Source organism: Lemur catta, chromosome 8, assembly GCF_020740605.2.
Source record: "Lemur catta isolate mLemCat1 chromosome 8, mLemCat1.pri, whole genome shotgun sequence".
Classification (NCBI taxonomy): Eukaryota; Metazoa; Chordata; class Mammalia; order Primates; family Lemuridae; genus Lemur; species Lemur catta.
The window spans coordinates 101,594,233-101,666,321 of NC_059135.1; positions in this window are offsets into that span (position 1 = coordinate 101,594,233).

Below are 72,089 nucleotides of genomic sequence, written 5' to 3' on the forward strand. Positions count from 1 at the left end.
TGGTGGACCTTAGGTTTATTTCTTTTAAATATCACCATAGAGGTAAGTGTGCACTGACCCACCTCCAACATCGTGGCAACAGTAAAAGCAAAGACAAAAGGGCAGTTTTGAGTGTTGTTGCTCGTGAGGGGAGAGTGCGGCCAAGGCCTGGATCGCCGGCTTGCCCGTGTGAGTGGCTTAGATGCAGAGGCCGCACGCCCGTTGTCATTCTCTGTGAGGTGGCACCTGCAGAGCCTGGGTGTCCTCCAAGCCTTGCGGCCTAGCGGGACCCAGGGATGGCGTGCACTGTGCCTTGCAGCCTTGGGGTGTGAGCAGACTGTCTTCTCTGGGGGTGAGGGGACGAGCACGGCCCTGAGGAGGAAAGGCTCACGGGCAGCCCTGGCGCGCCAGCAAAGCACCGCCCCACCACGTGCTGCCGCCCGGCCCTCACCTGTGAAGTGGGATGGCAGGGCCTCCGCCTCCGGTCGCTGTGAAGGTGGCATTTGTGAAGCACTCGGAATTAGCCATCGAACTATAATCGCTCTGGATGGAGACCCCGAAAAATCACCGAGGGTGCTGTAAGTTTGTTCCTTCACATAGCAACCTTGCTCAGACGCTCGCCCTGCGCCAGTGGAAGGGAAACAGTGATGAAAAAGACGTAGCCCCTGTCTGCCGTCCAAGGGATGAGACAGAGGAGACGGAAACACACCTGGCCAGGGGAACGCGAAGGGTTCTGTGGTCAGGTAGCCAGTGCCAGAGACGAAGTGACTATTGATGAAAGTCCCCCCTCGTGGACGGCGCGGCTTGCCAGAGCGGAGGGCAGGCGGCCTCCAGTCCTCGCCCACCGGGAGGGCGGCACCTCCGCCGCAGCCGCGCTTCCCAGGCCGGGTCTGGGCTGGGATTCGCCGCGGGGTTGGGACCGGCGGCACCAGATTACAGCACAAACCTCGGCCGCCCGCTGTGCCCGAATCTGACTGCGAGCCAGGCGTGGGATCGCGGCTGCTGACACGGACACCCCTGTCCTGCCCACTCCGCGAGCCGGGAAGCTGGCTGCCACCGACCGAAAGGCCCTGGGGAGTTCGCTGCGTCCCCTGGGCCAGCGCAGCCGCACGCCTAGCACAGAGGAGTGGAGGAGCTCTTGGCATCGCGCGTGTTTCCTGGTTCCCGCAAAGGCATCACCAGACTCGGCCCTGAGGAGAACGGGGGGTTTGCCAGCTGCAGAGATGCTGGCTCGGCATCCTGCCGGCGTGCGACTGGCCGCGGGGGGCACATTTCACACCTCCCTGCTCTGCCTCACAGCTGCGCTCAATGAACGGCCTTCACATCCTTCTTTAGTGAGTGACTTCACAAGCTACAAAGGGAAACAAATTGTCAAAATAAAAATGAAGCTTAAATTCAATCCCAAACATCAATGGAACATTTAAACATCAATGGAACATGCTCAAAGTTGGAGAAAATGAGGCCAATCAGGTCGTGCCCTTTCCCTCGGGAATCCTAGTCTGGGGGTGGTGTCGTGAAAGAAAACAAAACAGCACTCTGCGGTAGAAGTCCAAGTTCACCCAAGGGGCCTCGCACCAGCCCTGGGGGGGTATGTCAAGGCAGCTTCTGGCAGGGGCTGGGACTGAGCCGGTTCTGAAGAACGAAGGGCAGCTGGCCCGGCAAGGGGAGACAGGGCGAGGGCGCGGCGAGGGCGCGGCGAGGGCGGGAGGCAGGGCCTTCTAGCGACCTGCAGGAGCAGAAAGGGCTGCGTCTCGCCGGCGCTTGCTATGACCTCTAGTGTCATAGCAAGGGGGGAGCCGGCTGGCAGGGAGGCCCCTGAGGGGGCCCTGCACTGCGAGCAGAGCAGGTGCAAGGCAAGTGCCTACCGTGGGATGGGGCGGGGGTCTGGCCGCGGCAGATACTTGGTCTCCCGCTCTGAGAGTCTCACTCCTCTCACCCGCTGACCTGCTCTGGCAGCGTCAACGTGTTCCTTCCAGCGGAGTTGAAAGTCACACATGCCCAGATGGGCTTAGCTGAAAGAGTGATTCATTCGGCTGGCTTCATCCTACGATGTGCAGCCCCTCTGGTCTGGGCAGGAAACCTCCCAGGGGACCAGCCATACTCCGTGATGCAATTCCACTCAGAGAGTAGGGCCCAACCCACAGCAAGCGTTCCCTTGCTAAGCACTGTTCTCCTCTGGCAGGGACCTCATGGCTGGATGTAGCTAGACCACGAGAAAAGTGAGTGTTTGGCTTCTCACGTCTCTGGCAAAACAGGATTATCACAAACCCTGTGTTAGCAACAGGGCCACACCGAGGGTGGGTGGTGGGAGTCGCCAGCCCAGGGGTAGGCAGCAGGGGATGTTTTGTCCTTAGAGGACATTAAAACAGTAACAAAACGCACTAAAAGTTGATCTGGTTTTTTTTTATGATTACTGTTCTGTAGAATGTCAGCAATAACATGCTTTTCTCACAAAAAAATCTTATGTTAGTCTGAGTTCTATACAATAGCCATGGTTACTTAAGTTCTATAAAATAGCCATGATTACTCTTGAGTTTTAGTAGTATAAATGTAAACCTCAAATTAGCACATTTTCACTACATACTCTTCAATAAATACTATGCTGTTTGTGGAAGAGGATTTGAAGAGCTCCGTGTCGTACAGTGTGCCCCATCTTACACCAGCTCCACGACACACGCGCATTTTAACAGTAAGCTGGGCATCGGTTCGGCCTCTCCTCAGCCCTGTGGTGTTTCATGTTCTTGTGTTCAAACGGTGCACTCAGAATGAGCAGTGGTAGCAGTGATTGCAAAGACAAACACACAAAACCAGAGTTCTTTCAACACCGTGATTGTATGTGACCGTGTGGAATTTCCATTTGTGTTGAAAATTTAAAACAATGAAGCAGTAGAGAGCACAAGACATAATATCTTTTGTTTGGTAAGTTCAAACTTTATTTCACATGTAAAACAATTTATTGAATTTAATATATTTAACATTGAGTGTTTTTCTTTTTAATTTGTTAATTGTCTTTAAAGTATGACTCAAGAAAATATTATTGGTTATTGCATGATCATTGATGAGAATAACTTTGTTGAATAGAGGAAGGAAAGAAGTGGTCCGGGGCACGTGTTCACGTCACTGGGTGTGTCCCTGCACACCCGCCGTGGACAACCAGGCGTTCTTTGCAACAGCCGTGCACGGCCGTTAGGCCCCGAGAGAGCTCGGTTTCAGCCCTGCCCTCCCGCACAGCTGTGTAGCCTCAAGAGCCTCACTGAAGCTCTCAGGCCAGGTTCCTTCGTCAGCAAAGTAAAGCCCTGGCAGAAAAGGACATTTCAGAATTGAGATCAAATGTTGATTCTGAAACATATGGTGCAGTCATGACCCCTGAGGCACTTGCAATATAGGCAGAAAGATCTGGGCAGCTTCTGGAGGCGCTTCGCTCAGTCGTGTTTAATTTGTAACTCCAGGGCCATTTCCCTATGGTTTAAAACTGTATCCTTGCAGTCTCTTTGAGCTGGAGCCTTTTGCAATGCAGGGAAGGACGGCTCTGCTGTCTCTGGGAGTGGCTCCTGCCTGGGCTCTCAGACACCAGCGCACAGTCCCCACGGGACAGAACTGTGCGGACGTGTCCCCAGGAGCGCGGGCCGGAAGCGCTGGGTGTTCAGGGTTCTCTCCCACCGCCGGCTCCAGCTGGGAAGCGCAGCTGCTGCCGGAGACAAGGGCGCGGCTTCCCTGCTGCAGCGGCGGGGTGGAACACGTCCCCGGCTCACGCGCCGCAGCAGGAGCAGCTAGCCAGCATCTGGCAGCCCAAACACCTCTGTGAACGGACAAGAGAGAGCGTGGGTCCTGGACTTGCCTTGGGGTTCCACAGCAGAAAGCTGATTTAATTTTTCTCTCCTACATCCCAGAAACCAGCTTTCCTGTAGCAGGTTACGGTGCAGCCAGCTGCGGCCGGCCGCGCGTGGCTGTCCTGCTGCGGTTCCTCCGTTCTATTGATTAGGCTGCTTCCTGCATTCTTGCTCCTCCAGATTGCGCGTCCCCGAGGGAAAAGGGAAGCCGAGCTGCACCACACCGAGGCAGGTCAGCGTTATCTGAAATGCAATTAAATGTTCAGACAGGCGAACAATCAATTTTTATATTCTACACGAAAACCCCTTCCTAGTGGACCGTGGGCGGCGCTGCGGGTAGAGAGCCCGGGGCGTCCGCAGAAGGCCAAGGCCGGTGGCACCCGTGAGCCCTCTCGGTCCCGCCGCCCACCCGGGCCCTCCTGCGGACAGGTTAGCGAGTGTTCCCCACGTGGAAGGCAGGGCCAGCGGCAGGGAGGCTGGGCCAGGCCGGGCGGGAGAGCGCACAGCCACGTGGCCGCCCGCACGCTCGCCCTGCTCCCGCCAGCTCTGGCCGCGCCGCGAGCACAGACGCCTCCCCGGGAGCGCAGCTCCGCACCCCGGCCTGGCCCCAGAGTCCCTTCCGAGACCACCCCTGGCAGCCAGCACCACCTCAAGGAAGGGCCTGAGGGAGCTGTGGCCTAGGGCGAGGCGCCACCCTTATGCTACAACACGTTATTTCTCCCGAGAGCCCCAAACAGCGACGTGCCCTACTTTATAGAGGCAGCAGATGGGCCCTGTAGCCGCCACACTCTCCAGTGACGGTGGCGCAGAGTCCCCCAGCCCCCGTCACTGCAGCAGGTGAGCACCCTGGCAGGCACGGGCGAAAGAAAGTACCCGGAACAGTCTCCCCCTTGCAGCGCTCACTCTGCGAAAACCGCCAGACCCCCTGTGGAGGGCCCGCCCTGCTTTGGTGGCGGAGAGGAGCTGCCCGCGCCTGCAGCCTCCCCGTGGCTCGGCTTCATTGGAACCCAAGCGCCCGGACGGAACGCGGCTAGAACCTGGCTGCGCCTGCGGGCCAGTCTGGCTGTGGCTCCTCGTCTGCGGATCAGACCGTCACGGAGCGCCTGGCCAGGAATCCTCGAGTATTCCTAAGCACCTTTTCAGGGACGCCCAGAACAGTGTCAGGAGCTCCCAGAGACTTGGCGAGGAGATGATGAGACACGTGCCCGACGGGAGGGCTGCAGCTGCGGCTGTGTCTGCAGAGGAGAAGCCATGGGTGTGCGGCCAGGCAGACCAGGGTTGGATCTGGCCAGTCACCTGCTGCTTGTGAGCCCGGGGCAAGGTGGTGATAGAAGATAGCACAGCGTATAACAAGGTGACACACTGAAATCTTCAGTAATCAATGTTACAAAGCTCAACGTGGGTTAATGGAGTCCAGGAAGGCTTCTTGGAGGAGGCAGGGTTGGGAGTCCCGTAAGTGCACAGGTGGGACTGGATGGGGACATGGAATGACAAGAGGGAAGGCTGTAGGGCTGGGATAACAGGGGCAGGGGGAGGTGGCCTTTACTGAAACACAAGATGTGGACAGTGAGAGGCGGTGAGACTGCGGGAGAGGGCTCCCGCGATGACTGCCACCCACCCGTGGCTGCGGCAAGCGCCTCTCACCGGTGCGGCTGTTCCACGTGCTGTGAGAGGTCAGATTAGCCCACCTTCCACTGCAGGACCATTGCTGTTCTTCCTCAGCATGGGCAGGGCCACAAGGACATGTCAATTCTGCTTACCTAATGAGGGCAAACAATATTTTGTTATCAACACGTGTGGTAGAAAAGAAATTAATACAACCTGTTATGTTTCAACACGAATGTCAGAAACATCGCATTGATTGGGATCCCTCGGGGTGTTTCGCGAGCTTGCTGCCGGCCTCGTGGGCTGCACAAATAGCCAGTGCCAGCAGTAAGTCTGGGCACATCGCATCTGTTCTCGCCCTTCATCCTCATCCTGGCCCTAAGAGGTGCCAAGAGAGTCAGAGAGGCCACCAAGTCGGCAGCGGCATCAGGATGCACACAGCTGCGGTCGGCCCTGGGCCCAGCCTCCCTCACCGCCCCTTGGAGCCCCAGGAAGAGCAGGCAGCCAGGGGTCCCAGGTTGGGCTCTGCCCCTCACCTGGGGCCTCCTCCCCACCCACTCCTTCTGGCTGTCCCCTGTTCATGCTGTCTCCTGCAGGGTCACACCAGCACCTTCTCACACTCCCACAGGATGCTCAGACTGACTTCTTTTGTCCCTTGACCTTGGATTCCGTGCCAGTGGCCAGCCAGGCTGACCGCCACCACCCCTGCCCATTGTGCTCAGGTCTGATTTTGTGGTGTAGGCTGCAAACTTCAGCCTGTTGGAGAAAGAAGACCCACACAGCTGAGCCAAGAGAGGGTGTGCATTTCCCAAGCCCCGGCCATCTGCCAGAAATGCAGAAGTGTAGGACTCTGCCGGTGCCTCTGGCTTTCCCCAGTGATGCATTAGAAAGTCTAGAAAAGAAAGATGTTTTCCTGATAATGGGTTGACTCCATGTCCCTGACTCTGGACAGAAAGTAATAAAATAAAGTAATAATTTTCCATCTTAAAACATATGTTCCTCTTACCTTAAAAAAGAATGTGAATTTCTCTGTGTCTTTTCTCTCCTTTTAAGAGAAACACTTTCCCAGCTATTGCTCTGACAAGACCAGGAGAGCATCTGTTCTGGAGAGACAGGGACTAGAATGCCAAACCTGTCTTGATAATTCCATTGGCAACATGCTCAGTGTGCGCATCGGAGATAAGGGTTTAATAATGTCCCCTCAATGACAGATTCGGGAGTAACAGGGAGGATGGTCACAGTTCACTGAACACATGCTATGCATGTTTTTTCCCAATTTATTATTATTTAAATTAGAAAGATTTCTTATTACTGGATAAGCAGGCCAGGAGCCTGAAGGTGCAAGCTAGCCAAGGTTAGCCATCTGGGGCCACACAAGCACGGCCTCCCAAAGCCCTGGAGTCAGCTGTGTTGGGCCCCTGCTCTCCAGTCACTGCCGTGCAGAGACGCAGCCTGGGGGACCCTTGGAGAGGGGCTTCCTTTAGGAAAGACAAAAAGCTGGGAGTGAGAGCTGCTTCCTGGGGCCTCTTTCTCCCAGAGACCCCAGGGCTTGCTGCTCTCTCCAGCTGTCTGTACGGCCAGGTGACAGCGTGCACACACACGGGTTGAGCATGACAAGCAGACGAACCCAGGGAGCCCTGGTGCTCCATGGAGCTGCTCAGGGCGGCCATGCGGTAGGAGCACCAACTCCCACACACAGACAAAGATGCCCGCTTCGCACTGCCACTCCAACCGGAGCATGCTGGCCTTTGATTAGTCTACCTATGTCTGTGTTTTAGGCAAGGTTATTGCACCTGAAAATTTGTGATTGTCATTAAAACAAAAATATTGCCTTTGGACCCTACAAACTGTGCTTGAATCCCAGCTCCCTTGCCCACTGTGGTGCAGTCTTGCACAGACAACTCAGCCTCTCAGAATCTCATTCTGCTTTCCTGGAAAATAGAGCAAATTATGCCTATTCTGCAGAGTTTTGTGACAAATGCAAGGAGGACAGCTATTTCCGTAGTGCCTGGCACTGAGTGAATTATAAATATTAGCTATTGTCTTTATTAATGCCCATTATTTAGGGCTTTCATTCATTTATACAAAAACTATTTATTGAGCATCTTTTATGTGATAAGAACTGTTTTATTAAATGATATTATCTGCCATAAGTTACAGCTCTATTATAAGTATTGGTAAAAGGTGTTGGAATGCTCACATCCTTACCCCAAAAGAATCACTGCAATGACACAATAAATGCGTGTCTCTGGCACTTATGTAGTCTGTATGTGTGCACCTCCACGGCTGTGCACTTGTGTCTCAGCACGTGCCCCCTGGATTTGGTGCTGTATGTAGCAGGGAGATACAGACATTGAAGGAATGCACAGTTTGGATGTGGAAACAGGATTGTAACAAATGAGTGAGGTAAACACTAGAGAATGAGTGGACACTCAGTAAATCAGAGAGGGCTTCTGGGAGGAGGTGAGATTTGAGTTGGGTCTTAAACTGTTACTCGGTAGGTATACATTGCTTGAGTGAGTCCAAGAACACCTATCACTCATGTTACCTCCCAGTGCCCCGGTTTCTCTTGGGTAACGCCCTTTACCCCGCTGGTACCATTCATCCCCACAGTGGTTGGTCCTGGGTGGGCATAACTCTCAGTCAGGGCCATGAGAACAACGTGTGGGCCTCATGCGCATACCATTTGCAATAAAGAGTCTCTCTTTTTGTTGTACGTGCACAAGGGAGGACGTTGTCCTGGAGCCCTGGAGGTGACCCCAAGAGGGTGAGGCTGGCAGGTAGGAGATACAGCCAACAGATGAAGGAGCCACATCCTGGCCCATCACTGAGCTCCATTCCGGACATGATCAAACCAGCCCTGACCTTGGACTGTTCAGTTACTCCAGCAAACAAAGCCAATCCAATTTGAACGGGGTTTTCTGCAACAGGAACTTTGAAAGACAAAGACGGAGAGTATGTCTTAGCAAACACTTCCCATCACTCCCCGGGGAGACTGGGGCCAGCCTGAGCCAGGTGCCTCTGAGGGAAGAGCTGTGTGCATTCGCTCTGGGCCTTTTCCCTCTGGTATCCCCAGGTGCTGCGGTCCCCACAGCTATGCACTGAATTCTCATTTCCTGTTTACACAGTCCTGCTAAGATTTCAATAAAAAAATATGTTTTGAGTCTCCTGTCATATATTTGACCAAAGTTTAGAGTGACTCCCAGGCATATAACCTGCGCTGCCAAGGAGTTTTGACTTCCTCCCAAGCTCTGCAGAAATGAGACTGGCTCACATCCTTTGTGCCCCCTCACTGCTGTGGACGAGAAGACCCCAAGCTGGATGTCTGCCGCTGCTCAGGGGCTCAGCCCTGCCCCATCCTGGTGTTTTCTGCCCTGAGTTTTGCCTCTTAGGTATGCAGTTTTCTCTCCCACAGGGCAAGTAGGTATTTACTCTGCTCACTGTTTATAGTTAAAAAAACCTCCAGGTGGGTCTGAGCTGAGGGACTATGGAAGACGTGACACTTCCCATGTCACACTACTAAATGTCTCTCTTGTCCTCCACAACCTGAGACTTTATGTTTAACATCCTCACCTGCTCCCGTATGGGCCGTGTTGTTTACACTTTTTCCTTCATCTGAAATGCCTCTAGCCTGTCCCTCCCCACCAGACTCGATGTTCTCCTAATTCAGGGACCAGATGAAATCCTTCCTCCTCTGAGATTTCCCATCCTGTGTTCTGGAGTAACAACCTGGCCTCTGCAGTTGACACCCTTGTGCCTCATTAGATGCCTGTCTCTCCACCTGCCTGTCGCTTGTGTGTTTACCTCCCCCACTAATTCATGGCATCTGCTGAAAACGCAGCTCCTACCTCAGTCTCCTGCGAAAATGTGGGTGGTTAATAAATGTGTGTTAGAATAAATTTAATTGAACCAAACATGGAGTAACCTAAAAAGTTGCAGTGATGAAATAATTTAGTAAAGTAATGTCCCTAGACAGGTGTGATCCTGGGATTTATATTACAGTGGCAGCCAGCACTTGATGGTGCGGGGCAACCTTTCAGATGGAGCTGTGCTCAGGCTCGTGGGCACGCTGGCGGCCTGGGCAGCATTAATCATCCAGGGCTGCATTCGGAGAGGCCTGCACGGTGCCAGAACTGTAGGAAAGGCCAAATGGCTCAAGCGGAGGGAGGAGTGGGGGCAGAAAATGCTAAAACACAGCTCTAATCTTGACTACTACTGTAAAAAAAAATATCTTCAGCTATCAATTTTATATGCAGAGCATGTCAGATTCTCAAATGAACCAGAAGAGATTCCTTCACTAACAACTATGAAAAAGATACACTTTTGTGGTGGGTTGAAAGAGAAGCATTAAAAATTACCATTCTTGATTTAAAATGCAGATATTTGTTAAATGTTTGGGAGAGCAATTTTGAAGTGTCACTGGATATATTCATCCCTGAAATGTCCTCCCCCAGGCTTTGAGCAGTCTTGGTGCAGAGAGAGCAGCACCTCTGTGCAATCTACAGTCATAACGAAGGCAGGAGCCTTGGGAATAGAAAAGAGGGCAGTTTACATGCAGGGGTGGAGGAGAAGGAGAGGAAATGGATTGCACCAGCTCCTCAGATCAACAGAGAGTGGCTGTGGCCTCCACTCCCTGGGGGAGGCTTCTAAGCTGGGAGCTGGGGAAACACAAACAGGCTCAAGGCTCTCCGGTCCCACCCTCAGGGGGAGCTCACTGTGGGACACAGAAGACAGGCAGGAACCTACACAGAGGGATGCAGTGATCCAGTCTCTGCAGGACTCTGCTGGAGGGGTGCGGAGGGCCAGTCCCTTCCCCAACAGCTTACGGAGCCCTTGGAGAACAGTTCACAAACCCACACAAAGTTACATCCTGGCAACTTGCTCATGGCATAGGGCAATGAGGAAGAAAGGCTGATATGATAGTGTGTGGGACAGGCGTGGCTACTACGTGAGCCTGGAGGGTGGTACACGTGCTCCAGGTCACAGCATGGAAGGGATCTGTGGCAGATACGGAGCCTGAGCCACAGCGTGAAGAGCAGGCTGGGTGGACACAGTGCAGGAGCACGGTCAGAGGAGCCACCGTGCCATGGGAGAGAGGGCACACGAGGGACAGGTGGCAAGGAGGCCAGCACTAACTGGCAGGTGCCTTCTCTCCCCTGCTGGTCTCAGTCCCTGTCCTTAGGGCGAAAGACCAGGCTCCCCATGGGCACTTCCGGTTCAGCTCTCTACATTCTTTAAATGGGTGGTTGGAAAGTTGGGGTTTGCAGGGGTGAGGGCAAGACAGCAGAAAGACTAATCAAGAAAGGCAAGAGGAAGAGGAGTGGTCCTGTTTGGCCCTGGGGTCACAGAGAAATCCTACACCTCACTCTGTGACTGTGGGGACACTGCCAACCTAGACCACCTGTACTCAAATATCTAGCATGGTGTCAAGGATTCTTATTAATGTAACAGAAAATTGTTACAAACATGTTAGATATTAATCCAACTACATCAATAACTATTTTAAATATGAATGGTGTAAATGAATGCACAAATTGGAAGACAGAGAATGTCAAAGAGAATTTTACCAACTATATGTTATCTACAAGGAATCCACTTTAAATATAAAGGCATACATAGGTTAAAAGTAAAGGAATGGAGAAAGATATACCATACTAACAAGAACAAAATAAAGTTAAAGTAAATATATTAATTTTAGACAAATCAGACTTCAAAACAGGAAAACTATCAATTGGAAAATGGTGCATTGTATGATAAAGGAGTAAATTTCCCAAGAAGACCTCGTAATCTTTATGGCATATCTTAAGGCTTATACAGCTAACAGGGTGTCAAAATATATGAGGCAAACACTGATAGAACTGCAAGGGAAAAAATAATATAGCTGGAGATTTTAACATACTTCTTTCAATAATTGGTATATCAAATGGGCAGAAAATCAGTAAGGGTACAGTTGACTTGAATAGCACTATTACTCAGATTGATCTGATTGACATTTACAGAATACTCCCTCTAAAAACACTCTTCTCAAGCTCACATAAAACATCACCACTGCAGACCACATTAAGGGCTATAAATGAAATACGCCTTCACTGAAATGAGTCTGACTCCATTTTTTGAAGTCTCAATGATAACATCTTTTAAGGCTCACTGCCCACTCTTCCCTTTCTGCACCACAACTCGGCACTTCGTAAGAATCCCAGGCAACTGCTCCTTTGGCACCAGTGGGAGTTTCAAACCATGTAAACCCTTCCCATATGGAAACTCTCCCCATGGTCTTACCTGAGCAAACCCCAAATGGACTATACACTATGAAACCTAAGTCAAGCTACAACAAAGTTAAAATTCTGAAAACTGAAGAAGAAATCATGAGAGCATCATAAGAGACATAAACAACATATTAATTATGGCAACACAACACTTTGAATAAGAGTAGATCTCTCATCTGAAACCCTGGAGGCTAGAAGAAGGTGACATGACATTTTTTAAGTACTTACAGCAAAGAATTATCTCTCATGAATTCCATGCCCTCAAAAATATCTTTCAGAAATTAAGGGAGAAAAATAAACAGCTTAAATCAGTAGCCTGACCCTTCCATTCTTCCACCTTAAGAAACTTAAAAAAAAAAAAAAAGAGCAAACTAACCAAAGGCAAGTATAATGAAGAAAAGTATATAAAGATTATACTAAAAATAAACAAAATAGAGCTACAGAACAATAAAGAAAAGCAACAAAACCAAAAGTTATGTGTTTGAAAAGATCAACAAACTGACAAAACTATAGCTGGACTGGCCAAGGAAAAAAGGGAGAAGAACCAAGTTACTAAAATTAGGAAAGAAAAGAGAACACCATCACCAATATTACAGAAATAAGAAGAGACAAAAGATAGCAATACAAACAACGGTAAGACAACAACTTAGATAATCAAGATGAAATACACAACTTTCTAGAATAAAACAACATTAAAACTGATTCAACAATACAGAAAATCTGAACTGATAAGTAAATTGATTGAATAATCTAAAAAAATCTTAAAAAGAAAAGCCCAGTATCACTGGACTTCACTGGAGAATACTACCGAATGTTTAAGGAAGAATCAACACCAATCCTTTACAAATTCTTTGAAAAATAGAAGAGAAGGGAACACATTCTAATGCATTCTATAATATGAGGCCAGTATCATCCTGACACCAAAACCAGTCAAAGAAATCATTAGAAAATTACATTTACTAATGATAGAAATAGAAAAAAAAACTATTATACCAATAACTCATAAATATAGACACTAAAATTTTCAAAAAAATATTATCAAACTGAATCAAGGAGCATATAAAAAAAATTGCACACCATGATTAGATTGATTGAGATTTAACCTAGGAAGGCAAGATTGGTTCAACATATAAAATCAATCAATGTTATACACCACATTATTAGACTAAAAGGAGAAAAACAAATAACCATCTCAACAGACACAGAAAAGCCATTTGACAAAATTCAGTATCCTTTCATTAACACACACACTAAAGTTGTGGGAATAGAAGGGAATTCCTCGACCTGCACAAGGACATCTGTGAAGAAAACACAGCTAATATGGGACTTGCTCGTGACAAACTGAAACTCTCCTCCTACATTTAAGCAGAAGTAAATGATGTTGACTCTGGCCACTTCTATTCAACAATGTACTGGAGGTTCTAGCCAGATGATTTGGTCAAGAAAATAAAATTAAAAACATTCAGAATAAAAGGGCAAAAAGGTAAAGCTATCTCAGTTTGCAGATGACATGAACTTATGAGGAAAATCCAAAAGAATCTCCCCTAAAATTATTAGACCTAATAAATTAATTCAACAAACTTGCAGACACAAGGTCAATATACAAAATAATTTCCATTTCTATACATTAGCAATGCAAAATCCAAAAATGAAATTAAGAAAACAATTTCCATGTTCAATAGCTTAAAAATAATAAAATTTAACAGAAGAAATGCAAGACTTGTGCACTGTAAACTACAAAACATTGCTGAGAGAAATTAAATAAGACCTGAAAAAATACAAAGATGTCTGTGTAACAGATGGGGAAATTTAAAATAATTAGGATGGCCACAGTCCCAAAATTAATCAACATATTCAATACAATCCCTATCAAAATTTGAAATTCTATTTTTACAAAAATGGGCAAGCTGAAACTAAAATTCATATGGAAATGCAAAGGAGTAGCTCAATAGGCAGGGAATAAAAAGGGAATAGACAGAATAGCCAAAATAATCCTGAAAAAGAAGAAATAAGTTGAAGAACTCACACTTCCCAAACCAAAGTCTACAACAAAGTTATAGTAATCAAGAAAGTGTGGTGTCGGAATGATGTTAGAAATATAGGTAAATAAATATAATGGAACTGAGAGTCCAAAAATAAACTTGTACATCTATGGTCAATTGATTATTCATAAGTAGCCAAAAACATGCAAGGACATAGAACAGGCTTCTAACCAAATGGTGCTGATGCAACTGAATATCTACATGCTAAGGAATGGAATTTGGATCTCTGCCTCAAATGATATAAAAAATTTACTCAAAATGTAATCAAGATCTGGATGCAAGAGCTAAAACTATAAAACTACTAGAAGAAAGCACAGGTATAAATCCACATTGCTAATGCATGAGCAATCAAAGAAAAAGTAGATAAATTGAACTTCATCAAAAATAAATTTTTATTCATCAGAAGATATCAAAGACTCCATATAGCCAAAGCAATCTTAAGCAAAAAGAACAAATTGGGAGGCATCGATTTGCCAGACTTCAAGCCATACTGCAAGGCTGTAGTAACCAAAACAGCATGGTACTGGCACAAGAACAGAGACATAGACATTTGGAACAGGACTGAGAACCCAGATATAAAACCATCCTCACATAGCCATCTAATCTTTCACAAAGCAGACAAAAACATACACTGGGGAAAAGAATCCTTATTCAATAAATGGTGCTGGGAAAATTGGATAGCCACATGCGGAAGATTGAAATTGGATCCACACCTCTCACTTCTTACAAAATCAACTTGTGGTGGATAACAGAATTAAACCTAAGACATGAAACCATAAGAATTCTAGAAGAAAATGTTGGGAAAATTATAGACATCAGCATAGGCAAAGAATTTATGAAGAAGTCCCTAAGGCAATCACAGCAGCAACAAAAATAAACAAATGGGACCTGATGAAATTAAGAAGTTTCTGCACAGCCAAGGAAACTATCATGAGAGTGAATAGACAACCTACAGAATGGGAGAAAATATTTTCATGCTATACATCTAATAAAGGGCTGATAACTAGACTCTAAATAGGGCTTAGGAAAATCAACAAGAAAAAATCAAACAACCCCATTAAAAAGTGGGCAAAAGACATGAACAGAAACCTTTCAGAAGAAGACAGAATAATGGCCAAACATATAAAAAATTGCTCAACATCTCTAATTGTCAGGGAAATGTAAATCAAAACCACAATGAGATATCACTTTACTCCAGTAAGAATGGCTTTTATCACAAAGTCCCAAAACAACAAATGCTGGTGTGGATGTGGAGAGATAGGAACACTCTTACACTGCTGGTGGGACTGTAAACTAGTACAACCTCTGTGGACAGTAATATGGAGATACCTCAAAAAACTAAAAGTAGAACTACCATTTGACCCAGCAATCCCATTACTGGGCATCTACCCAAAGGCAAAAAAGTCATTCTGTAATAAAGAAATCTACACTTGAATGTTTATAGCAGCACAACTCACAATTGCAAAGATGTGTAAACATCCGCAGTGCCCATCAATATATGAGTGGATTAATAAAATGTGGTATATGTATACCATGGAGTTCTACTCAACTACTCACAAAAAACAATGGTGAACTAGCACCTCTTGTATTACCCTGGATGGAGCTAGAGCCCATGCTTCAAAGTGAAGTATCACCAGAATGGAAAAACAAGCACCACATGTACTCACCATCAAATCGATACTAACTGATCAACACTTAGGTGCACACATGGAAGTAATATTGATCGGGTACCAGGCAGATGGGAGGGGGGTGGAAGGCAAGGGTAAATTCACAACGAATGGGTGCAGAGTGCACTGTCTGGGGGATAGGCATGCTTGCAGCTCTGGCTTGGGTGGTCCAAAGGCAACATATATAACCAAAATGTTTTTACTACCATAATGAAATTTAAAAATAAAAAAATAAAAATAAAATATAAGCTACAATATATAGATAAGAGTGGTAATTAATGAAATTGAAAATAAGATTAGTACACTAAACCTTTTAAATAGTTAAAAAAATCAAATAAGACCTAAATAAATGGAGAACCATTACATGTTTCTTTTTCAAAATAGTATTTTTATTTTAATATAAGTGTATAAATTGTGTATTTTTTTTTATTTCAGCTTATTATGGGGGTACAAAAGTTCAGGTTATATATATTGCCCATGTACCGCCCATCCCCCCGAGTCAGAGCTTCAAGCGTGTCCGTTCCCCAGACAGTGCGCATCGCACTCATCATGTAGTTATACCCCACCCCTCCCCCACCCCCTTGCCCCCGAGTCAGAACATTCAAGCATGACCATTCCCCAGATGGTGCACAACGCACTCATCATGTAGGTATACACCCATTCCCTCCCCACACCCCCCACCTCTGATATCCAATTGGTGTTATTCCCAAATGTGCACTTAGGTGATGATCAGGGAAACCTATTTGCTGGTGAGAACATGTGGTGCTTATTTTTCCATTCTTAGGATACTTCACTTAATAGAATGGGTTCCAACTCTCTCCAGGAGAACAAAAGGGATTCTATATCACCATTATTTCTTATAGCTGAGTAATACTCCGTGGTATACATATACCACAATTTACTAATCCACTTATGAATTGATGGGCATTTGGGTTCTTTCCACATCTTTGCAATTGTGAATTGTGCTACTATTAACATTTGGGGTACAGGTGTCTTTTTTATAGAATGACTTTTGTCCTTTTGGGTAGATGCCCAATAATGGGATTGCTGGATCGAATGGTAGGTCTACTTGAATCTGTTTAAGGTATCTCCATATTGCTTTCCACAAGGGTTGCACTAGTTTGCATTCCCACCAGCAGTGCATGAGTATTCCTGTCTCTCCGCATCCACGCCAACATGTGTTGTTTTGGGACTTTTTGATAAAGGCCATTCTCACTGGAGTTAAGTGGTATCTCATTGTGGTTTTGATTTGCATTTCCCTGATGATTAGGGATCTTGAGCATTTTTTCATACGTTTGTTAGCCATTCTTATATCTTCTTTTGAAAATTTTCTATTCATGTCATTTGCCCACTTTTTGATAGGGTTGTTTGATTTTTTCTTGCTGATTGTTTATGGATTGGAAGATTCAACATGATACAGATGTCACTCTTTCCCAAATAGATCGATAAGTTTAACAGAATCCCTATACAATTCCCAGAAAAGTTTTTTGTAGTCATTGACAAGCTTATTTATAAATATATGTGAAAAAGCAAAGGACTTACAATAGCTAAACATTTTGTTAAAAGGAAGAATAAAGCCAGAGGGAGTACTCTCCCCAATATTAAGGCTTGCTGCATCGTTGCAGTAATCGAGACAGCGTGGTGCTGGCAGAGAGATATGCATATAGATTAGTGGAACATAGTAGAGAACCCAGAAATAAATGGATAAAAATACACTGAGCTGATTTTTCACAAAGGTGTAAAGGCTTTTCAAAAGGGTGCTGGAGCAACTGCTCATTCATAGTCCAAAAAAAGAGGAAGATGTTGATAATAACACATAAAACTACAAGTCTTTTGAAAAGCATGGGAGGAATCTTTGGGATTTAGAGCTAAATGAAGAGTTATTAAATTTGATACCAATTTTTTGACTGGATCTCATCAAAATTAAAAACTTTTGGTCTACAAAAGACCCTGTAAAGACAATAAAAAGACAAGTGATAGATGGGGGGGGAATGTTTTCAAATCACATATCCTAGAAAGGACTTGTATCTAAAAGATATAATAAACTCTCAAAACTTAACAGTAAAAAAGTATATAATCTAATTAGAAAATAGGCAAAAGACATTCAAAGGCATTTCACCAGAAAAGATACACACATTGCAAATAAGCACATGTGATGTTCAACATCATTAGCCATTAGTGATACGCAAATTAAAAAGACAATGAGATATCTCTTCACACCTATCACAATGGCTTGGGAGGAAAAGCATATCACTAAATTTTGCTGAGCATGCAGAGAAATGGTACCACTCGTACCATGCTGGAGGGAATGCCAAATGGTATAGCAACCCCTGAAAATTATCAGTTTCTTAAAAACAAAACATGTACTTGCCATACAACTGCACTCTTTGGCATTAATCCCAGAGAAATAAAAATTTATGTTCACACAAAAACCTATCCAGGATTATTCATAGTATCTTTATTCTTAATACCCAAAAACTATGAATAAGCCAAATGTTCTGCAAGGGGTGAACGCTCAAACCCCAATACACCTACACCGTGGTACATGACTCAGCAATAAAAGAAGGGAATGAACTGTTCATACAACTGCATGGATGAACCTTAGGGAAATTATTGAGATTGGAGAAAAGCCAATTTCAAAAGGCCACAGACCATTTGATTCCATTTATAGAATAATCTTGAAATGACAAAATTACAGAGACGTAAGCAAAGCAGTGGCTGTCCTGGGTGAGGGATAAAGCTGTTGGGTGGGCGTGGCCATAAATGGGCAGCAGGAGTGGGCTGCACGGTGACATACTGTGCTTCGAGAGTACGGTGGCGGCTGTGCAAATCCACACATGCGATACAATTGCACACACATGCAGTGATGTAAGACTAGAGGAATTTGCATAAGCTCTGTGGATTGCACCAATATTTATTTCCTGGTCTTGGCACTCTACTCTAATCACTCAGGATGTCACCATTGAGGGAAACAGGGTGAGAGGTAAGGGCAACCACTCCAAACATGTTTGTTGCAACTCCTTATAAACCTGTACTTTAAAATACAGTAAAAAGAGTTTTTTTAAAGGAATGAACTATTGATATGCTCAAAAATTAGATGAATTTTGAAATAATTATACTGAGTAAAAGAAGGCAGACAAAACTGAATACATAATTAATGATGCATTTAAATAAAATTATAAAATGCTAATTACTCTTAGTGATAGCAGACTGTGGTAGCCTGGACCATGGGGGGATGTGGAACAGGGGAGGGGGCCACAAAGGAACATTTTACGTGGTAACCGATGTGTTTATCACCTTGGGTGTGGTGAAGGCTTCCCAGGCACACACGTATGTCCAAATGTATCAGCTGTAGACATTACATGTATGCAGTTTGTTGGATGGCAATTATACATCAATAAAACCATTTCTTTAAAAATTCTCCCAGAGAAGAAATGACAAGGAATGTCTCGCAGCTCCTATATGAGGCTAGTGCAAGCTCAATACCAAAATCAAAGAAAGGAAATAAAGCAAAAATGATAATTCAGTCTCATGAAATAAATACAGAAACCCCAAATAAAACATTTAGTTGGGTTTATACCAGAACTGCTAAATATTTGAACATTAAGAAACCTACTAATGCATATTATTTCATCTGAAATGCTTTTGATTATAGCACATCATTATTTAATGTACCATTAAGAAGGAAAAAACTTTTCCATTAAAAAAAACTTTTCCAAACCTATGGCAGACTATTGATTGTAAGATACATCCCCATTTCAGAAATGTTAAAACATCTGTCTTAGATGAAAAATAGTAATTAAAATAAATCCAAGAAAAATCTAATGCATTATACTTTAACAGAGGAAAATATTTGGATTGTACCAACAGATACTGAAAAATATTAAATCAAGTTTACCATTTATTATTTATCATTTAAAAATAGGCAATTTTAATGAAAAAGAAATAAGAGGAATTTCCTAAATTGATAAAGAATATCTACCAGGAACACTTAAAATAATGCTGAATCATTAAAAACTTTCCCTTTAACACAGAAGTCATCATAGCCACAATAAGTTAGCCAAAACAAAACAAAAAAGTCAGAGACATTATGACTGTTTACTAAGAAAATCCAAGAAATTTATAAACACTGTTTGAACTACTTAAAGCAAATGGTTGGATATAAGATGGATATGCAAAAACTAAAAACATTTCTATTGATTAGCAATAACCAACAAGACAGGCAACAAAAAAGAAGATTCTAGTCACAGTAGCAAAGAAAACAAACTGTGTAAGAATAATTCCCAGGCAACACAACAAGACCTCTGTAAGAATGACAGCACTTGAAAAATTTAACAATGAGCTGAGTAAGTGCAGAACTCTGTCATCCTAGTGTCTGCCAATACCCGATAGTTTATACATGTCAGTTCTCTGAAAATTAATCTAAAAATTCAATGTCAATCTAATCTATCCTAAGAGGGTTTTCCCTGAAATTTGCCAGCTAATTCTAATACTGATTTAGAAATTTAAAGACCCAAGAATAATGAAGATGATTTTTGCAAAAGAATAAAAAGGGGACACAGAATCTCAGATCTGAGATTCATTATAAAGCAAAAGTAACTAAAGCAACTTATTGCAGGAGCAGGAAAAAAAGGAATAAAGTAGAGAGGCCAAAGGTAGATCTGCACTTCTGTAAAAATGTGATACATGGCCTTGGTGTCAGCACCAATCAGTGGAGAAGGGGTCTGTCCCACTAGAGGGTACCAGGATGATTGGCAAATGTCAGTCTTCCATCAGGAAAGCAAAACCTTAAATTTTTGAAGAAAAATGGGAAAAAATATCTTTAGAGTAAACAAGTCACCAAAAGCAAAATATGTGAAAGAAAAAGCCACGTGTTTGAATACAGTAAAGCATAGGTCGTTTGCCTCATTTAGGTAAACCGAGGCAGAGCAAAATTTGTGCAGAGGATCATTCAGGGAGCACGACCCCGGGGAGCAGGTGAAGGTGACCAGGTCGGTGTTGTGGGGGTAGCGATGCCCTGAGAACCCAGGCTCCTGGCTGCCAACCCACTGGTTTACATTTCAAGACTGTCATTTTTTTTCAAATCCACAAATGTCCTATGTCAACTGAATGAATGAATGAATGAATGAATGAGAAAACCTTAGGTGAATTATCTGTCACCTCCACCCCATTCACCAGCATCCCGGCCTGGACCACCCGGGAAGAGCCGGGCTGTGAAACCCACGGGGTCGGGCACTGGCGTCTGCTCTGGTGGAAGCAGGAGCAGCCTCCAGGGTTAGTCCTGGAAACCCGCCACACGGAGGGCAGTAGCTGGGCAAGAGCGCTCGCATGGTGATCAGCGAGGCTGTGCCTAAGGGGCAGGAACAGCGAAGGGTTGAAGCGCTCGTGTGGGATGGCCAGCCCAGGCCGGCAAAGTCAGCGGGACAGCGAGCCCCCAGGCAGCGCCTGTGGCATCGTGAGGACACGCGAGGAGCGATCACCCCAATGCCTGCCCGAGAGCAATGCTCAGTCTGCTTGGATGTCTACCCCCTTGCACCGTGTCTCTCAAGTAGCAGGCAGGACATCAGTGTGCGGACTTAACGCACGGACGAGGGACAGGTCTGGATATGCACATGGGTGCTGTGCAAAAACAGGAGGAAAGGGGTGTCTGTGGGCCAGGGACATAATTATTATTAAATCCTAAAACCTCCCCTTAGGGTTAGCACTGTGTTCCCCATTTTGGAGAAGGGCAAACGATGTTAATTGATAATGCCGACAGTGGCTAATTAAGGATTCTGGGGTACAAAGGCATGCCCATCTCCTCCTTCCTCCCAATCCCACCTTCCCAGGGAGGGAGGTGGAGCTGGGGAAAATCTAGAAAACTCTATAAAAGCATGAGGGACCTTGAAGAGCTCACAGGAGCACTGTATTTGGGAGTCAGAGCCCGGCCTAGAGGAGATGCCCCGCGCACCCTGTGTGCTGGCCCTGGCCCAGCTGGGAGCAGGAGCAAGCTCCGCACGCCCCGCCAGGGCTGAGCGCCGGCAGGGTGGCTGCTGGAAGGTGCAGGTCGCATTTGCAGCTGACATTCACGCGCTGTCCGCGTCTCCCTCCCCAGTTACACTCTGCAGTTCCAGCAGTCACGGGCACCACTTTGTAATAACAAACATGCAATTAAGTCGCTATGTGTCGGGGCTAGTCTGTAATGTAAAACAGGATCATTTATATTGGTAATTCTGGAAGGAAAAAAAAAAAAAAAGAAGAATTCTCCCTGCTCCTAGTTCAGGTCCTCATCTTATTTTTCCACATTTTCTCTTCTCAAATATGATGTGTTTGAATTGCCGTTTTTCACAGGGAATGAATCTGAGTCATTAAAATGTTGCTCTCAATCAATGCATCATGTTATCGCTAGGTGGTAGGTACCACCCCACCCCCACCCGCTACGCACCTGGGCTCCTCACCTGTAAGAGTTGATCCAGCTCTCACCCATGATCCAAAGGACTCCCCAGGACCCTGTCCAGGGAGGGCCCTGGCAGAGAGCTCTGGAGTCCCGCTCCACACACACACAGGGAAGAAAAAAGTCCCCCTAGCCCACCCCTGCAACCCCAGTCCTGTGCTTGAGTGACCAGGTGGCGGGGCCACTCTAAACTGCTGCCAAGTGGACAGAGTAGGCAACTAGATCAGAAATCACCATGTCCTGGCCAGGACTCAGTTTGGGGCAGGGGACAGGAGGGGGTTGCCCAGATTACAGACCTGTTGTGAGGGTTTGTGAAATGGCTGTTGAACCGAGGCAGCATTTAGGCTACTGATGGAAAGGAGGTCTCCTGAAGAAAGTGCTGGTCCCAGGGAAGGAAAACATGATGATCCACAGAAGACAGACAGGACAGACGTGGCCGAGCCCTGGGCAGGGTGGTCAGGTGAGCGCGTGTCCCTGTGTTGTGGATGGTGGGGAGTGGAGACCCTGGAGAGTCCAGGGAGCTGGGAGAATTAGTGGCGCTGCTTCAGTCAGGTGGGTTTACCTCTAGAGTGACTCTAGAGTGACCTGGATATCTGGTCGTCACTCTGAAGCAAAGCACTTGAGTGTGTGCACACACACACACACACACACACACACACATACGAGACCACTGTTCCAAGCATTGGAGAGCCACGCACAAGTTGCTGAAGACCCTGCAGGGGAGGAAGACGAGAGGCTTCCCTCCCAGCCATGGGTCAATGCCACACAGGCCACTACTTCCCTTCAGCCACTTCTGCTGCCTGGAGCTCTGTGCTCCCCCTCTGCAGGCAAGGACACTGGCTCGTACCCTGGACCCCCAGCTCCAGCCTGAGGCTTGCTGCCACCCTCCCTGGGCTTATCAAAGGCTCCTGCCGGCTGGAAGTGCCACACCAGCGGCTGAGACCAGACCATGTGTCTGCCCATCTGGGACACCAGCCAGTGTCGGGCTTTGCCTCTGTCGAGTCAGAACAGTGGGGAGAAGCTGTCATAAATGCAGCAGCTGCAGACAGGCTCCAAGCTGGAATTTCAGAGTCACTCTGCTGAGTGGAGTGACCTGGGAGAATCGCCATGGGAGAATTCAGTAAGGCATTCTGGAGACAAGCCCTGAAATGCTTACAAAATTACAGGCAGATCAGGCAATCCCTGAACCAACACTAAGGGAGCAGGAGGCACAGAATGTGCAATGTAAGAAAAACCACATGGTGACACAGGGATGGGGAGGTGCCAGGGTCAGGTTTGCTAGCTACACCCTGAGGCCCAGCCCACACAGGACCTTTGACACTTGCGTCCCCTCCATGAAATGCACCCCCTTGGAGCTTCCTGAACGCTCCCCTTTGGTGTGCCCAGATGCATCAGTCTACTCCAGCTGCCACAACAACGGAGAGCTACTTTCCCACGGCTCTGGAGGCTGGAGGTCCAAGACCAAGGCGCTGGCAGGGCTGGTCTCCCCTGAGGCTCCCTCACTGGCGTGTAGCTCGGTGTCTCCTCACTGTGTCCTCACGGGGCCTTTCCCCTGAGGATGCCACCCTGCTGTCTGCCCCTCTCTCAGAAGGACTCCAGTCATGTTGGGTTAGGGCTCATCCTAACAGCCTTGTTTTAACTTAGTCACCTCTTTAATGACCTATCTCCAAATACAGTCATATTTTGAGGTATTGGGGGTTATGGCTTCAACATTTGACTTTGGGGGACACAATTTAGCCATGACACCCCCCTAGTGACCACCTGTGCTCAGCTCTGAACAGAGGAGGGGGTAGGAGGCACTCTCTCTGCCTCACTCCCCCGTGAGTCCATCCAGTGTGCCACCCCCAATCCCATCTTTAGGCCATGCATGTGGTGGGGGGTGCAGGGCAGCTTGGGAAGGGATAACTGTGGCTGCATGGTGTGGCGTACGTCAAGGTGGAGGCCCCAGATGGGGACGCTCAGCTGCAGCTCCTCCTCCCAAGGAGCTGCGCTAGGTGGCTGCTTTTGTGGGGATCAAAAGCCACAGGCTGAAGTGTCTCGATCAGAGAGAGGCATCAGCAGGTCTGTTGCTGTGCTGCTCAGCTCCCGGTAGCCTGGCTGTGGGCACGGCCAGGTTCAGTGCCTCTGTGGGGACCTGAAGGGACAGCTGTGTAAGGGAGGACAACATGAGATAGCCACTGTGCACTGAAGCATAGTAGCAACTTCACCAAGATCAGTACAAAACAAGAGGTGACAGTGTAGTGTCCACGGCTTCACACCCACAGCCCCTCCGGCACTAATGCGTTGCCTGCCCGGCTGTGAGGAGCCAACAGCCCCTTCCCTGAAGTTGGTGTAGGACCCATCCAGTCCCCATGCATGCTGCTGGGGGCTCTTTTAACATTCACGGTGTCCCCTTCAGATGCGCAGTAAGATCTCTTTGCCTAGTGGGAAAAGGCTCATGTCCTGAGACGACTGGGGCAGCTGCAGCTGAGATTGCACTGGGCGAGCCTGAGTTTGGGGCGACCACCAGCAGAGCGGGTGGAGGCCTCAGCAAGGACTCGGGGAGGTGCAGTCTGAGGCCGGCCTGGAGAACCCATCGCCTCCAGAACCCAGAGGGTTCTAGGGCCAAATGAGCCCCTGCTGGGGGACAGCTTCTCCAGAGCTTCCCTTAGTGACATTTCAGGGGTCCCCTGGAAGACACTGCTCTGATGCAGTAACCAGGGTCATCCACACACTTGAACACTCATCCCTGTGGCCCAGGGAGCCCACTCTGCTAAGAAAGTGTTTTATGAGAAGGTCTTTCTTCATTGGAGCCCTGAACTGCCATGCACTGATGAGTGTGTGAGTGCGTGTGCATGTGCACGGTTAATAGGCAGCGTAGCATGAAATGTGCATACCCTTGGCCCAGCCATTCCACAGGAATCTGCCCTTCAGAAATACCAGCACAAATGTATAAAATGAAAGTGTGCCAGTGCTCACTGGGGAATTGGAATAATGCAATCACTGCATTACTCATAATGCACTGGGGCTATTCAAGCAGGACTCAAACGATCATTTGGCAGGATGTTGTGGCAATCCCTGAGTCAAGTGGCAGACTGGACATGATGACCTTGAAGGCAATTCGAATTACAAATGCAAGAGTGGCCCAGCTGCAGGAGGGGAGGGCACAGAGCCTCTGGTCTCCCTGTCTGTCTTCTCTTCCTCAGCTGTTTCCCCACCTCCATCTCCACTGGCATGGGCTCCAGCTCTCCCACCAACTGATAGAGTGAGAACCCACATCATGGGGACATGCCAGGCCATTCATGAAGGATCTGCCCCAGCATCCAAGCAGCTCCCGCCAGGCCCCACCTCCAACACTGCGGGTCCCATTTAAACATGAGATGTATCATTGTGAGAGCTGCTGTTTAAAATCCCCTGGCTGTGATTGCCTTTGGGGTCTTCTTCATAAATTCTTTGCCTAGGCCAATGTCTATGAGAGTTTTTCCAACATCTTCTTCTAGCATTCTTACAGTTTCATGCCTTAGGTTTGTTATCCACCATGAGTTGATTTTTGTGAGAGGTGAAAGGTGTGGATCTTGTTTCAGTCTTCTACATGTGGCTATCCAGTTTTCCCAGCACCATTTATTGAATAAGGATTCTTTTCCCCAGTGTATGTTTTTGTCTGCTTTGTGAAAGATTAGATGGCTATATGAGGATGGTTTATATCTGGGTTTTCAGTTCTGTTCCATTGCTCTATTTCTCTGTTCTTGTGCCAGTACCATGCTGTTTTAGTTACTATAGCCTAGGAGTATAGTTTGAAGTCTGGTAAATTGATGCCTCCCAATTTATCCTTTTTGCTTAAGACTGTTTTTGCTCTACAGGGTCTTCTTTGGTTCCATACGAAGTGTAAAATTATTTTTTCTCTATATGTGAAAAAGGATGTTGGTATTTTAATATGGACTACATTGAATCTGTAGATCACTTTGGGTAGCATAGACATTTTAACAATGTTGATTCTCCTGACCCACGAGCATGGTATGGTTTTCCACCTGTTTACGTCCTCTGCCATTTCATTCCTCAGCGTTTCATAGTACTTCCTGTAAATAAATGAGACCTGATGAAATTAAAAAGCTTCTGCACAGCCAAAGAAACTATCACTAGAGCAAACAGACAACCTACAGAATGGGAGAAAATATTCGCATGCTACACATCGGATAAAGGGCTGATAACTAGAATATATTTAGAACTGAGGAAAATCTGCAAGAAAAAATCAAACAACCCTATCAAAAAGTGGGCAAAGGACATGAACAGAAACTTTTCAAAAGAAGACAGAAGAATGGCCAACAAATATATGAAAAAAATGCTCAATATCTCTAATCATCGGGGAAATGTAAATCAAAACCACAATGAGATATCACTTGTCTTCAGTGAAAATGGCCTTTATCAAAAAGTCCCCAAACAATAAATGTTTGCGTGGATGCAGAGAGATAGGAACACTCATACACTGCTGGTGGGACTGCAAACTAGAGCAACCTCTGTGGAAAGCAATATGGAGATACCTCAAAGAGATACAAGTAGAGCTACCATTTGATCCAGCAATCCCATTACTGGGCATCTACCCAAAAGAACAAAAGACATTCTATAAAAAAGACATCTACACCCAAATGTTTATAGCAGCACAATTCACAATTGCAAAGATGTGGAAACAATCCAAGTGCCCATCAATACATGAGTGGATTAATAAAATATGGTATATGTATACCATGGAGTACTACTCAGCTATAAGAAACAATGGTGATATAGCACCTCTTGTATTTTCCTGGATAGAGCTGGAACCCATTCTACTAAGTGAAGTATCCCAAGAATGGAAAAATAAGCACCACGTGTACTTACCATCAAATTGGTTTTAACTAATCAACACCTAAGTGCACATATAGGAATAACATTCACCAGCTGTTGGGCAGATGGGAGGGGGGCAGAGGGGATGGGTGTATACATACATAACGAGTGCGATGCCCACCATCTGAGGGATGGACACGCTTGAAGTTCTAACTTGGCAGGGAAGGTGAGGCAAGAGCAATATACATAACCTAAACTTTTGTACCCCCATAATATGCTGAAATAAAAAAAAAGAAAGAAAAGGGAGTAACGGAAACTAAAAATGAGTGTTGAAATTGCCACTTTCTTGTGATTACACTAGAATGTAATAAAAGACACTATAAATTTCCTAAAATTAAATAAAATAAATTTCCAAAAATAAAATAAAATAAAATAATAAATAAATAAAAGCACCTGGCACCTCCCCACTCTCTCTTGCTCCTCCTTTCCCCCTGTAACAAGCCTGTTCCCTTCACCCACCTTCTCCCTGAAGCCCGCACCAGCAGCAGAGGCTAGAGCCAAGCTCCTTGCACAGCCTGCAGGATCCTGAGCCAAACAAGCCTCTTTTCTTTATAAATTACCCAACTTCAGGTATTCCTTTGTACCAGCACTGAACAAACTAAAACAGCAGATAACACACAATGGCAGGGAGGTCTTTGGAGGGAGTGGAGCCAGCAGGTGGCAGGGCCCCCAGTCTCTCCCCAGAATAGCAGGTCTGTGGTGAAGGTCAGGCTGAGGTCAACCCTGCACAGCCAAGGCTGAAATGCTCATGAAATGTGCGTGGGAAGGAAGCCAGAGCGTCCGCGAAGCCAGTGCAATGCCCAGAAGGAAGAGAAGGAAGAGAAAAGGAAGGCAGAGCTGCAAGGAGAAGCTCCCATCTCTGCAGGCTCACACAGAGCTGCTGATGACAGTAAGAAAAATGGATAGACCATCTACTCACCGAGTTTTTGCAGATGAGCATTTACCCTCTCCTTTGCCAGATATTTAATTCAAACAGAAAGATCCACCCCCCGCCCCCGGGCATCTGGGAGTGGTGTGTTCAACCAGAAAAAACAATCTACCAGTTCTCTGTACATTTGTGAAAGCTGCAGATAGCAGGATGAAGTTACTCTTGTCAGATGCAGACAAAATAGGGCCAAGAAAGCACAAAGGGGTGGCTCATCCGAGACATGAACTGTTCACACGGCTGTCTAGAACACCACGAGAAATCCCTGCACACCCTTCACACACCCCTGCTCTGCACGGCTTGCATGTTTCACACACACACACACACACACACACACACACACACACACACACACTTGTACTTCTGTAAGTTTCATCACTGGACATTCTTTAGGACAACAGTAATTCAGATAAGATATTCTCAGAAGAACCCTTGCTTGTGTTCAGCTCAGCAGCACATAGACTCAAAGGAGCACTTGCCCAGGAACAGCGCCGGCACCAATGAACTGATGCCAGCTCTGGCCTTGGGCCACCAGAACCAAACAACGCTGCTTGCAAGCAGCCTACAGGAACTTCTCCCTTTTTGCCAATAAAAGCTTCCTCTTACCTTCCCCTCACCATATGCACCTATAGCTTGCCATAGTGCATTCCAGATTATCATCTTATTTTCTATTCCCAAATAAATTCAACATATTTGAAAATTTTTTTTCTGATGTCCTTTTTTTTAGGTTGACTCCTTCAACCGACATTTGCTGAGTTCCTGTGTATGCCAGAGACATGCCAGCGAGCATCCCTCCCCCAGAGTGCTCACTGCTGGGGTAGGTGAGAAAGGTCGAATGAGGTGACACACCAGCAGGGTAAGGTGTGCTCAGGGGCAGGGTGGAGACAGGTCAGGCGCTTTAGAATGACCAAGGAGGGGCAAATACCCAGTCAGAGGAGAGTGGCCATTCTTGGAAGTAATGACAGACCCCAAAGGAAGAGGAATGAGCTTGGCTGGGCACAAGGGCTGGACCGGGAAGTGACAGGGAGTCTGCCAATGCACTGCAGGCACACAGGAGAGGGACAGGTTGTGCACACGAACCCCAGGTAGAGCGTGGCTTGTGAAGCCTTACCACATATGTGTGGTGTGGCCTCAGTTGTGAGCAGGGACAGCAAGAGGCACAGATCCGGACAGGGCATGGCAGGCGTCCTGGGCATTTTACCAAGGGCAGTGCAGGGTTAGGTCCACACTCTCTCTTTATTAGTCCTCCCTGTATGTTTGTTTATTTTGTCCTGAGGAGTCCTGAGTACACCTGCCAGACCGGGAGGATCAAGCCTTGCCGAGGATACACTTCTAAGGTTTCCTGAGCAGGTGTGTGAGCCCCGGGGCCAGCCTGGCTCCCCTGTGGTTTCATTATGTAGATGAAGGTTTGCTCCAAGGCTTGCTAAAGCAAGGTTTTGAAACCACTGTTGGATTTCTCAGGATAGGTTTTTGCATTAATAGCCATTTACATGCACGTTCAGCCTCTGGGTTTCCTCTGCCATCCCCGTGGGGACTTAGGAAGTGGGGGGAGGGAAGGGGGCTCTGCCAAGCAGCTGAGGCCTCAGCGTAGCAGAGCACAGAAGGCCAGTCGGCTCCCAGAGCCCCAGGCTATTCATGGGGTGTCTTGATGAGAACTCGCTGGGAACAAGGATCAGTATTTACCTGAAGCTGTTTTGAGGTTGGGTATATACAAGTCTCCTAGCACTAGGGTCCAGGGCAAAGGGATTGGTTTCCTGGTAAACCTCATTCTAGGTGTAGGAACAGAAGTGCTCTCAGCTTCTGGGTGCTCCTTGGCTTCCTGAATGTGACTCCAAGAGCAGTCAGCACAAGCCCAGAGGCACCACAGAGGCAGGAGTGGCCCTCTGCTAGAGGGGACATCATCACCTCGTGCCTTGTCTTGTCCTGGCCTCAGAGCTCTGAGTGCGGGCTCTCCACAGCCTGTGTGTTGGGAGTCGTACATAACCCCACGAAACACACACCCCTCGGGGATGGGGTGACCCAGGTGCTCCTGTGCATCCCACGCCGGGAGATGCAGGAGAACCAAGGCGTGGGACCATATTGGGACCCTTCCCACCAGCAATGGGGGAACAGGAAGGCACCAAGCACTTTCCCTGCTCACTCTGAGTGAGTACACGAGTACCAACCGTAGTTACATTTGAGACGCCCTTGTGGGCAGCCTGTAAACTTTCCTTACCGACTTACCTGCCGTTGTGCCCATTCCATAGATGAGGGCGGTGAGGCCCCTGCCAGACCTTTCCTGTATGGACGTAGGGCTCTTGACAGGGATTCCGCCCTGACTTCTGGCCCTAATCTAGTTTGGCCATTTATTAGGGCTCTGATTAGAGCTGCCAGACAAAATGCAGGCAACCGAATTAAGTAAACAACCTTTTGGGGGGGGCTGTATATGTTTGTTTCCTATTGATGTCGCAAGTCACCACAAACTTGGTGGCTTAAAGCAACACACAATTATTATCTCACAGTTCTGGAGGTCAGGCATCTGGAATGGGTCCCCACGGGCTATGTCAAGGTGGGGCGGGACCGCCCGCTCCTCCGGGAGCTCTAGGGGAGGACCCGCCCTCGCCCTCCCGACCGCCTCCCACTTCCTCACGGGAGGTTCCTTCTGACTCCTTGGGGCCCACCCGGACAATCCAGGGTGACATTCTCAATATAGGTTGATGAGAAACCCCAATTCCCCTCAGCCGTGGAAGGCAGCAGATGCGCAGGTTCCAGGGATCAGGGTTACGGGCGTCTTGGGGAGGTTTACTCTGCCTACCACAGTAAGTACGCCCGGTCACTGCAAGGGACAGACTTGTACCGGAATTCACCCATTGCTGAGCTGACATTGCAGGGGAACTGGGCCTGCCGTATTTTCCTTGCTTACCTGGCGGCCCTCTCTGCCCGCAGGCCTGGCTTTCTCCCAGTCTCCTTCCGGGGCAGGGCGGGCCGCGGCCAGGCCTCGCTCCCCACCAGGCCCGCTGGGCCGACCCCGCAGGAGCCTCCCGCCTTCTGGGCCCCGCGCCCCTGCGCGGCGTTGCGGCCTCACCCCGCGCGGCACGCCCGGGCGGCCAGGAGGCGGAGCGACGCGCTCAGAAACGAGGCCCGGGTCAGGCGGGGCGCGGGCACCAGAGGGACGGCGGGCGACGGCGGGCGCGCGGATGGCGGCTGCGCCAGGCCCAGAGCTCGCGGGGCCGGGAGGGCCGCGTGGGGTCGGCTGCGCTGAGCTGCGGGCAGGACCGGGAGCGGCGGGGACCCGGAGACAAGGCACGCGGTGGCGGCACACGTGCAGGGAGCAGGCCGGAGGAAGGGGCGGAGGCGGCGGGGCTGCGGGCAGGAGACGCGCCCGAGCTGCGTGCGGCGGGGCGGGCGAGGAACGGGCGCGGAGAGCAGCCGGGAGCGTCACTGCTGGACGCTGCAGGACGAGGGAAGGCTCGGAGGTGGTGGGACACATGGGAGAGAAAGAAGACTCCGTGCACATTTTTTGATTCAGTTGACAATGAATTGAGTTAGTTCAGGAAGTAGAGGAAACGTTATCTTTGAGCCAAAAATCCCAGCGTGGGCATGGATGAGGCCGGCAGTTTCTAGAGAGGTACCACCATCCAGAGGTCGTGCGTCCAGCCCAACTCGGAGCGGCCTGGCCTGGGGAGTCACCTGCAGCGCCAGGCCAGAGGGACAAAGACACAGCAGGGGTAGCAGGGCAGGGCAAGGCTCAGAGTGGGACCAAGCAGCGCTGGCGCTGAGACAGGGAAGAGCTGTCCCGCTGAGTCGGGCACCTCGGCGCCTGGGGCACGCTGCCCCCTGCGGCCACGTGGGAGACAGGTGACCCCCAGGCCAGATGCGAGTCAGAGGGCCCTGCTCTCTGGCTCTAAGCACAAGTTCCATTTCCACACTTCCTTAAAGGTTCAACAGTTTTATTTTGATGTAGATTAGGGAATCAGGCAACCGAGGCTGTTAGAATTAGATTAAAAACAAAAACAAATAGACTGCAGCAGCAGGAGTATATTCTGAGACTGGTGAGTAAAACGCTTGAAATACAGGCGTGGTGCTGTCACGGTTCTTCTACCGCAAGGGCTTTTGCCACGGTCCTGATCTTTAACGTTTGCTAAACAGCTGAGTAGATCATGCGACATCCGAATACATATGACATGTTTAGCCTTTTGGGCCGTGGTATAGGCTCCCCAACAGACCACTAGAAAACCACTGACTGAGCAAAGCTAAGTTTATTAAATGATTGCAGTAAGGGACAACACCATCTTGACAGAATTCTAGGAGCAACGCAGAAAGAAGAGCCCAGGAGGCTATTTGTAGGATTGTAGAGTATCAGCCAGATTATTTTAAGGCAGGCCTTGAGAGCAAAGGAGATCTGGGGGACTGGAAGGTTTTTTGCATAGCAGATTTGGATCCATGTGCACAGACAGGCAAGGGTCTTGAAGTGAGCATTGATGTATCAAGCAGTTAGTTTCGATAAGGAAGCTGTTTTACCTGCTCCTGCTCTTGTTCAACTTGTTCCACTTCCAGGAACAAGTGTTTTCCAAAGCAAAGGAGCTAACTTATTTTTGCCTTGTCCAATATTGTTTAGCACAGGCAACAGGAAAGATGCTGATTACAGTTCTCAGATACCATATCTAACTTCCTGAGAACAGTTCTTGAAAAAATGAAAATAAGATAATAAGTAAGAATGTTCTGAAAAGCAAAGTGCATTTTCCCAGGTAAATACATCTGTACTATTGAAAGCCCTTCACAACCACCCTGTTGGTTAGGCAAGGCTGATATTCTGAACTTTATTGATTTGGTCCTTTCATTGGCCAAAGAAGCCAGGCAGGCTTGGGTTCAGCTGTCAAAGGCCATGCATGAGGTGAGGAACAAAGCCAGCACTGAAGTGGAGGTGTGCTCATTTCAAATCCCAGGTGCCTCCAGCCACACGGCTTTGTGCAATTGCTGTCTCTTGAATAAATCACATTTTCATGAAATCAAGGTGATAGCTTATTATGCAACTTTCCAGCACTAGCCACAGTGCCAGAGGCTAATGATAAAAGGCAAAATGAGAGCACAGTCTGTGTCTCAAGCAGGAAGGAATCCAGGGGAGACAAAGCAGTTACAGTAAAATGTGATGTGTTCAACAAGGGGCTTTTCCCAGACGGGGCATGTGTCCACTTGAGATTTTGTTTCTTTTTTGTGTGTTTCTTTTTTCTGGGGGGGAAGCATGGTTGTGGGAGCAATTAGACAGGAGGAGTAGGGAAGCTCAGTAGAGGTTTCAGCTAGAATGGATCTTCAAAGGATGCCTGGAGTTCTGCACATAAAGAAGGGAAGCCGTAGGGTGCTGTGGCGGAGTGTGCTGGAGTGTTCAGGGTGCTGCAGGCAGCTCAGGAGTGATCTGGTTCACTTCTGTGGATAAAGGCCCCTAATCAAGTTTCCACCTGTGCAGGGCAGCACATGCCAGTCCCCTTGCCAGGAATGTGACCTCTTCCCCTCGTGTCCAGGAGACTAGAGGGTGATTCCATGCAGGTGAGTCATGGCGTCATTGTGGAAGGACTGCAGAGCCACAGTGTGTGGCGCCAAGAGCAAAGCGGTGTTTGGGTATCATGTTTACTATGAGGTTGAGAGGGAGAAGCTGGGTTTAACCTGGCTTCAACTTAATGTTTGAACAGTCAGCACATTGCAGAAGAGAAAGTCTAAAACCCAAAGATTTAGCACAGAGGGAGGGATGAAGGTGAGAGCAGCTTCCCCCGTGGGCAGGAGGGCTGAGTGCAGTGGCCACAGGAGCTGGGGCAGAGGCTGCAGCCATGTTCTGTGCTCACCCCTGCAGGCTCTGGGCCTCAGCACGCAGGACCTGCCTCCTGCTAAGCGTTTGCATGTGTTGTACGTACATCACAGAATCAAAATGACTTTTCCTCAAAATGCATGTTGCTTCAGGCGTGCTAAATGCTATACTGCACTCCACATACATAATTCGTGTGTCATTTACAGGACCCAGCACTCTTGAGCGGAACGGCATGCCAATGAGGCTGCGTGGGATGCTGCTTGCCTGGGCTCCACTGGTTTCCGAGATGCTCACGTGGAATTAGAGCAGCCCTCTAGAATGCTGCCTCTCCCAGTGGGGTCTGAGAAGGAAGTGCGGGAGGCGGTGATGGGCAAGCACATTCTAGAATGCCCTGCTGAGAAACTTGCCTGTAAAAGTTTGCCAGCATGAAATGTGCTTGTATGAGATAGGAGGCAGAAAAAGAGGAGGAAAAGGAGGACTAAGAGGAGGAAGAGGAAAGGAGAAAACCAAATCACCCTGATCTTTTGTTTCTTGACCTGTAAGGGCTGAGTCTCAGACTAAACTTCTTTCCTGGGGTCACCAAAGAATGGAACAGCTGATAATACCAACAGTCATTCATTGGGTTTCTATCTTGTGCCAAGTACAATATAAGTCCTTCAAAGCAAGTAGAAATTATACCAGTTTATATATGGAATTGCAAATGCCAAGAAAGATCAAATAACCTGTCTGTAGCAGAAATTCCAGGCCTCATACCCAATGCACTGGGTTCACAGGAAAGGGGCTTGACTCCTTTTCTCCACTGGTTTCTGATCCAAGGCCCATGCATGTGCTTGTCCCATTGCATTTCTCAAAGCTCAGGTGGGTGTGACAGGAACCTATAATAAGGACATCCGGCAGAGAGTCGGACCCATTGCCCACTCGCTGTCAGAATCAACAGAGGTTCCAACAGCGAGAGCAAGACCCAGGGTTTTGGGGTGTGGTTTATTACTGGCTTGTTGTCCCTGAAGCATGCCTAAACATCCAGTTTTTCCAGAAACTCCATGACTGAATTTACTGAGCTGTAAAATCTAAGCTTTTAACTTAGTTTAAAATTTAATTCAAACCCTGACTACTTTGTTTAAAACACATATATGTTTTTGAGATGTTTGGTGAATTCTAGAGATTAAGATTTTATGCCTGACAGGCCAGAAAATATTACCTCTAAGATAGAAAGCCTCCTTAAAAATTGCACCCACGGAGCAGAATCTGTCAGTCAGCGTGGAAGCACCCAATGAGCTGGGCTCTCCGCAGTAGCTGAGCACGTGGTTCTCAAAACGTGGTCTCTGGACCAGCAACGTGAGCATGATCCGAGATGATCAGGTGTCAGAAACGCAGATTCCCCAGCCCCACCCCAGATCTGACCTTGGGTTTTAACAAGCCCTCAGGTGATTATGGTGCCGCTCAAGTGTGAGAACCTCTGCTCTAAGCCAACTATGACACGTCCCATTTTTGCACACCCCAACCTTTGATTCAGGAAATCTTAACCATCACCTCATCAGCATCACCATCATGCGAACCAGGTGCCACTTGCTGTTCTAAACTCTCTGTACAAGGTATCTTGTTTAATTTTCAAAAATACCTTCTGAAGAATTTCAGTTCTACAGATGATAGAATTGACTCTTAAGGAAGTTAAAGAGAGTGTCCAGCTACACAGGAAGTGGTGAGAGCCAGGTTTCTGGGCTGCATTATCTAACTGCCGCCTGTGACTGACTATACTACCACACTGAGGGTGACACGTGAAGAGGCCCATTTAAAGGAGAGGCTCTCATTGGTGAAGCAGCCCACAGAGGGCCAGGCCAGCAGTGAGCACCTGGGAGGTCTGGGATGGTTTTTTCTCCAATTTTTTATTAGATAACACAAAATTTACTATTTTAACCATTTTTAAGTGTCCAATTCAATGGCATTAAGTAGATTCACAATGTTGTGCAACCATAACCACTATCCATTTCCAGAACTTTTTTTCATCACCCTAAACAGAATCTGTGCCTACTTAACAAGAACTCCTTGTTCCCCTGCCCCAGCCCCTGGAAACCTCTATTTCCCTTTGCCTCTATGAACTTGCCTGTTCTGGTATCTACCTCATGTCAGTGGACAAATACAGTTGGTCATCCTTTTGGATCTTGCTTATTTTACTTAGCATAAGATTCTCAACGTTCATCCATGTTGTAGCATGTATCGGCATTTCATTTCTTTAAGGTTGAATAATATATGTACCACATTTTGTTATGCGTGTTGCTGGACATTTGGGTTCTTTCTGCCTTTTGGCTATTGTGAATGATGCTATTAACATGTACACGTGAACATTTGTGTATCAGTGTTTAGTGGAGATTCTGCTTTCAATTATTTTGGGTATACACCCAGCAGTGGGCTTGCTGGATCATATGGTAATTCTACGTTGAACATTTTGAGGAACAGCCAAACGGTTTTCCACAGCAGCTGCACCATTTTATATTCCCATCAGAAATCTATCAGGGTTCAAATTTCTCCTGTACTTGTTGCTTTCTTTTTTTAAAAAAAACTTTTAAACCCTCCTAACTAGTGTGAAGTGATATCTCATCGCAGTTTTGATTTATGTTTTCTTAATGACTAGTGATACTGAGCATATTTTCATGTGCTTATTGTCCATTTGGAGAAATATCAATTCAAGTTCTTTGCCCATTTTGTATTGGGTTGTTTTTGTGTATGGTTGAGTTGTAGGAGTCTATTATATATTCTAGATATTAATCTTTTGTTGGATATATGATTTGCAAATATTTTCCCATTCTGTGGATTGTCTTTTCACCCTTGTGATGGTGTTGTTTGATGTACAACAGGTTTTAATTTTGGTGAAGTCCAACTTATCTGTTGTTTCTTCTGTTGCCTGTGCTTTTGGCACAGAGATCATTGCCAAATCTAATGTCATGGAGGTTTTTCCCTTATGTTTTCTTCAAAGAGTTTTATATTTTTAGCTCTTATTTTTAGGTCTTTACTCCATTTTGAGTTAATTTTAAATTTTCATGTATGGTGTAAGGAGAGGGTCCAGCATCATATTTTGCGTGAGGATACTCACCCTTTCCAGCTCCGTTTGCCGATAAGACTATTCTTTCCCCATCGAAGGGTTTTGGCGCCCTTGTTGAAAACCAATTGACCATATATTGACCCACGGTTTATTCCTGGGCTCTATTCTATATGTCTGTACCTGTACCAGTGCACCACACCACAGGCTGAGTATTCCTTATCTGAAATGCCTGGGATCAGAAGTGTTTTAAAATTTGGATTTTTTTTCAAATTTTGGAATATTTGCAGTATACTTACTTTTTGAGCATCCCAAATCTGAAACTCCAAAATCCAAAATGTTCCAGTGAACATTTCCTTTGAGCATGATGTCAGTGCTCAAAAAGTTTTGGATTTGGGATGCTCAATCTGTTTCATGTAAACAGATGCTGAATGGTGGGAGCTAAGGTCATTACTGTTAGTGTGGGAAGTGTCACAACGGGAGAAAGCTGGAATCTGTACAGCAATGGAACAGAGTTGGAGGCATGACTGTGAACTCTTGTTGATGTTAGTGCAGAAGCAGATGGACACATTTAGAAATATTTGTAGATATGTGTATAGATTGGTCAGTATTCATGTATGTATTTCCTTGCTCTGATAACTGAGAAGATCTGGAAGCAATGGCATGTGGTGACAGTGTGCACACCTAGTGACCAGCCCTTGATTTCTACCAGAAATCCTTGAAGAAATGGCTGCTTCTAAGACTGAAGCAGGAAATACACAAGATGAGCCTGGGTCATACTGTAGTGACAGAAAGTAAGGAAATTAAAAAAAAAAAAAAAGTCTAATGATGGAGTGTGTCAAAGAGACCCATGAGACAATTGAAAGAGCTGTCAGTGGCCAAAGCTGGAACAATTTGAGCAAGAAAGTAAATAAAATAGTACTGGATTATGACCCAAAGGATAAAGTAAATATCCAAGAATCCACACTGATATAAATACATGATGGAACAAACAAATAAATAGATGTGAAACAATAAACAAATCTCTCATTCATAATAACTCCAGGTAACTTATTTAAATACTTCTGCTCAAAGAGATGGAATATAAGTCCATCTGCCGACTGTTCAGGCAGAGGAAGTTAAGTCCTCCTGCCTCTCAGGAGCTCGAGCCTGACGCTATGCTATGAGAGTTCATTGATCATGACCTATGGGCTGTCAGGCAGCTCTACAAGGTGCAAATAGCTTTGCGCCAGATTGACTTCTTCAGTGCATATGCTGTTTTTGGCATCCCTGATCCTGTAGCAGAGAGATCTGCAGAGCATCTCATTTCAGACATTGCTGCGGGACGAGACCATGTGACATTCCCAGGGAGAGCAGACCCATCAAGCCACAGTCTGGGCACACGAAAAGTCCCTTTTCTCCTCGAGCTTGATGGGAAGGCAGAGTTATTGCGGAATCAGACCATAAGTTAGGAGGCTGACATTCCCAATGTCAGCATCCTGGGGAATAATTCCTACTCTGTAGCCAAAGAAATGATGCCATTAGCCTTGTCTTGAGAGGGGACATTTTTAAGGCTTTGCCCAAATGCATGGTGGAGCCATCTTGACACCGTGCCCTTTGATTTGTTTACCCTCCTTCACTCCAGACGGGACTCTCTCCTCCGTGAGTTACTAGGGAGGAGGAAGCACTCGAGGTGCATTTGAACCTCACGTGCTATGTTATTGCTGTCCCTGAGGAGCAGCGTGAGGAGTGAGAGCCACCGTCCTAAAGAGACATCATCCCCTCTCAGTCGAAAGCAAACGTCGGGGCAGGGGAGGCTTTGCTGCCATCAGCAGTGTCATCTAACACAATGGCTCCTCTTTATTTTATCACCTACATGTCTATAAATGATCAACTTGGATTTATTAAATCAGATACAACAGTTTATGTCAATGCAAAGTGAACATATTATTTGGTTTTGAAGAGGCACAGACATTCCCTCCTGGAGTGTCACATCTCTTTTGACATTCCCATGCGCTATTTAAATGTTATCATAACACCAGGGGGTGCTTTCAAAGTGGGGCCTGAAGATTTTGCTGTGCCATTTTCACTGACAGTGATGACAGGCACGTAACTAAGTCCCCCCTTGCTGTGCCACAAATTTCCTACAGAGCCTGTGGTGGGATGGGAATTGCAGTGAGTCCCACACTCCGCACATCTATGGGGCCATGTCTCAGGACTGGGTCCCCTTCAGTTAAAAGAATCTCTGATGATGGCAGGAAGGGCTGATGGTCAGTGGGATGGAGCCTCATCCTCTGACCCTCAGGGCTCTTCAATCCAGGGCCAGTTTCTGTAGAGAAAAGGCCGATGCCCTGGGCTCTCTGCCTGGGCTTCTTGTCTCCGTTGACGGAAACCTCAGAGAACAGCAGTGAGGGTGAGGGTTCCCCGGGACCTGCCCATCACAGCGGGTGCTTCTGCAGACAAAGGAGCCTGTCTGGGGAACAGAAGGTGACAGCCCACTGCAGTCCTTAACAGCCTTCTCATGCCTGGTGCCAACAGCTGAGCCGGGTACATGCTCATCACAGGCATCGCTGCACCCCCCAAGTGCTCTCCACTCTACAATGAGTCTTCGCTCCTCTCCTGGCGCCATGCTAAGTAAAGAGGAATCTGCTTTCACAGTCGATCTTTTTCTTGTCCTCCAGATGACTAGGAAATGCTTTCCCCTTTTTAGAGGGTTGCAAAAAAGCAGCGAAAACAATCCCACCTAGCCACCACTTTTATAAGAGGGAAATTTCCAATTTGACTAAAAGGACACATGTCACTGCCAAAATGCTCCTCGGGGCCCAAGCCAAGGCCCTGGCTCAGGACGTGTGGTTATTGTGCCTTAGGCCCGTCTGTGGACTGTCCCTTCTGCACGCACTCTCTGTGAAGGTGTTGGCCGTGCTGGATGACTCCGCCCGGCAGGGAGGCAGGTCTCCACTCCCAGACCCTGCACTCCAGGGGCTCTGCGGCTTCACCTCACTGCCCTCCGAGCCCTGACCTTTGAGGAGACAAGTTCCCCTTTCAAAGTCCCCTCTACTCTCCATCTTTTCTTTCTCTCAACCTCCTCCCGTCTGGAAATGTTTATATCTTTTCAAGTAAGGGAACTGCCTCAGCAAGTATTTTACAGATGTGTGTGGGACAGACTTAATGTCCTGATTCTTCAAATTTTGAAACTCAGAAATCCCAGCTCTTGTAAATCAAAGCCTTGGATTTCCAAAGCATTTATCTCTGACCTGAAGAAAGTGAGTTCGCCATCTCCAGTGCAGAGGTTTCCTCGTCCCGTGGAACAGGGAAGGGCAGGGTCCAGGAGCACCTGCACTGTTTGTGCTGACCCTGGCTGGACACCAGGAGGCACAATAGACTGTCAGTAACTCAAGGGCGCTGGAGTCCTCAGGCTCAGTGCTGTCCCTTTGTTTATGACTCACAGCCGTTGTCTTATGACCCTACCCCCAGATTCCCCAGGACCCTTTCCAAAGGGGAAACAGTTTGACCAGACACGGTTCATCTGCATTAGTGTCTGTTTCATTTGCAGGGGGTGACTTAACCAAGTGTGATGGTGATTTAAAACGTGGACCCAAAATGCTTTGGCACTCTTCTCCCTTTGGTGACTGCTTGACTAATACAGTGCAGGAGAAGCAGCACTGTGCCAGGATCCAGCCCCAGACCTTAAGAAACTGGCAGCTTCCATTTCTTGCCTCTTGAGATGTTCACTCTTGGAACTCAGCCACCAGGTCCTGAGGATGCTCACGCCATGCCATGGCGAGCCCAGGTGGACAGGAACTGGCAGTCAGCCCCCACCTGACAGCCATGTGAGTGAGCTACCTTGGGAGCAAATCCTTCGGTCCCAGTGGAGCCACTCCAGATGTCACACATGGCGCAGGAACAAGCTGGCCCCAGCAAGCCTTCCAATGTTATGGATTTATAAACACAATAAGTAACCGCTTTTTTAAGCAATAGTTTTCGGAGTTGTTTGTTACAAAGCAACAGTTAACTGATACATATATTGTTACCCAAAAGTGGGGTACTAAAGTCAAAGAAATCTAAAACACGTGGTATTGATTTGGGGAACGGGTGGTGGGAGGCAGAGGGAAGGCACTGACAGAACCAGTGATGTAATAAATCGAAGGAGGCAGGAGAGGCCGCCAGCGAGGGATTAGAACAAGGTAAAGAAGTGTAACTGGAAACTGGAAGGAATGCGATCAGTGTTACACAGCAGCAAAAATTTTGACAACATAGTTGATTGTGAAAATGAGAGAATAGGAAGTATACTTAACAAACTCAGTGATTTCACCATGGGGACTTCGACACAGGAGTTCACAGTTCCATGCACCTTCTCACTGCCTATGAAAAAAGGACACAAATGAGCTAAAAATTAAACTAAGTTCAAATTGAGCTAAGACTTGCTGGGTTTGAGAATAAACAGTTTCTTATTTTCAGCCTCTCCAGAAGGAAAATAATTTTCAAATTATGAAGAGCCTTAGACCAAAGATCAATTCCAACTTGGGAGTGGGCAATGTTTTTGTTACCACTTCAGAGAGATCTGAAGTGGGATTTCATAAAACCTTTCAGACAAAGAAAAGGATGTCTAAGGATTTTATGGGTGTTCCTTGCAGATACTCCCCACTGAACGACAGGCTTGTAATCGCCTTGCGGGCGATATCCCACAGGAGCATTACAGGCAGCTCAGGGGAGAGACTCATTTACCTTCAAGAGGTTGATATGGAGGCTGTTGTCTGGTAGAGCAACCTCAGTAGGATTCACGCCACTGCTGCACGACGGCTGTGCATGAGGCAGACGACGGTCTCGGCAGTGCACAGGCTCTTCCCACTGGGGACCCCCACGGGAGCAGTGCGGAGAGGCACACCAGGGGTCTCACCCTCACTCTGGCCTGGCTCAAATCACAAGATGCTGGACTGAGTTTGAGCTAATGCTGTAATGAGAAAAAACTTTGGGGATATTGTCTAAACAGAATGAGTAGAAATAATTTGAATCCAGAGGGTAAATTGTGGAAGTTTAAAAACATGGCTCTGGGAAGAACTCTCAGAATGGCAGAGTAAGGACCTCTGAAAAGCTCCCCTATCACTACAAGTGTTTAGAATTAGGCAATAATTTTGCAAACAACATTTTCAAAACTCTGGACAAAGCCCTGAGACAATCACAGGAGTGTTAATTCAAGAAAAGTGGCAGAATCTCAGTAAAAACAGCGAACTGTGCCATTGTACTTCACCGTGTTCCCATACTCCTCTCCCCAAGTCCACAGCAGCCGTGATGGGAGCAGCCTCGCACCACTGGAGCTGTGGGAAACACATGCCCGTAAGTCACTCACAGGAGCAGAACAGGTTTGGGGCTCCCGAGAAAGTCCTGTCCCAGACAACTGCCGATCTTTGGCCTCACTGGCAGCTCTCAGAAGGTTCCAGCCTCAGTGCTGGTCTGTATTTGACCTTACTCAGAGCACACTCTGCGAAAGCAGCCTGATTTCCTAGATGCTTGTTAAAATAAACCGTGGCGATGATTCCACATCTCAGCTTCCAGAAGCAGAAATACGAGTTAGGGCTAACAAGAGGCTGACAAAAAAAAAAAAGCTTAAAAAGAAAAATGAAAATGAGATGCCCATAGCGAATTCTGAAAAGCTCTGACATATTCCTGCGATCTAGAAAACCATGTTCATGCTCAGGACTGTGCACATGCTCCAAAAACAAAAATACCTGAGAGGGCCCCAGTCTCTCACCCGTGGCCAACCTTGAGGCTCTGCACAAGTAACAAGTAAAGGTGAATGCAAAATTGTGAACTGCCTGCCAAAGGATGGGAACTGTGCCCAGTGACACACACAGATGCTCTGTGTGGTCCCTTAGTGACTCACATCATCTAAGGAAATCTCTGTCCAATTGTTGGTTGACCACTAAGCAAACCAAAAAGAGTCTTCAATGACCCACGTGACAAAAAACACAGGCTACAGAATTAGTTCAGGAAAGTCACTGAGAAAACAGCACCATAAAAACAGCAGCATAAAGAAAACCTAGGAGCGGAGAAAGAGAGCTTATTTCTAGAGTTGCCACGTTATACTGTTTAAAATGCCCAGTTTTCCAGATATATATATATATACGCACACACATATATTTTTTTTAAAAAGTAATCAATAGAAACTGTCTTGAGGAAGCCCACACATCAGACTTACTAAACTAAGACTTTAAAACAGCCTGTTATTTAAAAATATATGTAAATAAAAATAACAGCTATTATGAATATATTCAAAGAACTAAAGGAAACCATGCCTAAAGAATCAAAGAAAAGTGGAAAAGTATGAGAATAATATTTCACCAAGTAGAGAATATCAATTAGTAAATACAAATTTTTTTTTTTTTTTTTGAGACAGAGTCTCACTCTGTTGCCTGGACTAGAGTGCCGTGGCATCAGCCTAGCTCACAGCAACCTCAAACTCCTGGGCTCAAGTGATCCTCCTGCCTCAGCCTCCCGAGTAGCTGGGACTACAGGCATGCGCAACCATGCCCAGCTAATTTTTTCTATATATATTTTTAGTTGGCCAGATAATTTCTTTTCTATTTTTAGTAGAGATGGGGTCTCGCTCTTGCTTAGGCTGGTCTCAAACTCCTGACCTCGAGTGATCCACCTGCCTTGGCCTCCCAGAGTGCTAGGATTACAGGCATGAGCCACTGCACCTGGCCAATACAAATTTTTTTTTAAAGAAAGGAACCAAATAGAAGTAATCAAAATAAAAAATTCACTAGAAGAGATCAATAGCAGATTGAACCAAAGGAGAAAAAATAGCAAATGTGAAGATAGATCAATTGAGATTATAAAATATGTGGAACACAAAGAGAAATGAATAAATAAAAATTAACAGAGCTCCATAAGGAGAGGAAAAAGATAGAGGGGCAGAAAAACTGTTTGAAGAAACAATGAGAGAAAACTGCTCACATTTGATGAAAAGCATTAATCTGCACATCCAAGATTCCCAGTGAATTCTAAGTAGAATAAACTCAAAGAGCCCCAAACCTACTTGCATTATAGTCAAACTGTAAAACGCCAAAGACAGAGAACCTGGAAAGCTTCTGGAGGACAATGAATGACTCATCGCAAACAAGCAATACTCAACATAAGTAAAACCTTCCTTCCTGTCAGAAACCATGAAAATTAGGAGGAATTGTATGACATATTCAAAGTGCTAAAGGGAAAAAAATTGTCAACCAAGAATTTTACATTTAGCAATATTATCTTTCAAAAACAAAGGAAAAAATGATACCCCCCCGATAAACAAAACAGAGAAAATTTGTTGTTAGCTCACATGTCCTATAAGAAATGTTAAAAGGAGACCTTTAAGCTGAAGTAGGAGGACATCATTACACAGTAATTCAAATTCATACTAAGAAACAAAGAGCACAAGGAAAAGTAACTATGTAAATAAATATGAAAGACATTATAAATGCATTTTTGTTTGTAACACTTTTCTGCTTTGTTGAACTTAAAAGACAATTGCATAAAACAATAATTATAAAATTTTGATGATGGGTTATAATGTGTAAACATGTAATTTGCATGACAATAGCATGAAGAAGGATGAAGGGGATTAAACTATATCAAAAGAAAGGTTTCTATATATTTCAAATTAAGTTAATATTAACTCAACTAGATTGTTTTAAGACAAGATGTTAATTGTGGTCTCCAGGGCATCCAAAAAGAAAAAAAGCCACACAAAATATAGTAAAAGAAACAGAAAGAAATTAAACAGTATGACAGAAAATATCTATCAATCACAATTGATTAGAAGAATAACAGAGCACAAACACATAAGACATATATAAAATAAAGAGTAAAAGTGCAAATGTAAATTTTACCTTTCTAATAATTACAATAATATAAATGGATTAAACTCTCCAATGAAAGAGCAGAGATTGAGAGAATGGATTTTTTTAATAAAAGAAAAACATATATCCAACTATGTGATGTCTATAAGAGACACACTTGAGATTTAAGGATACAAATAAGTTAGAAGTAAAGGGATCAAAAAATATATATGCCATGCAAAGATTAACCAAAAAAGAACTCTAATGTCCATATCAATATCAAAAAAAATAGACAGTAAGACAAAATAATTCCTAGAGACAGAGAAAGATATTTTATAATGACAGGGGTGAAAATATCAGAAAAATATAACAACTTAAACACATACATACATAATAACAGAGCTCTGAAATACCTGAAAGAAAAAATTATGGAATTGAAGTAAGAAATAGACAATTCAAAAATAATGATTGAACACTTCAACACTTCAATTTTAATAATGGATACAACTAGGAATAAGACCAACAAGTAAATAGGAGATTTTAAAAACCTTCAAACAAACACCTCCAGACTCACAGACATCTATGGAAGAGTCTGTCCAACAGCAGCACATTCTTCTCAAGGCATATGGAACACCGTCCAGGATAGACAATATGCTTGACCATAAAACAAGCTGTGATACATTTAAAACATTTAATATCATAAAAAGTATATTCTATGACAACAATGGAGTTAAATTAGAAATCAGTAAGGAAGGAAAGTTAGGAAATTCACAAATACATGGAAATTAATCAACAAACACATAATCAATGGGTGAGAAAGATATCAGAAGAGAAATTGGGGAATACTTTGATCCAAATAAAGTCAAAAACACAACATGCCAAAATCTATGGAATACAACACAACCAGTATTTATAGGAAAGCAATTCTAAACACCTATATTTAAAAAAGAAGAAAGACCTAAAATCAATATCCTAATTTTCCAACTTACAAAACTAGAAAAAGAAAAGCAAACCAAGCTCCAAGCTAAGCATAAGAAAGATAAAAAGGTTATAATGGAAATATATGAATTAAAGAATATAAAAACAAAAGAAAAAATCTACAAAGTTGAAAAATATTTAGCTAAACTAACCAAGAAATAAAAAGAGTCTCAAATTACTAAAATCAGGAATGAAAGAGAATGAAGAAACTGCCAAAGTAAATCTCTGTGGCCGAGGATTAGGTTTCTTAGAAAAGCACCAACAATAAAAGAAAAATATATAGATAAATTGGACCAATCGAAATTTGAAGAGTCTGTGCTCTAAATGATACCACTAACAGGATGAAAGACAGCCCACAGAACAGGAGAAAATATTTGCAAATTATATATCCAGGGCCTGGAATTCAAAATATATGAAGAATTCTTACAACTCAACATTAAAAAGACAGCACAATTTTTAAAAAAATTAAGCAAATAATTTGAACAGCACATTTTCATAGAAGACATACAAATAGGCAAAAAGCACTTGAGAGATGCTCAACACCATTGGCCATTAGGGAAATGCACATCAAACCCACAGTGAGACACTGCTCCATACCCACTAATATTGCTAAAATTAAAAATGACAGCTAATAATAAATATTGGCAAGGATGAGGAGAAATAAAGACATTCATTGATGGTGGAATGTAAAGGTGGTGCAGCTACTTCAGAAAACATTTTAAAGGTTTTCTAAAAGGTAAACATAGAGTTACCATTTGACCCAGCATTTTTACTCCTAAATATACACCCAAGAGAAATAAAGCGACCTGCCCATATAAAATATTGTCCTAGGTATTTTATTTTCTTTGTTGCTATTTTGAAGGGTATTGAGTCCTTAATTTGGTTCTCCGTTTGACTGTTATTGGCATATATGAATGCCTCTGATTTGTGTGTATTGATTTTGTAACCTGAGACTTTCCTGAATTCATTGATCAATTCCAGGAGTCTCTTGGTTGAATCCTTGGGGTTTTCTAGATATAACATCATATCATCAACAAAGAGTGAGAGCTTGATCTCTTCTTTCCCTATTTGGACTCCCTTGATTCTTCTCTCTTGCCTGATTGCTCTCGCAAGGACTTCCAATACTATGTTGAAAAGTAATGGGGACAGTGGGCAGCCTTGTCTGGTTCCAGTTCTGAGTGGGAATGCTTTCGGTTTTTCCCCATTCAGTATGATGTTGGCTGTGAGTTTGTCATATATGGCTTGTATCATTTTTAGGTAGGCCCCATCTATGCCTATTTTGTTAAGCGTTCTTATCATAAAATGGTGTTGAATTTTGTCAAATGCTTTTTCTGCATCTATTGAGAGGATCATATGGTCTTTATTTTTGCTTCTATTTATGTGGTGAATTACATTTATAGATTTGCATATGTTAAACCATCGCTGCATCTCTGGGATGAAGCCCACTTGGTCATGATGGATTATTTTTTTGATAAGCACTTGGATTCAATTTGCTAGGATTTTATTGAGAATTTTTGCATCTATATTCATAAGAGATATTGGTCTGTAGTTTTCTTTTTTTGTTGCATCCTTTCCTGGTTTGGGTATCAATGTTATCATAAATTTCATAGCAATATATTCATAGTAGACAAAATGTGGAAACCACCTGAATGTCCTTCAATTGACGAACTGATTTTTAAAATGTGGTATATCTATACAATGGATTATTATTATAAAATACAAAGGAATGAAGTACTGATGCATGTTACACAGGGATGAACCTTAGAAACATGTTGTGTAAAAGAAGCCAGTCCATAGATGGCCATAACTTGTTTGATTCTACTATGAAACGTCTAGAATAGGAGAATCTATAGAAGCAGAAAGTTGATCAGTGGTTGATTAAGGTCCAGTGGGTAAGGGTAAGCCTGTCCTATTTTCTGACGTGAACACCTCTTTTAAAATAGGGAACTCCTCCAGAGAAAATCAATTTTTACTGTAGTTTAAAATCTTCATATGCTTTAAAGCAATCTATTTAGTAAAAGCATGTCTAAGCCTGCCTGTTTAAACACATTAAATATATACATTAAATATGCATATGTATGTATCTTATCTTCCCATCAAATTATGAGCCATCTAGAATACTCATTGAAAACAATCAAAAGCTACATGATGAGTGCGATGTGCACTGTCTAGGGAATGGACATGCTTGAATCTCAGACTCGGGGGGATGGGGGAGTCTGGGCAATATATATAACCTGAACTTTTGTACCCCCATAATAAGCTGAAATTAAAAAAAAAAGAAACAAACAAACAAGCAATCAAAAGCTATGCCCTGTGCCAAGAACACACACTCCCCAAATAGTTGCTGCCTAGAGGGTACTAGAGGTGAGTGCCCTGGTACCATATGGAGATTCCTGTCCCTTCCAGGAGCCACTAGGGGCACTTGGCTGAGCTTCCTCATCTCCACTGCCCCAGGAATTCATTTTTTATTGTAACAAACTTAATGGAGAAACTGATGTGCCCAGGCTTACACCAGTCCCCTCGCTAGCCAGGCGCAGGCACAAGTGTGAGGGAGGAAGGACTCAGTGCAGGCTGGCTGTGCAGACACCCACCCCGCAGCCCCGCAGCGTCCCAGAAGGGGCCTCTGCCTGACGAGGTTGCTCTTGTGGTTCTTTTACTCTTTCCAGGGTGTGGTCGCAGCATCCCCCGGGCCTCTCTGCCTTCGGACCTGCCCTGCCCCTTGGGTCCTGTTCCCTAAGGAAGGGTATTCCCAGGGCGAGCACACTCAGGGCAGGCTCGCCCAGGCTGTCTTCGTCCTGGGTGCTTCTCACCCCTTCTGGATTACACCTCTGCCCGTCAAGAAGGGCCTCCCGGGCCCAGTGTCCTAGGTAAGAATCCACAGCTGTGCTGAGGCCAACAGTCCTGCCTCACTCTTCTACAGCACTTAGCCAAAATATCCTCATCTGCTCCAGGGCAGGGCAATCGAGGTCCCGCCGCATGGTTTGGAGTGAACCGTTACTTCTGTCTCGAAGGCCTTCATTCCACTTGGCACGCGCTTCCTTCAAGGTCTTGCTTGGTCAGAAATTCCTCTGTGAAGACCCTCGCCATTCTTTCTCCAGGTCACATCTCCCAGACCATGGAGTATGCCTCTCACAAATCCCCCAGCCCAGATGTGTGCCCGGACCAAACCCCAAGCCCCAGCGCCTGCCCAGCACTGAAGTGCCCCACTCCCCACTTGCATTACCTGAACAGACACATGGGATGCAGTCGTGGCAGGCCCTCGACCACACGCCCACCACGTGCAGGGCTCCCTGCTAAGGGACTCATTTAGAGAGTGAGAACTGAGAACAGCATAACTTCCAGCCCCCGTCTAAACTACACTGAGCATCCTTCCTTGCTCCTCTGTTAACCCACCCTGGAAACAGCTACTTGTTCCAGGAAACACTGACTCCTGGAAGGTAGGACTGCCAGCTGGCTAAAATAGCTGACTTCGCAGCTGTCACCCAGGCCCCTGCAGGCCACTTCCCACAAAGCCATGTCAAAGCCATGTCAAAGCCATGATGTCAGTAACTCTGATCCCCATCAGCGCTCAGCCTGCACGGCCCCAGACCACCCCTATCCCCTTTCTGAGATGTGGCTAAGAGTCAGGGACTCAGGCAAGGGGTGTTCTCCCTTATTGCAGTAGGTACAATGAACTTAGCTTTGCCTGATCAATAGGTTTTTCTGGTGGTCTTTTGGGATGATAACATTAAAAAAAAAGGTTAAGAATCCTGTCCATTGTGAAATAGCCGTTAAGGGGCAGAGCTGAGCTGTGTTGATCCCAGTTCTGTCTGATGCAACTGCAATAATCCATCTTTCAAATGGGGATGAGTGTCTGTTTACATGTCCGATTGCACGTGTGTGTCCTCTGCCAGTCTGGGAGGCCCTGGAAGGCCACAGCAGCCTCCCCTGAACAAAGCCTCAGGCACCGTGTTCCCCATCAGCATTCTCCAGAGGCAAGTGGAAGTGCACGTGCCCCAGAAGAGCACCCTAAGTGGCCTGAGGTGTCTGCCCCTTGGCCCATTAAGTGAGCGAAAGCACCTTTAACCTACTAGTTGTTAGCACAATAATCCAACAAATATTTTGCATTCCCATAATCCAAGGGAGGGGAGTGAGCATGAGGACCAGGAAGTTTGGGTCCAGGCCTTCTTCTCCAGGAGGTCACTGAGACTCACAAAAGGAAAGCTGGCAAGAAGGGAAAGTTCCGTGAGAGCCCATGGCAAAGCACAGCAGTGATTAGAGTTGTGGGCTCCCTTGAGTCCCGGCTCTGCAGCGGATGAGAGGGAAAACCGACACCCTCCCCACAGGCGCCTGGACTCCTCTTCCCGTGGCCCCCAGAACCCCCCACTCTGTGCCTGCTGCCTGTCCCCAGCTGAGTGACATAACGCACAGTCAGCCCTGCCCGAGGAAAGCCCACATGGTCTAGTTTACTACAAAAACCAGGGAAGGCTATGAGGACCTGGGGACCAGGCGTCCTTCACTGTGCCACCAACTCCCTGCTCTCAGCCACCTCCCAGCCCAGTGCTGGGACCCTCCTGAGAACATCAGAAATCTCTGTCCCCTCCCAGATGATCCAGGACCCCTTGCCTGATTTTGTTTTGATTTTCCTTCAGTGTCTGCCAATGCTGGTTATCCCCACAGCTCTAAAATGCCGTCAGTTCCACTTTTCATGCCAAACGTTCTGCTTGGAACAGTAATGCTCTTTAGTGGCCGCTGGGGACGTTAAGACTATAAGAATTGATTTCATTAAAAGCTTCATTCAACTGAGCGTAAATGAAACCAAACCGACAACTAAACCAGCTAATTCTAGCTCAGTCTAGTTTTGAGGAAACGCCACTTGCACCGTTCTGACTCGCAGTGGGTCTTCACAGACAGCAGGTTGAGCTGGTGACAGAATACTCCCCCAAGAGCTGGCCGGTACAGACGGGGCTCCGTGTCCAGGGCAGGTCTCCTGCGGGGCCTCAGGGGCCTGCAGAAGGGCAGCGTGGGAAGGGACCTGCACTGGCCGGCACAGGCTGCCCGCCAGTGTCAGAGCACCCTGGTAGGCCAGCCGGTGACAGCCCCCGCCCAGGGAAAGCCCAGCGTGGGGAGGTCAGGTGGGTTGCCCAACGTCACAGGACCCGTGGGTGGCACAGGTGAAACGGGAGCCCGTGCACCTGTCCCATCCAGTTGCTTTGGGGCCACTCCTTTTTCTTTTCTTTCTTTTTTTGGAGGGAGTGGGGACTGGTAATAAAGTTTTTTTTTAATTGACAAATAAAATTGTATATATTTGTGCACAACATGATGTTTTCAAATATGAACACATTCTGGAACCGCAAAATCAAGATAATTAGCATATCTGTGACCTCACACACTTACCGTCTTTTTGTGGCGAGAACACGTCACATCTCTCGTAGTGACTTTCAAGTAGGCAATACATCGTTATTAACTGTAGTCATCACGGCAGACAGTGGACCTCTTGAACTTGTCCCTCCCGTCCAGCGGAGGGTCTGTAGCCTTTGGCCGCCACCCCCAGCCCCCGACAGCCACGGCGCTACTCTCTGCTTCTGAGCTTGTCTTTTTCAGATTCTCACCGGAGTGGCACCTTGCGGTGTTGGTCTTTCTGTGCCTGGCGTATTTCGCTTAGCACAGTGCCCGCTGGGTTCATCCGTGCTGTCACAAATGGCAGGATTTCTGTCTTTCTGAAGGCTGAATAGTGCTAATTGTGTGTTTTTGATAGCACATTTTCCTTATCCATTCGTGCGTTGCTGGGCACTTAGGTTGACTCTGTACCTTGGCTGTCACCAACAGTGCAGCAATAACGTGGGGCGGGCACCTCTCCAACACCCTGGCTTCCTGTCCTTCAGATGCACACCTACGGCTGCGACTGCTGGATCATATGGTAGTTCTACTTTTTAACTTTTCCATCTACTCCTCCTCAGCTCTAACCATTTTTAAGTTGAACGTCCGGGTGTTTTCTGTCTGCATGAGCCGCACATGTCCAGGAGTGTCGCTGCCGATCTGAGCGGGAGCGTCCGGGTCTAAGCAGCGAGGCGCCGCGGCTGCGAGTGCTCAGAGCCACCTGCCCAGCTCCCAACCCCTCTCGGTTCCGTCCACACCTCTCCTCCGCGTGCAGCTGTCGGCCCCGCAGATGCCTGATGCCTGCTGTGCGCCGGGCGTCGCCAGCCCCGGCTCAGCGTGGAGCCAGCAGAGCTGGTCCGTGCACTCAGGAGGCTGTAGCATCTGACAGGCCCAGGCAGCAAGCAGCCCTCGACGTAAAAACGCCCCTGCAGAAGAGAGTGAGCTCCTTCCCCTTTCTGTGCAAAATCACCTGAAAATTAAGAAAAGGAATTAAAAATAAGGAAAAGGTCCTCGGTGAACTTTATTTGGATCATGACACTGCTCAAAAGCCAAGGCAATCAGTAGCAAACCAAAATGTTTTAAGATGCCTGGAAAATGCTAAAGAGAGAGGATCGTACTGAAAAGAAATAAGAGGGGAGAAAAACTAACCTAAAATGTGCCCAGGAGAAACGTGATGCCCAATCTCATGGATGTTCCCAGCTGAGTTCCCCAGTTGAGGAGGAGCAAGGTCTCGGTTGAGGCTGGGTGGGGGGAGGGGCCTCCTGCTCTCCACGTGGGATTCCTCCCCTCCCCGGACACGTGGGGGCACCTCCTCCTGGCTGTGCTGAGGGTCAGGCGACGTGTGAGTGCTTCTGCCTCCACAGGTGAGGAGAGCGAGCCCCAGGGCTGTCACGCCTGGGCTGGGCACAGAAGACTGAGCTGTGTCCTCCGTGCACTCCTCCTGCAGCTGCAACATGGGGCCCTGCGTCCCCTGGAAGAGCCGGCGACGGAGCTGACTGGCTCCCTGCATCACTGCGGGGACCACAGCTTCCTGGAGAATCGCCTGCACCAGCAACAGGGTTCAGAGGAGTGAGAAGAGCACCTTGGCTGTGTGGGGCACGGAGATGGCCAGGGGCATGTGCTCCTCAGCGTGTAGGCCACTCTGCTTAATGCAGGTGTTTGCCTGACCGGGGGCTGGGCCCCCGCCCCCCGCCCCACCCCCCCAACTCCCTCCGCTGCGGCACCAGTCGTGTTTGCACTCAAGATAAAAATCCAAGCAGCGCTTTCTAAAGAAAGAGCTCGTTCTGCCCGGAGAAGAGCCGTCCCGAGGCTGGTGAGAGCAGCCAGCGTGGGGAAGAGCCTGAGTCGGGCCGGGCCCCAGGTCAGAGGGGGACGAGGCCGCTCCAGCCAGGAGGGAAGGATGCAGAGTCCGTGAGTCTCTCTCGACCTGGACAGCTGCCGGCTGCTCGGGACCCACACACCCTCACCCAGAGCTCACGAGAGGACCCGCCTGCCCACTCACACAAGGCCCACAGGTAGGGTCCCAGGCCAGCGGAAGCTGTTCAGGAAACAGGTGCAACGCGGGGAGGGCCCTGTCCCCGCCCAGCCTGGCCAGTGCCCCGCGCGCCGCAGCACTGTGCCGTCCTAAGCCAGCAGGGAGCTCCTCCAGAACCCCGCAGACTGCCGCAGAGTGGCCACTCTAACTGCCGCTCCGTCAGGCCCCCTCCAGCGGCGAGCCTGAGGTCTGCCCGGCTCCGGCCCTGGGCGAGATGCACCCTCTCCGGTGTCTGACACTCGTCACCGTCAGCCCCCCGGACTCGCCCTGCCGTCTTGCTCTGTCCCTGCATACACGAGATGTCACTGCATCTGCGTCCGTTGTTTGCCTGCTCGTGTCTCCCAGGAGACTAGGGGCTCCTTAAAGTCAGTCCCTGTGCTATTCATCTTGGTGCCCCAATTAGTTAGCACAGTGACCTTCACAGAATCAGCGATTACTTGAAATCCAAGGAAGGAAAGGAGGGAGAGTGGGAGGAAGGGGACAGGGCTCCCCACTAAGATGCCTGACGCCCCTGATTGCAGGTCTCCTCAAATGTGTGGGTGTTTAACCAGCCTGAAGACGTCCACCCATGGGGTTAGGGCCAACAAGGGAGCAGTCTCTGGGACCAGATGGAGCTCTGGATTCGGCACCGATTTACCCCAAGTGTGTAATCAGTGGCTTCATGAAGCCCTGCTTGCCAGGTTTGTGGGCAGCTCAAAGCAGGCAGGACAAGCTGTCCGCTGGGTGAGAGACTTTGTTCCAATGTGGTCTGACAGCTCAGTAAAAGGCAGAGCCTCGAAAGATGGACTCTGGGGCCTGAAGTTGGCTCTGCGGCACAAAACAAGAGGTAAGGCAGGCCACACTTCCCCCTTGGGACGTCTCCCGGAGGCACCAGCCTGTGAGCTGCCGGCGAGGCCCTGCCTGTCCTTCAACTCCCCACCAGTGCCCCTCCCCGTGGGATCTTGGATCCTGCCAGTTCAGACATGCCAGCAACCATTTGCTTTGTCATCGTTCTCTGTTACATTCATAAAACTTGGCCTGTGCCCTTCTGATGGGGTCTGTGCAGCCTCAGTCTACTACAGGAAACAGTCATTAGTGTTCAGTCATCTATTGCTGTGCAGCAAGTTGGGCCACAAGTTAGTGGCATAAAATAGTCATTTGTTAAGCTCATGGTTTCTGTGGCTCAGGAATCTATTCAAGGCCCAATGGGGACAGGTTTCTTACTGCCCCATGACATCTGGGCTCCATGGCTGGAAGCCTCACGTTCTGAAAGTGCCGCCACAGCTGGGGGATTGAATCCTCTGAACACGCATCCACTCACGTGTCCAGCACGATGCTCCTGTCAGCTGAAAGCCCAGCCCTGGCCTTACTCAGCAGCACCCACACGTGGCCTCGGTCTGTAGCTGAGTTTCCTGAGAACACGAGGACTGGGTTCCAGGGTGGTCTTCTGCCCCCAAAACTATCCCGTGCAAACTGTGTTGCTTTTACTCACTCTGCCCCAGAAACTACAGAGCATCACTTCTGTGCACTATAGTCACAGAGGCCTTCCTGGGTCAAGGTCACAGAAAGATGTCCCCACCTTGGGATCGACAAATGGCTAGGTCCTGGGATGGCATGTGGGACCAGAAAAATTTATGCAATCATTTTTGTAAGATACCATCAGCCAGAGGTGTGAAATGAAATTCTTAGTGGGATAGAAAGTGAGGCCAGCGTACGTGCCACCATTTTGGAAATTACAGAACTCTGAATTAGAAATGTAGAATTCTGGAGTCTGTTATAAATTCTGATTTTAGAGTTTGTTTTTGAACAATATGAACAATTATTCATTAATCAGTTAATCTAGCCCATTGTTAGAAAATTGATGACACTGTTCTGGAGACTGAAATATCTAAAGTCGCTATGGGAGGGAGAGCGTGTTTTGCCTGGTCACGAGGCCCTGGAACAGTGCACTTGGGCGTGCTGTGCCCATGCCGGGGCCTCGCCCCTGCTGTGAGTGACAGGTGCGTCAGAGATGTATGGTCTGGACAGACAGAGAAGCTTTACACACACACACAAACTTCGGGATATAGTAAATAAAAGTGCTGCATCTGATGCAATGAATGTTAAATTGTGTGATACAGAAAATAAATATTAAAAGCTACTAGAATAAAGATAAATACGGCAGCAACTATGGGGAAGAAGGACCCATATTTTAAAGCATCCAAATCGACTTTAGTACCAGGGTTGTTTTCTGTGTTTGTTTTGTTTTGTCCCATTTATACAGGGGAAGAGGGGTTCGGGCACTCAGGCAACAGTGAGAACGTGAGCACAGGCTGCCGGGGGCGTGGGTCTGTGGGGGGCGGGGCAGGGCAGAGGATCGTGTGTGGGGCTGGCTCTTTGGAGAGACACAGTCTGCCTGGAACAGAAGAGCCCAACCAAGAGTATCCAAGATTCAGCCTAGAAGGCACTGAGACAGAGAGATGGACAACCCCGGGGAGTGGGGCATTTAGCTTTTGTCCCTGTGTCCACCTGCAGCCTTAATCCAGCCATATTTACTGAGCCAGCATCCTCGCCATCACCACTGTTGCCCAGCAGTGGAGCAGTCCTCAAGTGTTTGACATCCTAGTCCCCCGACAGTGAGGTTGTCCCAGCTTTGAGAAGGACTCACACCCTGAACCGATGAATTAATTTTTCAGTAAGCAACCTGCTGGCAGTTAATCTAATTGATTGTATTGGTCAGCTTTAGTCAGCAACTGCTGAGAATCTGTAATTGTCACCTCATCAAATCTTTCCTCAAAATACCAGAGAAGTGGCAAAAATTATCATACTGGACTTTCTAGGATTGATTTAATTTTTGTCTCCAACAGCAGATAAGAGACAAACAGTTTTTATCTGCAGTGTCCACAGGGTGACGAGGACAAAAAAGCTCGTTGGTGACACTGTACCAAGAACTCTGACCATGCTACTTTAGCAATGTCAACCTAGGAGGGCTCTTGGATATATAGGGAAAGTGACATTTCCTTGGTCTTCAGGTGACATGATCTCCCCATTCTCACCTTAACACTGTGAACCAAAGATCTATTTAGTAAATGTTTTCAGAGTACCTTCTAGGAGTCTGGTGTTGCAATGAGCATTGAGAATGGAGATGAACAAGCCTGAGCTTGACCAAGTCTGCCTTTAGTACTGTCTTTTCACTCTGTTCTAATGAAAATGTAGGTATCACCTCCTTCTCAAGATACTTCAGTTGTTCTCTGTTGCCTTCAGGAAAGAGCCCAAACTCCTTGGGAGACATCTCAGCCTTTCACTTCGCATTATATACTTGCTTCTCCAATTTCTCTTCCTCTCCTGCCCATTGTGCCCCAGATTCCATGCTCTGGAGCAAGGATTTTCACCCCGAGACAGGTGAGCTTCACGCAGTTACATGCAAATGTCTGTTCGTGTGTCTAGAGCCCAGGGTTATGGTCAAGGGCTTGGGAGTCACCTAGGCCTTGAATTGGGCTTCCCTTAATGTTGGGAAGGAGGCAAGGGTGTCTCCTTTCTCTGTTCCCATTAAACATTGTACTGGAAGTCTTGGCCAATGGAATGAGATCACAAAAACAAAGTTATTTTTGTTATCTCATGGAAGTTAAATAGAACAAAATAGAAAAAAATGAAACAATATAATGGGTTCCAATTCTCTCCAGGAGAACCAAAGAGATGTCGTATCATCGTTATTTCTTATAGCTGAGTAATATTCCATGGTATACATATACCACAGTTTACTAATCCATTCGTGGATTGATGGGCACTTGGATTGTTTCCACATCTTTGCGATTGTGAATTGTGCTGCTATAAACATTCAGGTACAAGTGTCTTTGTTATAGAATGACTTTTGTTCTTCTGGGTATATGCCCAATAATGCGATTGCTGGATCGAATGGTAGGTCTACTTGAATCTGTTTAAGGTATCTCCATATTGCTTTCCACAGAGGTTGCACTAGTTTGCATTCCCACCAGCAGTGTATGAGTGTTCCTGTCTCTCCGCATCCACGCCAACATGTATTGTTTTGGGATTTTTTGATAAAGGCCATTCTCACCGGAGTTAAGTGGTATCTCATTGTGGTTTTGATTTGCATTTCCCTGATGATTAGGGATGTTGAGCATTTTTTCATATGTTTTTTAGCCATTCTTATATCTTCTTTTGAAAAATTTCTATTCATGTCATTTGCCCACTTTTTGATAGGATTATTTGATTTTTTTCTTGCTGATTTTCCTGAGTTCTAAATAGATTCTTGTTATCAGTCTTTCACCCTCTGGGGATTGGTCATGCTTGAAGGTGCTGACTCGGGGAGGTGGGGGGGGAGGGGATGGAGGTATGACTACATGGTGAGTGCCAGGCGCACTGTCTGGAAAATGGACACGCTTGAGGCTCTGACTCAGGGGGATGGGCGGGACATGGACAATGTATATAACCTGAACTTATGTACCCCCATGATGAGCTGAAATAAAAAAAAAAAAAGAAAAAAATGAAACTATTCATAGACTGTGTATGATTGTCGATGAATAAAATACCAGAGAATCTTGAAAAAACATCATGGATTAAAAAGCAGATATACCAAAGTTGCAGGACAGGTCAATATACGAAAGTCAGTTGCTTTCCTAGTACTAGCAATAAACAATTGGAGTTTGAACTTAAAAAGATAATATCATTTACAATAGCACCAAAAATGAAATAATTATATAACCAATAAAATATAGACAAGATCCACAGGGGGGAAAACATAAAACACTGATGAAAGAAATTAAAGAAGAACACAAAATATTGTTAGAATGTTCATTATTCACAATTTGATCTATTAATTCAACACAATTACAATCAAATTTCCACAAAGATATTTCACAGATATGAACAAATAAATTTTAAAATAGGCATGCAAAGGAAAAAGGCCTAGGGTAGCTAACAATCTACTGGAAGACAGCAAGCATCGAAGACTCACTTTCCTATTTCAAGACTTACTCTAAATGTGGAGCAGTCAAGACATTCAAGTATTAGTACAATAAGACACATATCTGAATGGAATAGAACAGAGAGCCCAAAATAACCTCACACAGATATGGTCAACTGATTACTGACCCTGGCACAAAGTCAATTAGATAAAGAAATGATAGTTTTAAGCAAATGATGCTGAAACAATAGAATATCAACTTAAAAAAAAAAGATGCAGCTAAACAAAGACCTTATACTTTACATAAAAATCAATTCAAAATGGATCAAAATTACAAAAAAACTTTAGAAGAAAACGTAGGACAAAATCTAGGTTACCTTGCATTTGGTGATTAGTTTTCAGATACAATGTCAAAATCATCAACCAAGAATGAAAAAGTTAATAAGTTGGACTAATTAAAATTTAAAACTTCAGCTTTGATAAAGTTCAGAGAATGAAAAGACAAGCCACAAACAGATAAAGCATTGGTAAAACCTATATCTGATAAAAGACATGTAGTAAATATGTGTGTCCATATATATATATATTATATATCATCTTAAAACTCAACAAATAATAAAACTAACAACCCAATTAAAATTTCACAGCAGACATGAACAGAAAGCTCAAAAAAGAAGAAATAAAATGGAAAATAAGTATACAAAACTGTATTTAACATTATTTGTCAAGCATCTATCACTACATACCTATTAAAATGACTAAATCTGAAAAACTGACAGTACCAATAGCTGGTGAGGATGCAGAGCAATGGAAACTCTCACCCCTTGGTGGTGGGAATGCAAAGTGGTACTGCCACTTTAGAGGGTAGGTTGGCAGTTTCTTACAAAGCTAAACATAGTTTTACCATATGAGCAAGCAATTGTACTTCTGGTTATGTACCCAACTGAAGTAAAAACTTGTATCCCTACAAAAATCTTAGAGAAATGGATGATTCTAGAACTGAGGCAGGAATATATTAATGCAAGATGAATCCAGAGCACCTTGTAGTGCCAAAAAGTAAGGAAGTGTGTGTACACATGCAAGCATGCACACACACACAATGATGGGCGTCTGTCAAAGGGACAAAGGAGCCAACTGAAAAGGCATCCAATGGCTGAAGTTGGAATAATTTGTGCGATAAAATAAAGTAGTGCTGGATTATAACCCAGAGTATAAAATCAATATCCATGAGCCCCTATTTATATAAATGTCGTAGTCAGCTCAGGCTGCCAGAACAAAAAATCATTGACTGGACTGGGGGGCTTAAACAACAGAAAACTCCTGCAGTTCTGGAGGCTGGGAAGTTCAAGGTCAAGGTGCCAGCATGGTAGAGTTCTAGTGAGGGCTGTCTTTCTGGCTTATAGATGGCTGCCTCTCTGTTGTAACCTCACATGGTGGAGGGAAGTTGGAGGACAGAGAGGGGTCCGGGAGAGAGAGAGAGAGTGAGAAAGCACACATGCTCCAGTGACTCTTCTTGTAAGTGCACTAATCCCATGATAATGGCCCCGCCCTCGTGACCTCATTTAGAACTAATTACCTCCCACAGGCTTTGTCTCCATATAAAGTCACATTGGGGGTTGGGGCTTCAATATATGAATTTGGGGGAGGGGGACACAATTTAGTCTGTAGCAACAGATAAAAAATAGAATAAATAATAAATGGGGGAAAATTTTAAATCTCCCACGCAATAGATTTTCAAATAATTTATGTAGGAACTCTGTCCTCAAGGACGTGGACTGTAAATCCCCACTTGTGCATAGTGAGTTTCTTCCAAAAGGTCCAATGTGGAACAGAGAGGAGAAGAAGAAATTTCCTGTGGAGAAACCTAACAAACACTACCTCTGCAAAGTTATCAAAGTTAGCGCCAACACGGATAAGTCACACTGATAGCACATGCCCCTGATATCATGTCCAGAAACCGGCACTTTCTCTCTGTAACCTTCTTCACAGAAACCAGAACCCAGGATAACCGTCAGGGAAAATCCAGCAGATCCCAGGTGGGGGACTGTCTATAAGTTACCTGTCCAGCTCTTAAAACAGTCACGATCATCAGAAACAGGAGACACTGGGAACCCGTCACAGCCAAGAGGAGCTGAAGGAGACAGGATGACTGAATATGATGTAGCATCCAGAAGCAGATTTTATTAATTGATAGAACATAAAAAAGCATTAGGTAAAAACTAAGGAGTTTTTGGTGTGTATAAATTTATGGAGTACAAGTGCGGTTTTGTTACATGGATATATTGGGTAGTGGTGAAGTCTGGGCTTTTAGTGTAGCCATCACCCAAACAGTTTACATTGTACCATTAAGTAGTTTCTCATCCCTCACCCCCACCTCTCACCCTGCCACCCTCTGAGTCCCCAGTGAGTATTATTTCATACTCCATTCATGTGTACACATCATGTAGTTCCCATGTGAGTGAGAACATGCAGTATTTGGCTTTCTGTTTCTGAGTTGTTTCACTTAAGATAATGGCCTCCACTTCCATCCGTGTTGCTGCAAAAGGCATAATTTCATTCTTTTTATGGCTGAATATATTCCATGGTATATATCACCACCTCTCCTTTATCTAATCATCCACCAATGGACTCTTAGGTTGATTCCAGATCTTTGCTATTGTGAGTAGTGCTGCAACTGACATACAGGTGCAGGTATCTTTTTGACACAATAATTTCTTTTCCTTTGGGTATATACCCAGTAGTTGAATTGCTGGATCTAAAAGCAGTTCTATTTTTAGTTCTTTGAGAAATCTCCACACTGTTTTCCCACCAACAGTGTTTAAGCATTCTCTTTTCTCTGTACCCTCTCCAACATGTTATTTTTTGACTTTTTAATAATAACCATTCTGACTGGTATAAGATTATATACATAGTAACTTTTTTTTTAGACAAAGTCTCACTCTGTTGCCCAGGCTAGAGTGCTGCGGTATCAGCCTAGCTCACAGCAACCTCAAACTCCCAGGCTAAAGCAATCCTCCTGCCTCAGCCTTCCCAGTAGCTGGTACTACAGGCACATGCCACCACACTTGGCTAATTTTTTCTATTTTTAGTAGAGACATAGAGATGGGGTCTCACTCTTGCTCAGGCTGGTCTCAAACTCCTCTTTGTTCCACACCATACCTTTTGGAAGAAACTCACTATGTGCTATATTAACCAAAAGACAACTGATTTTTTTCAAATGTATATGACCATCTAATCTTCTTGTGTGTGATCTTCATGTGTATAATCATCTAATTCTCTACTATTTAAATAGTAAGTTATGCATCAGACATGGGAAGGAAGGCTTCAGGAGACAGAGGGAACTGGTGGTGTTCGGCACAGGACAGCACAGTTGCCCTACATAGCAAACCAGCACGAGCTCAGTGGACGCGCTCTGTGTGGAGAGCAGGAGGAGGGGGAGGGCAAAGGGGCAAAGTCAGAGGGCTCAGTAGGGCCTTGTGATGAGTGGCCATGGATGGTGTGTTAAATGCTTAGACTTTAGCTTGTAGGACACGGGGCATTGCTGGGGAATATTGTATGGGGTGTTGTGTTTGACTCCCCCAAAGCCGTTTTACCCTCCCCCCATTGTGTAGCAGGAACACGGTTTAAGGACTTGACCACTGGCTCCAGAACTGGGCCCTGATCCGCCTACTGCCATCGTGGCCATCCCGTATGTCCTACTATTTTGATACAGAAATGAAACCTCCTAAGCAAATTTGATTCAATGAAATAAAGGAGATGTTTGTCAGTGACATAAGAATGGGAAGCCCTCTTACTATTAAGATAAAACTCTTTGGATAGATCAGAAAGCTTTGGACTCTGGCTGCTGCAACCATATAAAACCATGAGGGGAAGAATTAGGACTGAGAAGAGCTGAGCAAAGAGCCCCCTGGCCAAGCTGTGCGTGAATTCCAACCTCCCACTGCACCTCCTGGGCTGTGAACCAACAAAATCCCGCACTGCCCAACCCAGTATGAGTCATGGTTCTATTCCTTGGAGCTCAAAGCACCCTTTTTGATAAAGGTTTTAATGAGATAATGAATTATACAGTATATTTTTTTACAATTGAAGCAGATAATTTTATCTGATAACATGACTACTCCAGTTTATACACCTGCTTCTCATTTGTGATTTTAAGCAAGATCATAGATCAAATAATCCTTTTCCAACTATAATTAAGAAAACAACAGGAGGCTCTGCTTGAATTTTCCTGAGACTCTGGCAAGGATATTAGCACCGAGACTGGATTACATCTTTTTCCAGAGTAGGTCTGTAAGGAGACCCACAAGGTATCAAGATGCCTGCAACAGTCTACACTACACTCCTCAGAAAATAATGGATCATACAGGGAAAGGAGATTTTGAGGGTCAGATGGGGAAGGGGGCAGATAAAGGACAGAAAAGGGGAAAACTGAGAGAGAACTGAGAGGCAGAGGGAGCACCCTCAGGGCCAGAGGATGGGGCAAGATGTGAAAACTGGGTTTAAGGGAAAAGTGTCCATGCCCATGCACTCTGGGGCCCTGGCACCCACACTCTTTGGACTTTACCAACCTAATGTGAGCTCCTATTAACTTCATCAATAGTTAAATGAACAAAGCTTTATAGAACATTGGTAGAGTCAGCAAATGCAATGAATTTCTGCTTCAATGGAGTGGTCTGTGGTGAATTAACCTAGATTAACCTACCCGTACCTCAAGCCACAGTACCAGCCCCACAGGAAAACTCCATACTGCAATCCTTGCCTCCATTTCTGGGAAAACATGCCCACTCCTGGGCCCAGGTTCCCTGTGGGCCATGTGTCAGCAAGTGGCTCATCTATCTGGGTTATTCAGGGAAAGGTCAGTAGGGACACTATTTACAGCAGTGTGGTCAGGGTATAGAAATGGCACAAAGAATGGTAAGGTAGCCCAGGGTAGGAGTAGCCACCAGGTAAGTCCGACAGCAATGGGAGGACAGCCCTCCTGACTCCAGAGGGGCAGCCCTGTGGAGAAGGCTTCTTATGTGGCGGAAAGGGGACCAGGAGCATGAGCACCCAGCCTCACCCACCTGCCACCCTCTGACTCCCAGGGCCTCCCACTGGCTGAACCCAGTTGGAAGCCAGAGGGAAGGGAGCCCATTCCAAGTGGAGCACAGAGAAAGTCAAATGCATGAGAACTTTTTGCTACATGATAATTTAACACAATGTTAGCAACTTATTAATAAAACAGCTTTTGCTGTCACAAAATATTTGTTACGTCGTAGTCTCAGTAAGTGACAAGCCCAGGCACAGGTTAGCCTGTGTTTTAGGGTCTCATCAGGCTGCAATCCAGGGCCGGGCTCTCCTCAAAGCCTCGACTCAATTCACTGAGGCTGTTAGCCGAGTCATGCTCCTGCAGTTGCAGGATTGAGATTCCTGTTTTCTTGCTGGATGTTGGTCAGTGTCCACTTTCAGTTCCTGGAGGTCCCTGCCATGAGGCTCTCATAGGCCCCACCACCATGTGGCAGCTTGCTTCCCCAAAGCCATCAAGGGGGGGTACTCTAGCTCTGGTCTGCCAAGGTGGAGCCTTAAACAACTTGGTGGGACCATGGGAGGGACATCCCACCACCTCTGCCATCTTCTCTTGGTTGGATGCAAGTCACTGGTTATGCCTACCATCAAGGGGAGGAAATGACGCGTAGGCATGGACACCAGCAGGCAGAATTATTGGGGATGCCCTCGGCTCCGTCCTCCCCAAGGGAAAAGATCAGAGAAGGGTGGAGAGTGGGTTCTGCAGGACAAATAGACAAAGCCCAGCATCCTGGTGCCTGGTCCATCTTAGTCATCACCTGACTCTTCCAGACCTCAAGTCACAGACACAGACGAGACCAACTCCATGCGCCTTACCATTCTCCCAGCCTCACCTGCCCAGTCTGGGACTGAGGAACCTGAGGGGTAGAAGACCTCCAACTTCCCCAGGGTCTGAGGACCAAAGCCCATTTCCCATGCTCTTCCCACCTTGCCTATTTCACAATGATGTCTTGTTAGGGCTCACATTAGATCCCAGGGCCTGGCCTGTCAGCTCACAGATGATTTCCATAGTTTATCTCATGACCAAGAGCTTAGGTGGAAGGGGCACTCTTGGCTCAAAACTAGGTGTCATTTCTGTTTGGAAAATATGATTCCAGAGGATAGAGCTTCTGTCTACGAGCACATCTTCTCTCTCCTCCTGCTAATGAGTTCTCAGATCTCACCAGCTCAGTTGTCAGATGGTGGCCCACTCACTGCTCCCCCAAACAGGCAGATGGGAGAATCTTCCCCTCCCTTTGGGTCTGTGGGCTTGTATTTTTCTCCATCTTCTGGTTGTAGGGATACAGGCTGCCTTGCCATTGTCTTTCAGTATTTATTTGGCTACAGAAGGGTTTTGGATTAAGAGAGTTTTCACAAACCCTGTAATAACTGACTTGCGTTATCAGGATACAGTTTTTGAAGGGAGGGAAGGAGACCCTCCTCACGCCTTACACCCTTACATTTCCATAAGAGTTTACCAAATCCCCCTTGACTGCTTCCTGGAGGCAGAGCTGCACAGAAACAGCCATCGATGACGAGTCCTGCGTGGGCTCCTGGGGATGAAAATGGCCTCAGGCTGCATAGAAATGAATCACCAAACTTGGCAGCTCCTTCCTCATTGCTATTCCAACATCCCTTCTAGACAGGGTTTCAAATAAAGTACAGGGAAAGAAAAAGACGTACGCCCCATGCATATGCTCCCACAGGGAACATATGATTGCTTCAGAAAAGACGGTAGGCAGGTGAGAGGTTTGAGAGCAACTTATTAATTTTGGCTTATAAATTTGCTTCATAGCTCATCCTCCCTCACATTCCTTTCTAACGAAGATTTTTAAGTTTTTGGCACATGTGGAATGAAATTTTGAAAACCCTATTATATCCTATAAAGAATAGAATTCCTCACACGCTGGAGTTTCTAGTAGTCACAAACTTTCTCAAAAATATATATGTTTAACTTCTCACTTCACAATCCTTCAGTATTTCTCCCCATGTCTAGAAACAGAAAACTCATTTACCTTGGAAATTTATCACTAAATTGGCAGGCAACAGACTATTTACTAATTACTAAATAAATATTTCTTTTATACCTACTATTTCCCAGACACTTTTTAAGTTTCTAGAAGTAGAAAGACAAAAAAGATACAGTTTCCAGCCGGCGGTGGTTAATTGTATGTGTCAGCTTGCCTTGGCAGTGGTGCCCATGGTTCAGTTAAACACCAGTCTAGCGGTTGCCGTGAAGACATTTCTTATGCATGATTAAGATTTAAATGGATAGACTTTGAGTACAGTAAAGCAAATTATCCACCATTATGTGGGTAAATCTCATCCAATTAGTCGAAAGCTTTAAACACAAAGACTGAGGCTTTCTGAGGGAAGAGGAGTTCTCCTCAAGACGGCAGCACAGCAGCCCTGCCTGAGCACCAGTCTGCTGCTCTGTAGGACTCCGACCAAAGCCACTGCCCGTCCCTGAGTCTGCGGCCTGCAGACCAGCCCTGCATACTCCACATCTGCCAGTCCCCACAACTGCATTAGGGTTTTCTGTTTCTCTGGAAAACCCTAAATAATACAGATTTTATACCAAGAGGGGCTTTAGAGGAAGAGAATCTTTTTTATTTTATTTTTAATTCACAGATAATAATTGTATATTTTTATGGGGTACAAAGTGATATTTTGATACCTGTAGATACTGTGGAATGATCAAACCAGGGTAATTAGCATATTCATCACCTCAGATTTATCATTTCTTTGTGGTGAGAACATTTAAAATCCTCTTTTAGCTATTTCAAAATATACAACTATTACTAACTATAGGCTGTGCAATAGAACATCCAGAATGTACCCCTCCTCTCTAACTATAGCCTTGCACCCGTTGAGTGATGTCTCCCCTTTTCACGCACCCCCCCCCCCCCCCACATACACAGCCTCTGGCAACAACCATTCTACTCTCTCTCTCTGCTTCTCTGAGCTCAGTTGTTTTAGATTCCACGTGTCAGTGAGGTCCCGTGGTGTTTGTCCCTCTGTGCCTGGCTTATTTCACTTAACATAATGTCCTCTAGATTCACCGATGTTGTTGCAAATGACAGAATTTCCTGGTTTTCTAAGGCTGAATTATATTCCATTGTGTGTGTGTGTGCATGTATACACCCCACATTTTTTAACCCACTCATCCATTGATGGACACTTAGATTGTTTCCATATCTTGTCTATTGTGAATAGTGCTGAAATAAGTATGGGAGTGCAGACATCTCTTTAGCATACAGATTTCATTTCCTCAGGTTTTGTAACCAACAGTGGAATTGCTAAATGATATGTTAATTCTATTTTTAAGGTTTCTGAGAAACCTCCATACTGCTTTCCAAATGACTGCAGTAATTTAAAAGACCATCAACAATGTCCAAGGGTTCTCTTTTCTCCACATCTTCTCCCACGTCTGTTATTTTTCATCTTTTTGATAACAGCCAATCTAATAGTTGTGAAGGGATATCTCATTGTGGTTTTAGTTTGCATTTCTCCAGTGACTAGAGATGTTGAGTATTCTTTTACATATCCATTGGCCATTTGTATGTCTCCTTTTGAGAAAATTTGACAAAATTTAACATCCTTTCATAATAAAAACTCTTAACAAATTAGGTATACAAGGGTTGTTCCTCAACACAATGAAGGCCATATACGGCAAGCTCATACATAACATCATCCTTAATGATCAAAGCTGAAATCTTTCCCTCTAAGAACAAGACAAGGATGCCCACTCTCACCACTTTTGTTCAACAGAGTACTGGAAGTCCTACCCAAAGGAACAAGGTAAGAGAAAGAAATAAAAGACATCCAAATTGGAAAGAATGAAGTAAAATTGTCTATTTGTTGATGACATGATTTTATGTATAGAATATCCTACAGACTCTACCAAAAAACTGTTAGAACTGATGAACAAATTCAGTAAAGGTGCAGGGTACAAAATCAACTTACAAAACTCAGTAGTGTTTCTATACACTATCAACAAACTGTCTGAAAAAAGGCATTAAGGAAAAAAGTCCCATTAATAATAACATAAAAAAATGTTTTTTATGAGTAAATTTAACCAAGAAAGTGAAAGATCTGTATACTGAAAACTAAAAGCATTGATAAAAGAAATTAAAGATGACACATATAAATGGAACAATACTCTCTGTTCATGGATCAGAAGAATTAATATTGTTAAAGTGTCCGTATTACCCAAACTGATCTACAGATTCAATCCCTATCAAAATTTCAATGTTACTTTTCACAGAAACAGAAAAGGCAGTCCTAAAATATATATGGAACTCAAAGACCCCAAATAGCCAAAACAATTTTGACCAAAAAGAATAAAGCTATAGGCATCACACTACTGGATTTCAAAATATATTACAAAATTATAGAAATCTAAAAACATGGTACTAGGATAAAAAATAGATACATCAACCAATGGAATAGAATACAGATCCCAGAAACAAACTCACACACCTATAGTCAATTGATTTTTGACAAAGGTGCCAAAACCACTCCTTGGAAAAATAACAGTCTGTTTGATAAATGATGTTATGGATACTGAATATTCACATACAGAAGAATGAAAAGGGACCATTATCTCACAACTTATACAAAAATTAACTCAAAATAAAATAAAGACTTAAGTATAAGACCTGAAACTATAAAACTACTAGAAGAAAACATAAGGGAAACCTCCATGACATTGGTCTAGGAAGAGATTTTTTTGGATACGATCCCAAAAGCACAAGCAATGAAAGCAAAAATAGACACAAAGAATTGCATCAAACTAAAAAGCTTCTGCACAGCAAAGGAAACAATAGATTGAAAAGACAGCTCACAGATTGGGAGAAAATATTTGTAAATCATATATCAGTGATATCCAAAATATACAAGGAACACAAACAACCCAATAACAAAGAAAAAAATAAGTAACTCTGTTTAGAAATAGGAAAAGAAACAGAATCTTAAGGATAAGTTTTCTGAATTGGTTCTGGGGTTTCTAGAGTTGGCTCTCTAAGTTTATTATATTTGAAGGCGCTAGTGGTTCTATGTCCAGTACTAAGGAGAGTACTGGTGGTCCACATTGTGACATGGCAATGAAGATGCACTAAATATCACCATTGGATATTCCTAATCAAATACCTGTAGGAGGCAAAGTTCTGTGTGACCATATATTGATACCTTAGAACATTTTCTTTTTTTTTTTTTTTTGGTCAAACTAACAAGTATAATGAGGTTGACCCATTGCTCCCAGTTGCACTGGACAAAGAGAGGAGAGAAAAGGATGAGCTCAGGGATTCTAATTCCTGGCTCCAGAACTGCATAAATGGCCTGAAAACTTCTGTGTCTACCCTGGAAAAGACCTTTATTTCCTTCAGCTGAGATTACTGAATACCACACCTAGTGTCTCATCTGGTTAGTGGCTGAATCATAACACAAATTGAATTTTCCAGTTTCTCTGGGCAGCTGCTATTAAAATAATGGCATTGATTGGAAAGGAATGGGACCTGGAGAATTGGAATAGGACATGTGGGAAGACTCTGATGAAGCTGGGAACATTAAATCCCTAAATTCTAATGAGCCTTTTTTGCTGTAGAAGCAGCCGCTCAACCCCCATCTGAGGAGATTAGCCCTGCCTTGCCTGGGGACCCTGCAATGGCTTCCCTGAGGTAGGCGCCTTACAAGATAATGCTGAGTCTCCCAGGACACCCACCTCCACCCACCTATAGCTGGCCCTATAAATAGTCCTATAAAGTCCAAGCAGGCCCCTAAAAGTTAGGTGCAGGCTGTGACCCATAAGGAGATATGCTACACTCTAAAAGAACTACATGATTTTTCCAATCTATGCCAACAGTAACAGGGAATATGTGTAGGAATGAATATTAACAATGTGGTAAAATGGTGGAAAGATTATAAAGTTGGATCAGGCCAAATTTACATGTATGTGCCCAGTAAGCAGAGTCTGGGTTTTTTGTTGTGTCTCAGGGAGTTAGAAAAGCTCTAACCATTTGCTTGGTTGGTTGACTGAAACATGGACCAAAGGGTAGCTCACACTAAGTGAAATTGGAAAGGCAGACTCGCCTAGGTATACTGCAGAGGAAAGGATTTAAAGGCTTAGGGAGATTGGAATATTAGGGTGAATTTATTATTTAAGATTTAGAAGGGTCCAGAGGACGCACCTTTCACCATGACTATACAGAATACATTTGTGAGGAGAACTTTAACATCCCTGAAGAGCTCTGTGGTAGTTCTTGCCTGTAAGTGAGAAATTAAAATGGAAACTTCTGGCCAGTTGAAACTGATTTACATGGGGCATGTTAAACCACTACTCCACAATGGAGAGAGGGAAGAACGTGTCTGAAATACAGGAGATACCGTAGGGTGTCTCTTAGTACTACCAAGCCCTGTGATTAATCTTAATGGAAAACTAGTAATTTTGTCAATTCCATACACAATCATAGCATGTGTGAACAAAGACAGTTTTATTTTTCCCTCCCTAATCTGTAGACCTTTTATTTATTTTTCTTGTGTAATTGTACTAGCTGGGACACCTAGCATGATGTTGAACAGGAATGGTGAGAGAGGGCATCTTGGCCTTGCTCACAATCTTAGGGGAAAAGCATACAGTTTATAGGTAGATTATTTTTTCTTTCAACACAATATTTTACTCAACTCTTGCTTGTAAGGTGTCTGATGACAAGCCCACACAATTCTTATCCTTATTCCTTAATAGGTTAGATTTTATGCTTTGCTTTTTACCTCTGGCTTCTTTCTAGGTTTTTTTCTGTGTATTTGGTTTGCTTCCATTTGGACATATGTCTAAGTGGAGATTTTTTTTGGTGTTCATCCTGCTTGAAATTTCTAAGATTTCTGTATCTGTGGTTTCATGTCTGTCACTAATTTTGGAAAAATTTTGGCCATTATTACTTCATATTTTTCTTCTATTTCATTCTTGCTTTCTTCTCCTTCTGACATTGTGTGTCATCCCTTTTAAAATTGTCCCACAGTCCTTTTATATTATATTCTGTTTTTTCATCCTCTTTCCTCATTGCATTTCAGTTTGGAAAATATCTGTTGACATACCTTCAAACTCACCAATTCCTTCCTTAGCCTCATCCGGTCTACTGGTGAGGTCATCAGAGGCATTCTTCACTTCTGTTTACAGTGTTTTACTTCTAGAATTTTCTTTTGATTCTTTCATAAATTTCCCATGTCTATGCTTACATTACCTAGCTGTTCTTAGATGCTGTCTACTTTTCCATTAGAACCCTCAGCATATTAATCAATTTTAAATTTCCTGTCCGATAATTCCAAAATTCTAACTTCTCTGAGTCTAGTTCGGATGCTTACTTTGTCTCTTCAGACTGTTTTTTCTTGCCTTTTAGCAAGTTTTATAATTTTATTGGAAACCTAGACATGGGTAATAGGAGCTGAGGTAGATAGGCCTTTAGTGTGAGATAGTATGTTAATCTGGCTAGGAGTAGGATTTGCTTAATGCTTTCTCTGTGTGCCAGAGGCCTCCAATTTCTCCAGTGTCCTTGCTTTTGTGGCCACTTTACCTGTCTGCTCTCGCAAGGACTCCTGCTCAGTGGAGGTTGTGTCTTGCAGTCCTGTCAGCTGCAGTCCACTGCTATTCCCCTGGAGTCCTGTCATGTGGGGGGAAGAGGTGGTGGGGAGAAGTCGTCCCTAATCTTCGGATTAAATTGTAGTCTTTTAGTGGCCCAGTGGCCCAGAGTTGTGACTGTTGTGTTTCCTAGCTCCCTCTTAAGTGAGTCAGTAAAGCTAGAGCTAGCTGGAGCTGGGCAGGTGCTCTTCCTCCTGAGTGGAATAGAGCTGTGGTAAAGTTCTCTTCCCTGGACAATAGGCCTTTGTCATGGGGAACACTCTGAGTGTCTTTCAAAATGAATGACTTCCCCTCTGGCTGTCAGAGTCCTGAGGGCATCTTTCTTGGCTACTTACCACACGTGCATCACGACTGCCCTCTGTGTGTTCCGATGATCTAACCTCCTGCAGGCCCTGCTTCTGGTAGCAGATCTCTACCGTGATGCTTTGTGTGCACCTGCCTTTCCAGATTTCAGGAAGGTGGGTGGCCCTGTGACCTTGATTCTCTGATAAGTACAGTAAAAGTCCTTAATTCTCAGTTTTTCAGATGTCTTGTTGTAAGAATTGGAGTAATGACTTCCAAGACATTGCCATGCCAGAGCTGAAACTAGAAGGCTTGGTGTACTTTTTTAAATTGAATTTTTATTGAGATCATTGTAGATTCACATGTAGTTGTAAGAAATAATACAATATATCTTGTAAAATTTTCCCAGTTTGCATCCATGGCAACACTGAAAACCTATAGAATAACATCAAAACCTTTATTCTGAGATTGATACAATCCACCAATCATTTTTAGTTTTCTGCAATTTTACTTGTACTCATCTTTCCATGTGTGTCAATATGTATGTATGTATATTTTAGTTCTATGCAATTTTATCACATACATAAGATCTAGCTTCCACACCCAGAATCATGAAATCTAGCATTCATCACTGCAAAAACCCTTTGTTTCCTTTTTATAACCATAGCCCCCTCACAGATAATCCTTGACAACCAGTAATCTGTTGTTTATTTCAAAAATGTTGTCATTTCAAAAGTTATATTGTTGCTGAAAACTCAGCACTTATCCATGAAGCCAAATCAGGATAATGAGGACAAGTGGTTTGCAAAGGAAGGAAAGAGGAGTTTTGTTACTTTGCCAGCAGAGGAGGAGGATGGAGACTCCTGTCTGAAATGCCATCGTCTTAATAAGCAGAAATACAGAGCTTTTAAAGGATGGGTTCTCAGCTTCAGGCAATTACTGTTCAACTACAGTTGATGATTCTGATGGTCCCATCTCACTGAAGACAATCTCGGGACCTCCGCCCAGGACCTCCCTTGACCAGGTTGGGCTGGGCCATCTTGCGTTGCACAAATAACAAAAGACTCCCCCCTGCCCCTCCCAGCCACTGGCCTGAGGCAGGGCTGCGGCTGTAGTTCTCAAAAGCGAGTAGAGGAGGCTTTAAAGAGACAGAAAATATTTTTGCAATTTTTTTTTCATGCCATTCCCTCTGTTACAATATAAACAGAATCATACAGTATTTAACTTTTGGGAATGACTTTTTTCGTTCAGCATTACTCCCTGGAGATTCATTCAAGTTGCTGTGTGCATCAATAGTCCATTCCCTTTTACTGATTTTATTACATAGTATGCATTTTCCACAGCTTTTTTTTAAACATTTACATACTGTGGGACCTCTGAACTGATTCCAGTTTTGGCTCTTAAAAGGAAAGCTGCTGTGAACATTCATGTTCAGGTTTCTATATGAATATAAATTTTTATTTCTTCAGGATAAATGCCCAAGAGGGCAATTGTAGGGCCATATGGTAATTATATGTCTAGTTGAAAAAAAAATTTCCAAACTCTTTCCAGAGTGGCTGTGCAATTTTACATTCCTACCAGAAAAATACAAGTCACTCAGCTCTTCTGTTTCCTCACCAGTATTTTGTGTTTCACTATTTTTATCTTAACTATTCTGAT